Below are 61,319 nucleotides of genomic sequence, written 5' to 3' on the forward strand. Positions count from 1 at the left end.
GGGGCTATTTCTTCTCCAGCCCATCATAGTCCTCCCAAGTTGCCTCGTCCCTTGATAATCCTTCCCACAAGATCAATGCTTGCCACACCCTTGGTCTCCCTCGGCCCCTTCGATGTAGCCTATATCCGAGCACTTCCTTTGGCTTCATAAGGATCCTTCCCTCTTGATCCACTGTGGGTAACTCCTCCCCAATGAGACTCGGATCTCCAACCTTCTTCTTGAGTAAGGAAACATGGAATACCGGGTGCAATTGTGAAGTTGGTAGAAGCTGAAGCTTGTATGCAACACTGCCCAGTTTCTCCAATACTCTATAAGGCCCATAGAACTTCTGGTTCAGCTTTGCACTCGCAGTTTTCCTCATGGTCTTCTGCCCGAATTGCCTAAGCTTCAAGTAGACATAGTCGCCTACTTTGAAGGACACAGCACGTCGTCCCTGATCATGGTACTTCTTCATTCGAGTTTGGGCCTTCTTGAGCTCTCTTTTAACTTTGGCCAGTACCTCATCCCTATCAATCAGCTCCTGCTCTACTTCATTATTACTGGCTGAGCCCTTTTCATAGCTGACCAAAAGTGGTGGTGATCTGCCATATACGACTTCAAAAGGGCTTTTCTCAATAGAAGAGTGATAAGAGGTGTTATACCAAAATTCTGCCCATGGAAGGTAATCTGCCCATCTCCTTTGCTCTTCATGACAGAAGCACCCCAAAGATTGTTCCAAAGTCCTGTTGACCACCTCAGATTGGCCATCTGTTTGTGGGTGATAGGAGGAACTCATCTTAAGCTTGCTGCCTTGCAATTCAAATAGTTGCCTCCAAAATGAACTCATAAAGACCCTGTCCCGATCCGATACTATGGTCCTTGGAAAACCATGCAGCTTAGTAATGTTGTTGACAAAGGCTTTAGCCACTGACTTGGTTGTATAAGGGTGATATAGAGGGATAAAGTCGGCATACTTGCTTAGTCGATCTACTACCATTAGAATCACTTCATGCCCTGCACTAATGGGTAGTCCCTCTATGAAATCCATTGCCAAGTCCTCCCAAATTCTGTTTGGAATTGGCAATGGTTGGAGAAGTCCCACTTCTGGCCTAGTGTCATACTTGGCCTTTTGACAGATGTCACAACTGGTCACAAGTCTCTTGACATCACCCTTGATTCCTTCCGAATGGAAGAAATGCTTCAATTGGATGTATGTTCTCAACCATCCAGAATGACCACCTTCCTTGCTGTTATGGAAATGATCTAGGATCTCATTCCTGAGATTGGGAACGTTCGGCTCATAAACATAGTTCTTGTAGAAGATCAGACCGTTTCTAACTTTGTAGTTTACAACCCCTTGCCCTTGGGCATCCAAGAGCTCAATGATCTCAAGTGCCCTTGCATCCAATCTGGTAGCCTCTCTGATCTTGTCCCATACTCGCCATTCTGCCCTGCTTAGTGCCAAGTTTGATGACTCCTCATCATCTCCCACTACCTCAAGTAGTTGGCTGCCTTCCCTGCGGCTTAAGGCAACCTTATTTTCCTTGCCCGGTTGATAGGCTATGTCATACTCAAAGCCTAGCAACTTGACAAGGAACTTCTGTTGTTTCGGGGTGACAATTTTCTGCTGCAATAGATGCCTTAAGGCCTGCTAGTCTGTGATGATGGTAAACTTGCGCCCCAAGAGGTATGGGCGCCACACCTTGACAGCATGCACCACTGCCAATAGCTCTCGGGCATAGGTACTCCATGCTTTCTTCATAGGCCCGAGTGCCTTAGAAATGAAGGCCAAAGGCCTTCGGTCTTGGACCAACACAGCCTCAATACCTTCACCGCTTGCATCTGTATAAACTTCAAACGGTGTCTCAAAATTAGGAAGTGCCAACACAGGTGTCTTGGTCATGGCTCGCTTCAGTTCTTCAAAGGCTTCCCTAGCCTCGGTTGTCCACTTGAAACTGTCCTTCTTGAGCATTGCTATGAGTGGCTTGGCTATGAGCCCATAGCCTTTGACAAACCTCCTGTAATAACCCGTGAGACCCAGAATCCTCTCAAGGCTGAGATGTCCTTGGGTAAAGGCCAATCCACGATGGCCTCTATCTTTTTGTGATCAACTTTCACACCATCTCCTGAGATAAAGTGGCCTAAGTACTCCAACTCCTTCTCCATGAAGGCACACTTGGTGGCTTTGATAAAGAAATGATGCTCCTCTAGAATTGTTAGCACCTTCTCCAAGTGTTGCTTATGCTCTTCGATGGCCTTAGAATAGACCAAAATGTCATCAAAGAAGACAAGCACAAACTTCCAGAGTAGTGGCTTGAAGATGCTATTCATTGCAGCCTGAAACGTTGATGGAGCATTGCACAAACCGAAAGGCATCACCAGATATTCATAATGGCCTGAGTGAGTCCTAAAGGCTGTCTTATGGATGTCTTCCTCATTCATTCGAATCTGATGGTAGCCGGCCCTTAAATCTAACTTTGAGAACACCGTAGCCCCATGTAGCTCATCTAACATCTCATCGACAGTGGGGATTGGAAATCTGTCCTTGACCGTGGCTTCATTCAAGGCCCTATAGTCCGTATAGAACCTCCATGTGCCATCCTTCTTCCTCACCAACAGCACTGGTGAAGAAAAGGGACTGGTATTAGGGTGGATTAGGCCACTCTTCAGCATCTCATCCACCTGCCGTTCAATCTCTCCCTTCTGAAAGTGGGCGTATCTATAGGGTGGCACGTTGATCGGCTTGGTTTCATCTACTAGTCGAATTCTGTGATCAAACTCTCTAGGAGGTGGAAGTGCAGTGGGCACCTCGAGAACCCCCCTGTGGGCTGCTAAGACAGGCTTGACTTCCTCAGGCAGTAGCTCTAAATCATCATGGGTGCCCTCCTGACCCTTGTTCTCAACTTGTCTCATTACATCCTCTTTGGCCACCACGATGGCGAAGCAATGTGCCCCACCTTTGCAAAGCTTCTCAAACATAATGGCTTCACATGACTTGATCTCCTTACGGGCAATGGTTGTCCACAATCGCTTCTTGGAGCCAAGTTTAAACTCCATGGTCATGTTGTGATAGTCATGGATGGCCCTGCCAAGGCTCTTCAACCAAGCATTCCCCAAGACTAAGTCAAGGCCGACCAAGGGCAGCACATGCAAGTCTACCATAATACGGACCCCCTGAACATTCATCTTCACTTCACGGATGAAGGCCTCACATTGCAGCTTTTCTCCACTTGCCACCTTTACTTCAAATGGGGGAATAGGACTCGGCTTAAGTCCAACCTTGCCCACAATGCCGGAATTAATGAAGTTGTGTGTGGAATCGCTATCCACTAGCAAAGTCACTTCATGCTTGCCCACCCATGCCATCAACCTCATGGACGTGGGTTTAGAAATGCCAGCCATGACATTCAATGATAGCTCAGCCTCATCTGGTGTGCCACTAGATTCGGTTTCCTCGGTTTCCTCCTCTTGGCTGGGTTCCTCTTGATTGCTTTCAGACTCATCATCACTTGACTCGTCCTCAAACATAAACAAGGCCTGAGCTGCCTTGCACTTGTGACCGGGGCCCCATTTGTCTCTGCACTTAAAACACAGCCCCTTCTTGATGCGCTCTTGCACCTCTTCACTGGATAGCTTCTTGATCTCCGGTCTCGATTTGGAGGTGGTGGCTGATGTGTCCCTTCCCTTCCAAGAGACCTTGGTTTGCACAGTCTTGAAAGACTTGCTCCCCATGTCTTTGGTTGGGCGCCGCTCACTAGAATGGCTCTCCTCAAGAATTTCAGCCATCTTCATCACCTCGGGTAGCCTTGTGGGTTGTCTAAGTTTGATTTCCTTGGCAAGCCAAGGTCTCAAACCATCAATGAATGTGCCTATCAAGGCTTCCTCTGACCAGCCCCTAACCATGATCTGTAGCTGCCTGAACTCCTCTATATAGTGCTGGACCTTGCCCTCTTGCCTTAGCTTAATAGAGAAGTGAGAACCTCTCTTGAACCTTCAAGCACGTGGCTGCTGTCAATGAAAGCACCAAATTGGTGATAGGGCCCTCGGTCGAGATCCTAGACACCAAGCTGCCGCGCCCCTTCTTGCTCCTCAATGACCGATGTGGGCTGCCACTTGCTTGACCGTGATGGTTATGGGTGGTGTTGGCTGAGTTCGTATGGTTGATCAGTGGCTAATGGTGGGCGAGATTCTAGTGACTGGGCGTGCATGCATGTGTAGGAGCTGAATCGTCAAGAACGGTTGTGAGTGGGATCAGGTGGTTAAGTGGCTGGCTGACCAAGTCAAGCACACGTGGCTCCTGCTGGTGGGTTGACCCAGTCAGGCACTAGGTGTCTCCTGATGGTGGCTGACCAAGTCAAGCACAGGTGTCACTTGCTTGGGGGGCTAACCAAGTCTCACACAGGTGTCTTCTGATGATGAGGCACACGTGGCTAAGGGTGGTTTAAGTGGGTTGGCCGAGTGGGTGCTGGTTTAAGGCATGGCCCATGGCCTCCTGCCTTGGAGTTTTGACACATTTCTATGTGGACATTTCTTGTAGCTTTCCACTACTAAAAAAGATTCTTGTATATATGTGGCCTCTTTCCCTCTCAATCTTATGTGCTGATCTGGTGCCTTGCCAGGAAATGGACTTGAGAAAAGTCTTTGGTGCCTTTCCAACCCCAAATCTAAATTTCTTTACCTTAAAATCAAATCCAACATGAACAACAAAATGAAGAACAAATCTGAAATCTTTATGATCATGAGATCATCACTGACTAAAAGCATTTACTATATTTTTAAAATTCTGATCAGACTTAGGGAATATATATACTTTTTAGTACTAATTGAACACTTTAAAATTTTTTTGAGTTCAATCATAAGAATCCTTTTAATTTATAATTCCACCCACCAAAAAAAAAAAAAATGTTAATTATGAGAGCCTTTATACACATGAGTTATTAACAGAATCATATCCCACCAAATTAGCCATTCCATGATCTTAGCATTTTATTATAATTGTAAATTATTTCATTCCTTTTATAATTGTTACCATAGAAAGACAAGGCATGTACTATATATTTTATATGATCCTACACTATAAATACACTTCAGAAATATTCAATTGAATTCTTGTGAGTTAACCACTCTATAGAGAGTTCTGAAAAACTTAACCACTCTAGAGAGAGTTATGGAAACATGTTGGCTTCTCTTTCCAGACTTGCTGCACTTTCATGGGGATCACAGTGCAAGACAGTTAGAGATGTGAACAAAACACTTCAGGAAAATAAACACGCATGTCATACTTCAATTTCCAACAGTTGTGTCGAACCTTTGATTAATTTTTTGAAGGATGCACATGAATTAACTGATGTAAAAGAACAGAGAGATGGACCAGAGGTGCTGTTGGTGATTTTGAGAAATAATAGGTGATAATTCTTTTGCATGGATAGTTTTTTTCTTCTTTTCTGCAGATTATAGCTTTGATTATGAGCCTGTATGGTTTCAAGGCATGAGGGTTTCCAGTTTTTCTTGAAATGAGAAAAATTGAAACTGAGTAGCATAGGATTGAAGATTATAAGGCATGCTACAAACGTATGGTTTCACATCAAGCAAAAGAGCCAGAATGATTAGATCAAAATAATATAACCTCCTCTAGAAAAATATATATATATCATTTTTTGGGGGCTTAAACTTTTAGGTTGGTGACTGGGAACTTATATGGAAGATATTCCAAGGATTTCCCAAATAGCTGTAGAAAGTACTAAATAGTAAATGAATTGCTAGTATATACAGGCAAAACATTTTTTTTCATCCTCTTAACTCTATTTCTGCTCCCACCCTTTGGTGGTGGTTGCTATGAGCATGAACCTATTTGTTCTTCTTTCTATTGTTCAGTATATTTTGGTGCATGAGAAATTCCTAGATCCTATGCTGATCAACTTTCTGCTGTTTCATGCAGCAGTGAAATGCTACTGCTTGATAAAGATGGGATTTACGTGTTGGCATCGTATATTGAAACTGGAATCACTGGAGAAGTCCTTGGTATCATAGAGATTTTGTCTTCCCAACCTGAATACAAGTCTATGATAGTGGCATCTGGTGTTCTTCCTTCCATTCTTAAAGTCCTCAATACCAAGACTGGGGACTTTCATAGTATTGCAATGAAGATACTGTGTAATTTGTCCTGCAATTGTGATATTGGATACCATATGGTGTATTTAGATTGCGGTCCAAAGCTGATTAAGTTATTGGGTGATCCAGATTTGGCACGGTTTTGCATTGAGATCATTAGGAACCTATGCAGTATAGAGGAGGTTAGGTTTGCAGTAGCTGAAACCAGCTCACGCATCAGTGACATTTCCCAAATACTCGAAACTGGAACAAAGGAGGAATAAGAACATGCTGCAGGTGTTCTTCTTTTTGTATGTCGTGCGCATGCTGATTTCTATCAACTGGTCATGAGAGACCCCATCATACAATCTTTAGTTGATTTGTCTCTCAATGGGAATTCCAGAGGTCAAATAATTGCCTCTTAATTTCTCCTCCTCTTGGAACATGTCAAAGATGATCTTGCAGAGTGTTCAATTCCTAAAACTGATCTGGCCCTGCTCGACGTCTCAAGCTCCTCCAGTAGCCAGTATGAAGATAAGAAATCACCTTTTGGGGCATTTCGGTTCTTCAGAAAGATTTTATCACTATATTTGTAATGCCCTATACCCAGAAAGGGTCGAAAAGTTAGCCCCTGTTACTGTAAGGTTCTTGATAGAACCTACTGCAACCCAACACAAGAACGCACGCAGGAAGCAACTACAATCACCAACAGAAAGTTTAACACTCAAGAATGTATGAACAAGATTCCATTGCAAATCTAGCAGAGAATCTTCGAGGGATCTTCAACCTCCAAGAATTGAAAACCTCCTACCAAAATGTTCAAGAACCATGCATGGTCACTTATGCTTATATATACTCGCAGAAGTGAAGTAAGAAATATCAAACACACCATTTTAATCCCAAAATGCAAACTACAAACAATTAAATGCAACCACATGAATTACAACAGATTGCAAAACGCGTCGTTTCATTAATTATCTCCATCAAAATGCATTGTTTTCTTCAAAATTTGTTGTTTCACTTATTCCTTTCATATAGTTAATTCCTTTATCCTCTCTTCCACAACACTTAGTATTAGCTACATTCTTCTTCCTCATCTCTTCACCTCTTCAAGCCTTTCCCAAGGCACCCATGACAGTTACCTAAAATAAGCTCCAATAACACAAATATATATACTTTAGAGACTCTATAAAAATATTAACTTATTTGTTCAATACAAATATCTGTGTTCCTCTACATGGACACCAAAGAAATACTTTAATAAAAATAAATTAAAAACTCCACAAAGACTTGCAAATATCCACGACTCAGAATATTAAAATAACATCAAATAATAAATCTACTAAATAGGAGTCTTCAATAAATACTTGTATCATGTGGCACTTATTCATCAAACCTTACTAACACTTCCTCCTCTTGATTTTCAGTTGAACCATCAAAATTATTTGAAAAATATTGTAGAGATAGGGTATGAGTTATCAATAATTTAGTAAGTAGAAAACATCTAGTATGTAAATATGAGCATTTACAAAATTCAAAATACAGAACAAAATATTTTTATTTCCAGAATATAGAATCAAAACATGTTATCAAAAATATCAAAGCGAAAGTTTCGAAAATGTTCTTATTCAAAATTCCTTTGGCATTGCATAATTGAAACATTTAATCAAAAATAGAATTTCATGTTTAACCCCGGTGTTAGGATTGTGCAAACCCTGATAGCCAACTGAGCAGAAACAAAGTGTGAAATCTTCCTTTATTCATTCTCAGAGTTTCGAGTGTGCACACAGGAAATACCATGCAGAAAACCACTTTACTTTCAAAGTGAGTGCACTAGAAACAGAAAGATTGGTACCAACCTGAACAGAGGTCACAGTTTTACACCCATGGTAAGGTTGGAATAGAATAGAAACAAAATGTCATGACATAGGTTTTCAAAAGTCACATTATATCATATCAGATTATAGAACATATTCAGAATACAACAAAATTGGATCATAATCATAGAGCTATGCACAAATTTTCATATTCGATCTTTACACAATTCATAAACAGAATACCAAAAATTAGCTCATGTCAATACCAGTTATGACCAAAAATACTTTTCTCTTTCATACAGATTTCATGAGTAATATAGAAGAAATAAATGAGGTTGTTTTCACATTTCATTTCAAAACAAACATGCATATTTTCAAAATCAATCTCGTTTCATTTTTTTTTTAATGCAAAGTCTAATATAAAAACCCCGCTTACTTGGATTTTTTAGCTTTTCAGAATTTTCCCAAACTAGTGTCGAACAAATATTAATTGTCCCCTATAAAATAGTCACTTAACTTTCATAAATTTTCAATCAAATACATATTTCGATACTTAAACCTAAAATACTAAAGTAACCTATTTTTCTATAATTCTCGTAACTAAAATATTTTCACTTTCCAAATTCATCAATATCCACTTAATATTCACTTAATCTAATTCTAAGTCAATCACAAGTCTATTTAAAAAAATCAAGCCCAGCCCTATTAAGTATTAGAACAGATGGTGTAACCAAATATTACCAAGTCCAAAATGATTTAGGGTCAAGTCTAACTCAATAACACATATGTTTACTTCATAAATATTTAAGATAACCCAACTTCTGTTAAGCCCATTACGTAAACAAGGCCCATTTGGTCTAAGGTAACCCCAGCCCAATTAATATAAAACACAAGTTTGCATTTATTATGCATTACAGAAGACTATACAACCAAGAAAAAAAAAACAAGCGATGTTTTGGATGAATAACACAGAGTCACCAGGGGCACCATGCTACAGAACTCACCGTGAGGGCAGCAATGAAGCAGTGACAAGGTGGCTGGGAGTGGTGGTAAAGGATGGGGAGGGGGGAGGGAAAGGGAACTGTTATTCACGATGGGTGGGGGGGGGGGGGAGAGAGAGAGAGAGAGAGAGAGAGGGAGAGAGAGAGAGAGAGAGAGTAACGCCCTGGTTCCGAAGGGGTCAGAGAATTACTACCTTCCACTTATAAACTTATCTCTCATCAAATCTAAAATCTTCAAAGACTTTGAAAACAATAAGCCATATCATATTTTCTACAATTAACGAATAATGATGTCCATGTAGTCATTTCCATAAATAACATAAATCAAAGGGCCCACAATTTCCCATTAGTCCCAACAAAAATAACTGAAAAATCCTTAAGTCTTACTAAGTCCAAAAATAATAACAAATCTAAGGAATAATAGAAAGTCCTTCTATTATCAGTACCCTAAAGTATTCAATACTCTATCCCCATCATCTGAACCATCCACATTCACATTCACAAATTTCTATTCTTGATCCTTAGCTGAACCATCCACATCATCTGAAAAATATTTGGAGATAAGGGGGTGAGTTATCAACAACTCAATAAACAAAGCACATATATTAGTGTGTACAATATGAGCATTTTCATAAAGTTTCATATGCAGGATAAAGAATCATTTAATTTTTGTGTGCAAATCTCAAAGCATGTTATTAGGAAAGAAAAACAGAGCAACATTTCAATCTTTTCATTTTCAGAATAAAACAACTATTCATAAACAAAAACACTTTGGCATAACATAACTAAACATTCTCATCTTATCATATCATATCATATCAAATACCATGTTTAACTCGTGGTAGGGTTGTGTTATCCCCAGTGGCCAAACTAGGCAGTATCATATTGTGAAACTTTTCCTTTTTCAATCTCGAAGCCTCGAGTGTGCACACAGGAAAGAACACATAAAGACCACTTTGTTTCCAAAGTAGTTGCACTTATATCATATCGTGTTGGTACCAAACATATCACGTGAACCAGTATCATCATATCAGAACCATATTCAAAATCAGAATAATAACAAATAAGTATGCCAAAAGTTTTTCATATTCATATCATATTAAAACACGTGCTGAATGCATTCATATAATTTTCTAATGATCAATAATATATCCAAAACATTTCATAAAACATGTATAAAAAACTCAATTTTCATATTCGTTCTTTTGCACATTTCATAAACATGTCAAATATTGCTCATGTCTATACTATTCATGTCAAAAATCATTTTTCTCTTTCATATAGATTTTTCATGAGTGAATACAAAACACATATATTGAGGTTGTTTTCATGTTGCCTTTTAAAAACATAATAATGCCCATTTTACAAACCAACCTCAATTCATTTCTTTCTTTTTATGTAAATCTAGCATAGGAACCCGCTTACCTGACTCCTACAGTGTATTATCTATGCCTTGAATTCGACCTCTATTAGTCTCGCCACCTATTCAAAAAATAAATATACACTAAGTGTTAAAGACCAAAAATCACCACTTCAATCTAATTAATTAAAACCCATAATTCCAAATCATATTTCAGCACATTAATGCAACTCAAGGAACCACAAAAAAACCTGGTCCGCCCACACTTCAAATAAACCAATTTCAAAACTATCCTATACATCCACCAACCAACATCAAACTCAATTAATCAAAATATCCACACCAGCACAGTAGCCCATATCTCAACACAACCACCAACTCAACCAAATAAGCAAAACACACATCAAGTTTTTCTTCATTCACAACTTCACAAAAATGTCCAAAACTTCTTAATTTCTAATCCACACCCATCAATATTCTCTACTGTTTATACCCAAACAAAAACCAGCAACTCAAATGAAAAATACACTCAAATTGCAGCACTTAAAACTCAAGGAAAAAAAAAATAGCAGAAGCACGTGTTGCACATAAATTAAAAAAAATAACTTTATAGAAAGGAAAAAAAAATACAAGGGAAAGATGAAACTGAGTGGTAACTGAAAAGAAGAGAGAAAAAAGAAAGAAAGAAAAAAAAAAAAACAGATTTAGAGAGATTACCAACATGTGTAGTGGATGACGAAACCAAACTTTGAAAGTTGGAAACTCTTAGAATTGGAGCAAGATAAAAAAAAATTAGGGGAAACGAAAGCGCAAGAGAGGGAGAGAGAGAGTCTGATGAGAGTGAAAATTTGGAAAAAAGAATGAGGGAAAACAAAAAGGGATGCCGTTGAGAAAACAAGGAGATGGGAGAGTGAAGTGCGGAAGCCAAAAACTAAGAGAGAGAGAAAGAGAAAAGGGGAAACCATACATCATATCAGGGAGGAGAAATCGAGGGAGAAGAAACTGTAAAAGTGAAAAGAAAATCTTACCAAAACTATGCCAAAATATGGTCTTAAGGGTTGGGCTACTCTCTAAACTGGCCTCGGGCCTGGGCTTTACATCCTCCCCCCTTTATAAAAATTCCATCCTTAGAATTTACTAAAAGTTCTCAAGGCTCCTGACAAAAATTCATGGGTGTTTATCTCACATCTCTTCTTCAAGTTCCCAAGAAGCTTCATTTGCAGCGTGATTATTTCACAACACCTTTACCAAAGGAACTGTTCGAGCCTATAACACATGTGCTTTCTTTTCTAAAATTCGCACTGGTTCTTCAGCATAAGTCATATCTTCCTGAATCTGCAGTGGCTCATAATCAATAATGTGGCTGGGGTCGAGGACATATTTCCTCAACATGGACACATGGAATACATTATGCACCCCCGCAAGTGAAGGTGGGAGTGTTACTCTATAAGCCACCGGCCCAACCCGATCCAGAATCTCAAAGGCCCCAATATATCTTGGGCTCAACTTGCCCTTTTTTCCAAATCTCATAACTCCTTTCATTGGTGCTATCCTCAAAAACACTTTGTTCCCGACCTCAAATTCTAACTCACGTCGGCGATTATCAGCATAACTCTTTCGCCGTCTTTGAACTGCGTTAATTATGAACCTGTATGGTCTCAAGGCATGAGGCTTTCCAGTTTTTCTTGAAATGAGAAAAACTGAAACAGAGTAGCATAGGATTGAAGATTATAACGCATGCTATAAACGTATGGTTTCACATCAACCAAAAGAGCCATAATAATTAGATCAAAATAATATAACCTACTCTAGAAAATATATATATATATATATATATATATATATATCATTTCTTGGGGGCTTAAACTTTTAGGTAGGTAACTGGGAACTTTTATGAAAGATATTCCATGGATTTCCCAAACAATTGTAGAAAGTACTAAATATTAAATGAATTGCTAGTATATACAGGCAAAACATTTTTTCATCCTCTTAACTCTATTTCTACTCCCACCCTTGGTGGTGGTTGCTATGAGCATGAACCTGTTTGTTCTTCTTTCTATTGTTCAGTATATTTTGGTGCATGAGAAATTACTAGATCCTATGCTGATCAACTTTCTGCTGTTTCATGCAGCAGTGAAATGCTACTGCTTGATAAAGATGTGATTTACGTGTTGGCATCATCGTATATTGAAACTGAAATCACTGGAGAAGTCCTTGGTATCATAGAGATTTTGTCTTCCCAACCTGAATACAAGTCTATGATAGTGGCATCTGGTGTTCTTCCTTCCATTCTTAAAGTCCTCAATACCAAGACTTGGGACTTTCATAGTATTGCAATGAAGATACTGTGTAATTTGTTCTGCAATTGTGATATTGGATACCATATGGTGTTTTGGACTGCATTCCAAAGCTGATTTAGTTATTAGGCGATCCAGATCTGGCACAGTTTTGCATTGGGATCATTAGGAACCTATGCAGTATAGAGGAGGTTAGGATTGTAGTAGCTGAAAGCAGCTCATGCATCAGTGACATTTCCCAAATACTCGAAAGTAGAACAAAGGAGGAACAAGAACATGTTGCAGGTGTTCTTCTTTTTGTATGTCGTGAGCATGCTGACTTCTGTCAACTGGTCATGAGAGACACCATCATACAATCTTTGGTCGATTTGTCTCTCAATGGGAATTCCAGAGGTCAAATAATTTCCTCTAAATTACTCCACCACTCTGCCGTAGGCAATCAACTACTCCAATTTTTTTGGCTTAGATCCAATATAGGATTGCAAGTACCCTTCCACACGCTTATTCAATGCCTCAGCTTGACCATTAGATTGAGGATGGTAAACTGAGCTAAAGGCCAAAATAGTACCCTATATCTTAAATAATTCCCTCCAAAAGAGGTTAGTAAAAACCACATCTCTATCAGGCCCAATTGTCTTAGATAAGCCATGGAGTCTGAATAAACTAGCATAGAAAACCTTAGCTACCTAATTGGTTGTGTAAGGATGAGACATTGGAAAAAAGTAGCCAAACTTAATCAATCTATAAATCATAGTCAGAATCACTGTCATACCATTTGAGCTTGGAAGGCCTTCAATAAAATCTATGGCAATGTCAAGCCAAGGAGTTTGCGGGACAAGTAATGGTTGAATTAACCCTATAACAACCAGCTCCTTCTTTCTCTTATAGTTACGAGCCTCGTTCTACATGACGAGTCTCGATGGCGTATTTTAAAATATGCCAAGTGGATTTTTAAAGCAAGTTTAGTATTTTAAAGCTTACGAATATTTTTTAAATGTTCCAGAAATATTTATATAAAATATTTTCAATGTTATCAAACTAAGCTTGTTTTTAAATAACACAATTATAATATTTTTGAAGAGCTCCAAAAATATTATAATTGTGAAAAATTATTTAATTTAATTGATTTTAGTCATTTAAAAATATTACGAGATTTAAATTATGTTGAAAATTCTAAATTAATTTAAATAGTTTTATTCTCTTTAAGTATTTAATCCAGGCCCTTCATCGTTTTAATTCTCAGTGTTTTCAATTAAATAAATATTTATACATTTTCAAATCAGTATTTAAGCTCACCGTTAGATCGTTTTGAAGATCCCAAGATGAAGGGTCTGGATTAAATACCAAGGGCCCTAGCTTTTTCCCACCGCTTTTTCTCTTTCCCTCTCTCTCCTCTTTCTCTCTCCAGCTCAACATACAGCCCATCTCTCCCTTTACCATGGCCTTCCCTCTTCTAGACCAGCTCCACCGCCGGCCACCTTTAGTCACCTCCACCATCGGTAGCTCCCCCTTACATTGGTGAGTTCAACCCCACTGGTAGTGAGTCCCACGGCAACCTCCCTCTCCTCCTACGATAGCTCATCTGAATGGGTCTCAAAACCCATTCTCCTCCTTTGCGCCGCCATGCGTGGCCAATTGAGCCACCGAACACCTTCATCGTCTCCACCACCTCATGAGCTTCACCCCATGGTCTTCCTTTCCCCCCATCTCTCTCCCTCTCCGTTGTACCACCTCTCCATCACACGAGGCCTTCACAAGGGTTTACCAGCCTTGCACTGTCGTACACGGCTACTGATCCCACCACACCACCACCAACGGCCTCCCTTGACCACCACGACCTTCCCTAGCAATTCCCATGCCCAACCAAAGTCCCCATCTCTCTCACTCTCCCCCACCCTCTCACAGCCTCTCCTTCACCTCACGGCCAGATCTGCCGCTGTGACCCACTCTAATACCTCTACCAAACCTTTCCCCACTCAGATATGCACTCATAGGCATCTCTAGTAGCCCAAAAAGCCACTGTATGCGGTTTAACCGCGACGTACAACTCTTCCGATGCCTTTGATTGTGACGGGCAGGGAGCACGCACTGGTTATCCCATCGATGGTATAACCCTCTATCCCTCTTTATAATATTAAATGTTAGTTGATAAGTTGTGGACTGTACTATTAGTATTGTGGAGTTTGTTTTGAATTGTGGCTGTGTAGTAAAGTGTTGGGTGTAATTGTGTAGTATTGTGGACTGTGCTGTGAAGTATAAATGTGAGGTGTGTCGTAGTTATGGTGTGGCATAGTGTGAAGGGAATACCCGTGGCGTGTGCTTCATGTCGTGTAGCGACGCATCGAGTGGTGTGCATCGTGGTAATACATGATATAGCAAAGAGAGTACACATGATGCGTATTCCATGTTGTGTAGAGATGCACCATATGGTATGTCGTGAAAAAAAGGATGGTTGCATAGTAGAGGAGCGTAGAGCGTATTGGGTAACATCGGGAACTGTGGTGTCCTGAAATAGCAGTGATGTGGCCTGTAATCCGAGGTGATAGGTGTCGCCTTGTAGTTGACTCATGGCTTAGTGTATGTGTGAAGTGATGTGATAGTGTAAGAGTAGCACAGCGGAAGCATAACAAGTGTTGTGATGTAACTCGAGATTTGTCTTGAGCTACGTGACGTGAAGGAGATGTAGGGGTGAATGGAGCCCTGTCTTGTAAGTGTTAGGATGAACTTATAAAAGGGGCTGGGAAATAGGAAGGTTCTGCTGACTGGGATTGAATAGAAGTTGGTATTGGAGTATGGAGCTTGTTTATACAAGTGGTCGTTCATTGGACTATAAGTTGATCATAGGTGATAAATGGTAAAGTACATGTGCATCTGGTGAGACACGTGTACTAGACGGATTTACCATATATAATGAGTAATCCGTCCTAAGCATGCTTACAACATGTTTAAGCCTTGAAGTTGGTTTAAAGTCATGTGACATGTATGGTTGGGAATGAAGATTGAGTATGGGCTAGGAAGCATGAAAGTAGTATTGGGTATGTTGTCTTGGATCGGGATGCATGACTTATTTGGTTTGAGTCAGGCATCAGAATAAGGTTAATAGAAGAGTAAGATGAAGATTTTAACGTCTTAACCCCAAGGTGAAACATGGAGGTAATGATGGTAAATGGACTCCAAAGGTTTTAGCATAGTAAATAGCATGTAAGAATCCAGGGATGGACGAAGAGTGATCCAAGTGAAGCGAAGTTTTATTTCTAATATAGTTACTTATGCATTAGATAGAGAATGACGCTGAGGTTATGTGTATGCATGTAGGTTGCCATCTGACATGCACATGAATGGACTGCATGGAATGAGTATGGCATGAAGTCCAGGTAAGTATTCATACTCTTCTAGAGTTTTCTAAATAAACGAAAATGAAAAATGAAATAATTTTCCTTTATGATGCTTTACAAAATGACACGAAACATGTTTTAGGAAAGAATGCTAAGTATAAGTTTACAAGGATAAGTATGTAATGGCCCTCCTTAGCAGCCCCTCTTTAAGAACCCAAGTATGTAAGTGTATGCATGTGAATGAATGCTATACGTGATAAGTACTGGATGTATTTTCATGAAAAGAAATATCAATGTTTATGTCTTATGTTTTAAACGATGAGAATAAAGTGTTTTAAATTGCCCTTATGAACTAATGATTTAAAGGATGCATGAACTGATATTTTAAACGATGCCATGAAAGATGATGTTTAAGCCCATGCTTTTAAATGACTTTTATCAATGAACGGACTGAAGGACTGAAAGAACTGTAAAGAACTAAAATGAATGAAAGGACTGAATGGTTAATGTATGAAAACACGTAATAGCCATGACTAAATGAACGGATGATGGTACAAAAGGATTGGATTGGGTAGATTGCAATGTCGGGTAAGTAGTACTGGTAGTACACCCAGTGCTGCACCCTAATGGAATGGATTCCTAACCTGTGGCCACAGGCAGAATCAAGTCTAAAAAGCCGCTAACCCTCATACACGGGGCATAACAGTGTACAACGGCCAATAAAAGTGATAAGAAAGAATGTATGCATGTTAAGAAAAGACGTATGCATAATAAGACTCTTTAAGAAATGAAGGCAGCGAGGTGTGAAGAACTTTTTATGAGAAGAAAACCCTTTTAAAAGAAAAACCCCACCTCGCAACGTTTTAAAATGAATTGAATGTCTATGTATGATATGTATGGCGTGATGAATGCATGACTAAAAGCCTATGTTATTATATTTTAATTGTATGAAGTAATGCTTACGAGTCATCGACTCATTTTAGTTTTTATGTATGCCCTCCCAGGGACAAGATGAGCATTTAGCGTCAGGATAGACGCGGTCCAAGGGGAAGAGCGCGAAAGCCTTGGCACAACGTTTTGTACGAGAGACTTAAATTTAAAATTTTAATGTTTTCCACTGTAACCTTTTAAATTAAGAAACATGTTTTATTTATAAACATGGAGTTTTTGTATCCTGGCATGGAAGGAAAAGAAATTTGAAAATGAACTATAATTCCTATCTATCTTCTTAAAACCATTTTTTAAAGGATCCAGCATAATGATGGGCATTACAAACCTTGCTAGCAGCACAGTCGTGTGCTTGTTCATCTGACAAATCTGACACTCCCTCACCAATTTCTTGATATACTTCCTCATGCCTTGCCAATAAAAATCCATCTTGGAATTTTAGGTGCATGAATCACATGATTCAAAGGGAATAAATTTGAGATCAAGACCATCTTGGAAAAGGTCGTGATAAAAGGATAGTGAATATTACAAAAAGATGAGTGGATGAGAGATCAAATCATATTCACATGCTAACGTATGAGAAATATGTGATTTTGTAAACGAGGGCTGATGGAATTATATGCTTCTTGGCATGTTGGAGATAAATTTAAAAATAATATTTTATTAGGAAAGGCCTCAAAGGACCCTTAATCAAACTTTTGGTTCTTTTCAAGGTTTAAAAATAATACTCCACAAGATGAAAAATTCCAAGGTTTATTTTCAAACTTTTATGGGAAACCAATTGGCCTGTTTACTCTTAATTATAAACTTATGTCCTTCATGTTGGATGACCTTTGGCTGGTTGTTTCATATGAAATTGAAATAATAGTTTTATTAAACTAAAAAGAAATACAAACGATGGGGATGGGACACCAATAAATACCACAAATAAGTTACTATAGAGAAAAAAATAAAAACAACAGCCAGCGGGAAATGGCACCAAACCCAGAGTTTATGATCACAGCTCGTGAGATTTTTAACTCATTCCAATTTCCATTGACGGGTTGCAATATTGTGTGCTCTAGGATTAGCTAGATATTTAGAGACAAATTTGAAATAGATTAGTAGAAGTAAATATATATATATATAAAAAAAAAAAAACCCTCGACAATCACACAAAGAACATCAAAATCTTAGTGGTCCAGTTTGAAAAAACAACCTACATCCATTGGCAGAGTCGATCTCAAGGATTTCACTATCACAAAGATAGAGTACAAGAGAGAAATCACAAATCACTTCTTAATCCAAAAGCCCTAATACACCCAATGAGCTCTCATATCTCACAAAAGTAGTTCTCTCTTTGTTCCTCACTCACTTCATGGCTAGTCATAGACGAAGATGCCTGGCCGCTTACCTTCTCACCATCAAGCAAAGGGAAGATGAGAGCCTACAAACTTATCTGGCCAGGCTCAACAAGGAGCGGATGACCGAGGAAGACCAAGATGAGAAGATCACGCTGGCGGCATTGCTCAGAGGGGTTCAGCCCCGATCAATGTTCATGGCAGAGATGGCAAGGAAGACCCTTGCCACTCTCCAAGAGTTTATGGATCAGGTTGACAACTTCTTCAATGAAGAGGATACCCTCCACGCCTTGACTGAGCCTTGGCAGAAGGAGGTGAAGGGGGTGCACAGAAGGGAAAGGGCCCTGAGCAAAGGCCCCACCCAAGAGAAGATAGAATGCAAGCAACAGGAATCAAGAAAGGAGGAGCCCGCTGTGGGAGGCATGCGACACAGGTTTGATCATTGTAAGCGCTGTAAGTATTTTCTAAGCTCTACTTTTAGATTTAAATATATTTTGGTCTTACAATAAATATTTATCTGTTGGTTGGCTGATTCCGGACTGAGTCCGAGGAGTTCGGGGGTCGACTGGATGAGGACGGAGTTGCTTGGATTGTTGTTTTGTGGATTGTGGTTGCTTTTACATAGTGCATGCACGTGCATTTTATTTATTTGAGAAAATCATGTTTTGTTGGCGTAAATGGTTTTCGGGTGTGTGAGTCTCACGAACCCAAGCCGGGATGGGTTATTATCTCGGTGGAGCTCATCTGGTCACTCGGGAGTGGATAATACTGAGTGACATCCCCTGGGTTGTGGCAGGGTGACGACCGGATGGCACGATACGGTAACGTTGTCGTGTCAACTCCGTGGTCCCTAGAGTGGCGGGGACTAGAGGATGGCCTGGCCAGGGACACGCTGGGCGCGAGTCTGGGCATCGCTCATTTAGGTGTCACACGCGTAGTCGTTACCTACGGTGTGGCACAGAGCCAGGGTGTGCGGATGATCCCTAGGGGAGATCATGGTGCATGCATAATTGGATCATTTTTTATTTTCGGATGTAGGCCATTTTCTGGGAAAATGGCGAGATTTGGTTTTGAGGCTTTTGATCCATTTTCTGGGAAAATGGTGGTTTGGGCCATTATCTGGGATAATGGCGAGGATGTGTTGAGGCTTTTGATCCATTTTTTGGGAAAATGGTGGTAGCGGTTTTGGGCCATTATCTGGGATAATGGCGAGAAATGGTTTTAATGGTTATGTTTTTGGGCCAAATGGGATTTTGGCGTGCGTGGAAAAATTATGATTTTATGGGACATGTGCATTGCATTCTTTCATGCATATTGTTGAGTTTAATATGTTTTTATCTAATGGTATTTGGATTTTACTTACCTGCGGCACCATTTTTACTTACCTGTGACACCATTTTTACTTACCTGCGACACCACAGGTGGTATCAGAGCGGTCCGGCTTTGGGTAAAACCACATATCCCGTAGGTAGTACCAGAATGTTTTTCTGGTTGTGTTTTGAAATTTATTTCAAGTAAAGTTGCTTTTTGACATGTTTTATATGTTTGAATTTATTTGAGCTAGTTTGCTTGTGTTTATTTATTTAGTTATGTTATTGCATGCTGGTTTCTTTTTGTTTTCTTGTTATGTGGTTTCGGTTTTGGTTTTGGTTTTATGTTGTTGGTTTTAATCTTTTTTCTTAGAGGGGGTCAAGGGTTGTGTTGTGGCAGGAAGGCGGTATAATCGAGGATGCTATTATTAGGCATGAACATTTAGTGTAGTAGGCTTGAATTTTTAGCGATGTGGTTCACTTGTATGATGTTGAGGTTTGAAGAGAATGTCATGGTTTAGGCAATCTTTGTAGGGTGGGAACTCACGTAGCAATGAGGAGAGGAATTAGTTTTAAGTTGCTTAAGATGGTTGAGGTCAAGTTTTTGTAGAATTTATGGAACGAGGCTATAGTATAGGAGAGCGTAGGTTCAACGAACTTTAAGGATATGTTTAAGGAAATTTTATTTAAGGTTTTGGGTCTTTTGCCGCTGTGACCTGGCAGCGTGTTAAGAAAGAATTTAATGATCACTTCTTTCCCGCTTCATTGAGGCGGCAAAAAGCAAGAGAGTTCTCAAGCTTGGTCCAAGGGAGCATGACCATGGAACAGTACGCCTGAAAATTTATAGAACTTGGGCGATTTGCTCCCCACCTCATCGCCTTGGAGGAGATGCAGGCCGAGTGTTTCCAGGAGGGTCTACGTCCTGATATACGCCGAATGGTGGTCAGCCACCAGATATCCACTTTTCAGGATTTAGTGGATGTGGTCACTCTTGCAGAGCGAGAGGTTAATTTGAGTATGGGCTCCCCTCCAGGACAAAAGAGGCAGAGTTTTACTGGTGAAGGAAGTAGATCGAGTTCGCCTCAAAAGTTTGTTCAGCGAACCGGGACTCGACCACAAGCAGCCTTGGGAGTGCATATGGGAGGACGAGTGCCAATTTGTGGAAGATGTAATAGAGCTCACGGAGGCAAGTGTCGTCTGGGTAGTAACCAATGTTTTGAATGCGGCCAGAGGGAGCATCTTGCTCATGAGTGCCCTAGTCGAGTTCAAGAAAGCCGTGGAGCTCGTCGCAGTGGTAGAACTAACCAGAGGCAATTAGCTCGGGCTCGAATGTACGCAGTGACTCTTGGTACTGTTGGAGGCAAGGTTACGGAGACTCAGAATGCTAGAGTCATGGCATGATCTAGGTGATCTTTTAGGGAAGTAGAATAATTGAGTTCTTTGGTTTCGTGGAGTTTATGAAATGGTCTATAATGTAGTAGGTTGTAAGTTCAACAAATTTCAATGATAGATTTTACGAGGTTCAGCAAAGTTTTAAAGTTTAGGGCCTTATAGATTTTAGGAATATAAGTTTATGGTAATTAAGGTGTTAGGTTCGACAAGCTTTGGAGGGAAATAATTAAATTTCGAGTTTTAGATTTCGTGATTCAGATGAGTACTTTGGTGGCAATTAGGGTTTTAGATTTTACAAGCTTTTAAGGTGAATGTTTTGAATTAAAGCCACCAATCTTGAAAATTTCAGAAAATGATTTATTATCTATTAATGTTTTAGAATTTGAAAGATTTGAGAAGTCGATTTTTTCTATTATGGGATGTAAGTTCTTTGATCTTAGAGGTTCCGGAAGATGATTCTTGTTTGATTTAAGGTTTTAGAATTGCAGAATTGAAGGACTGATTTATAGTAGGAATTGAGTTCTTAGTTTTACAGACTTAGTGCTGTAGCTTGATCTACTCTAGTGAGTGATTAGTTTGTAATCATTAAAATGAGGTTGATTAGAGTTAAGTTATTGATATGAAAATTTTCCTAGAGCAGATTTCTTTGAGGATTGGAGGTAATGATCTAGTTCGTGTATTTCTTTGAGGATTGAAGATATCGAGCTAGTTTAGAAAATAATTATTGTTAAGTCGAGGTTGTAGTAGCAAATCTTAGTAAATGATTCTATCGATTCGAAAGGTATAGGTTCATCAGGGTGTTGGAAATAGTAGATTTTGTGTTGGTATTGAATACGATTGAATTTGAGGTTATATGATCCGTAGACTTTTGGGAATGGATTCTTAGCAGGTTTAAGGTCATTCTCGGTACCAAACTTTAAGCAATGGCTGGTTGCTGATTTAAAGATATAAGTTGAGTAGATTTAGGAGTGATTCTTACTAAGTTGAGGATATAAGTCCAGATGATGGAAATGTGATAACGGATCACTTGTACGTTTGAATGATTTTTGGTGTTGGCTAAGAGTGCATGGGATCGATGAGTAGTAAGGGTACGTATGTATGGATTTCGGAGAGTGCTGGTCCTAGTCTCATCTATTTTTGGCTTGGTAGAAGTTGAAGAGGAATCTGTGTGGTAATATTAAATTCAAGATATTTTTGGCTTTGAGTTGTTTGGTAAGTTGAACGGAATGTGTAGTCGAAGTGGGTTACCCATACGGATGGGGGTTTGAAACGACCGTTGTGTTTATCTTGAGAATTAATTGCGACTTGAAGTCATAGGAATTTAAATTAGTGAGGCTATACTTTTCTTTGGAGATCAAGTATCCAGTTGGGAGGATTGGGGATATGGTTATTTAACTTGAAAAGAGATCGTTAGGTCACCATGTGTGGTGTATGAAGTAATAAATTTTGGAAGTTGAAACTTATGCATCAAAGGTGGGTAGCATAATCATATGTATGCAGTAATAAAGCAGTAGGATCCATGAGTGTTGTTTAATAGTTTTTGATGGATTGAAGATTTAAACAGTATGGCCTGTCTTGAAATTTATTTGTGAAGTATTATTGAAGGAATTAGTTGTACTAAAACTAGAGTTTTTGAGAGTACAATAGGTGGGTGAGTTACCATAAACGTTTCGATTATGTCTAGGTGAAGTCAATGGTAGTTTATATTGAGTTAGTTATTGCAAGATTAGATGTTATTCAAAATATAGGTAATGAGCTTGAAGTGTGGGATACCGGATAGAAGTTATAGGCGCTCTCGTTGGTTGGCCGGGAAGGACTCGGGCTTTTTGGAGATGTTCCTTATCTTTAGAAGAGACAAGTGTATGTTGGGATGATGTTATGTGTTTTCAATTTGGGGCCTGGAGGTTGATTAGTATTGGTTTTTGTCATCAATCAATGTGTGTATTGCGGAATGTTAGTTTTCGTTTGGGGCAGCAATGGCCAACTGAGGAATGAGTGGAGATTTGTGGTTTTTGGAGGCATACGATTTTCTATGGAAATGTGGTAAAGGTTTTCTTGGGATTAGGTGTGGATTGAGCTTCTACTTCATGATATTAATTTTTGAGGATATAGCCTTTAAGTATTTTGATGAGTTATAAGAGTGCGTGCGAAAGCATAATTTTTGGAGATACTTAGAAGTTCAAATTTTGTATCGACTTGGAAGATTTAGTAGTGATATGAAATTTTAATGGGAGATTGATCTTTTGGTCGTGCAATTTGGTTTATGGATGGTTAACTTTGGAAGCGGCTATTAGGTTACCAAAGTTGGAATGGGACGAAAGTTTGGAAGGTAAAGCAGAGACGTCGTTGATATTAGTGATTTATGGTGTGAAGTTAATAACCATTGGATTTGTTGGGAGTTGTCGATGATATGTATCTCTCAAATATGTTCGGAGTTGTATCTTGTATCTGTTTGGCGCTGATGGTTTAAGGGGGGGAGGATGTGATAACCCGTGTTTACGTGTATTTTCACTGAATGGTTGTTTTTAATTTAATTAATATATTAGTTTATTTATTTTAAATTAATGTATTTTAAATTGGTTTTAATTTATTTGATATTGTTTAATTTATTTTAGTCGTTTTACGGTTTTTAATATCGTTTTCGGCAAATTTGTTTTTAGTTTCCGGAGTGAGGATTGGACCCCATTTCTTTTCTTTTCTCTTTTTCTTTTTCCCTTTTTCCTTTTCTTTTTCTTTTTTTCTTTCTTTTCTTTCCTTTTCTTCTTCTTTCTTTGCCATTTCCCCTCTCCCGCGCTACCCCTTCTTTTTCCCCTTACCATCGCTGCCACTTCGGTTGCCCATTGCGCCGCCGTCAGGCGGCTATGTTGTACACCACCCCCACCATTCTCTTCCCTTTCCACCAGAGATCATCCCCACCAATTTTCAAAGCCATCGGATTAGCCATTAGCCGCCACGAGCCCCTGGAAGTCACTGCACCTGCTTTCTTTTTTCCCTTGTCACCGGTTGCTTTCGCAGCCCAGAACCGCCACTTGCCGGCAGCGTGGCCTATACGTTTGCAACGCCGTGAGCTTTCAAAAAATACCATATAGCGCTGTAAGTATTTTATAAACTCTACTTTTAGATTTAAATATATTTTGGTCTTACAATAAATATTTATCTGTTGGTTGCCTGATTCCGGACTGAGTCCGAGGAGTTCGGGGGTCGGCTGGATGAGGACAGAGTTGCTTGGATTGTTGCTTTGTGCATTGTGGTTGCTTTTACATAGTGCATGCACGTGCATTTTATTTATTTGAGAAAATCATGTTTTGTTGGCGTAAATGGTTTCCGGGTGTGTGAGTCTCACGAACCCAAGCTGGGATGGGTTTGTTATCTCGGTGGAGCTCCTCTGGTCACTCGGGAGTGGATAATACTGAGTGACATCCCCTGGGTTGTGCCAGGGCGACGACCGGATCGCACGATACGGTAACGTTGTCGTGTTGACTCCGTGGTCCCTAGAGTGGCGGGGACTAGAGGATGGCCTGGCCAGGGACGCGCTGGGCGTGAGTTTGGGCATCGCTCGTTTAGGTGTCACACACGTAGTCGTTACCTGCGGTATGGCACAGAGCCAGGTTGTGCGGATGATCCCTAGGGGAGATCATGGTGCATGCATAATTGGATCGTTTTTATGGTTTTCGGATGTGGGCCATTTTCTGGAAAAATGGCGAGATTTGGTTTCGAGGCTTTTGATCCATTTTCTGGGAAAATGCTGGTTTGGGCCATTATCTGGGATAATGGCGAGGAATAGTTTTAATGGTTATCTTTTTGCGTGGAAAAATTATGATTTTATGGGACATGTGCATTGCATTCTTTCATGCATATTGTTGAGTTTAATCTGTTTTTATCTAGTAGTATTTAGATTTTACTTACTTGCGACACCATTTTTGGTACCGTAGATTTTGATGCAGAGATCGAGAAGGAGGAGGAGGCTAAGCCCGAGGATGCTTCGCCAGAGGTCTGAGTTGAAGTTAATATCTTGTTGTTGCTTTGAATTATATTTGGATCTTGTAATATTTTATTATGTATGTTTTTTAGTTTTGTATTAAACTAAGAAAGATTCTGGTACTTAGTTTATGACTTTACCTTTCGCTGCGTGTTTCTTTGTGCACATTTGTCTTGCACACACTTGGCACTCGTCGATAGGGTGGTGACCCGTGTTGTCACCATCCGGACGTCTCGATTTTTCCGTGTCTGTACGTGGAGATTTGAGGGCGTCACAGAATTTCCATCACGGTCTCAACTGTGCGACGTAATTCAAGCAAGATGGGGACCTTATGTGCAAGATCGCAAGCAGGTTACACTACAAATAGCCTCATTGGTGAGCAAGGGCAGATGGTCAGTTATGCCTGGTGGGGTACCGGCAAGATAATCATCAACTCACTAGAAATGCAAAGGCTAGGTTTGGAAGCCGGATAGAAATCGGCTCAAAAGGGAGCGGGGTCAACTCGAGCTCTATGTACTTTCATAGAGCTCGAGTTAAGTACATAGAGCTCGAGTTGAAGGAGAGATCCTCCGCTATCCCTCCCATGGGATTCCTCTCCAACTCCTACTCCTATGTGGGCTGAAAAGGAAGTGTCCGGGCCTAAGCAAGCCCAAGACTAGGGGTGAGATTCGGCCGGTCTGGACTAGCCATTTTTGGATCCAACCGGACCAGACTGAATTGGGCCCGATCTGGTCCGGTCCTCATTTGGGAGGACTAAATGAGTTCGGTCTGGTCCCGGTCTGGGGGTTTCCCATCCCGGACCAGACCGATTGAAAAAATAATAATAATTTTATAAATTAATTATATAATTTTTAACTAATACTTAAATTTATAATTATATACTAATACTAATATTTATACTAATACTAATAATCTAATATGGTATTAAAAAAATAATACTAATAGTCTAATATTATAATATACTATAGTTATACTAATATAGACTATACAGTTATATTAAATACTATAAGTAATACTAATACTAATATAGTTATAGCTAAATCACTATAAGTATAACTATATGTATTTAGTATGAATGTATTATTATATTCTTTAATATATAACTATAATATATAGTACTACTATATATTAATATATTAACATATTAATAGTAAACTATTTTTTAGTCTCTTCTCTAGAGCTTTTTCAAAGCTTCGGAGGTGGTGTTTCTTATACAGTCTCGTGGTCTTCATGGCTAGCGGAGAACGTGGTGGAGCTGAAGTTTTAATGGCTCAATGGAGAAAGCTCAAACTATCTGAGGAGGAAGAAGAAGTAGTGGAGATAATGCAAATTGGAAATAAAGAGATTGATCGCAAGGGAGAAAAGAGTCTGATACGAAGGGTCTGTTCAGACCGCCCAGTTAGCAAAACTTTGATCAGCAATACCATGGCAAAAATATGGCGTATTAGCAGAAGGGCAGTCTTTCAAGAAGTGGAACGTAACACATTCGTAATCTCATTTGAAACACATGCAGACATGTACAGAGTACTTGAAGGGAAACCGTGGTCTTTTGATTCATCTTTGCTTGTCCTGATCCCATACGAGGGGAAGTTATGCATCAGGGAGATGGTTTTCGATAAAGAAACCTTTTGGTTACAAATCCATAACATGCCTCTAGGGTGCATGTCTATGGAATGGGGAAACCAAATCGGAAGTTCAGTGGGAAGGGTTTTAGAGGTTGACGTGGAAGAAGATGGTACCGGATGGGGAAGGTGTCTAAGGGTAAAACTAGAGCTAGCACTGATGAAGGCTATCCCGAGGGGTCGCTTTATCAACGTAGAGCAAACAAAGCACTGGGTTTTCTTCCGTTATGAAAACCTTCCCTGAATCTGCCTTAAGTGCGGATGGATTGTTCATGGTGAGAAGGGTTGCCTGGCAAAGCAGGCAGATCAAACAGTGGAGGGAGGGTCGGAGCCTCGGTTTGGATCCTGGCTAAGGGCAGAGAGCTTCTCAAAGCGCAACTTATTCTCTTACCGAAACAACAAGGGAAGAGAAGCCAGTGGGCAGGCAGAGGTGGAGGGTGGAGTGGGATATGAGGAAGGAGACCGGTAAGCCAATGGAAGAAACATGCACTCTAGCTCAACCTTCTCCAACACACAGGGACCAATGACGGTCAAAGCTAGAAGAAGAACAGTGGAAAAGGAACTAGTACGAACCTCAGCAGTGTCAAAGGAAGGTATGGCAACCTAGGTCGATGTGCAACATCCCGGTATGGGAGATACAGTGAAAGCAGGTCAGCAGAAGGAAAGAAAAGGGCGGGAAGACAAGCTCGTAGAAGAACAGGAGAGCAGGCCGAGTCCCGATGCTGGGCCTGAAGGAGACCCAATCCTATCGGCCCCAAAGCCCATTAGCCAGAGGCTTTCATCCTCAACGGCTAGCTCTCTGGCCAATGGGATAGACAGAGTTGCCTGTACTATACAGGAGACACAAAGTAAAAGAACTGATCGAAGATGGAAGAGGCTAGCAAGAAATCTGAAGCAACCATCCTCCTCAACCATGGTTACTCGATCCCAAGGGGAAAAACGCACAACTATGGTGAGTCTAGCAAACTATAGCCCCTTGAAAAAACATAAGTCAAGTGCTGTTAATGGCATACTTGGAGAGGAAACCCTCTCAGTGGATATGGTGGAGGCTGCAAGGCAACCCCACCAGGGGTTATGAGAATCCTAAGTTGGAACTGTAGGGGGTTGGGAACCCCCAAACAGTTCAATACCTTGGTATGTTGATCAAGGAAAAGAAGCCCGAGCTGGTCTTTCTAATGGAGACCAAGTTATTGTATACAAAAGCCTGTAGGATCTCTAAGAGGTTCAGGTTTCAAGGTTGTGTAGTTGTAGAGGCAGTGGGAAGAGGGGGGGGGGGGACTTATGCTCATGTGGAAGGAAGAGAGTATGGTAGAGCTCATCAACTACTCTCAGTATCATATTAATGTGCATATGAGTGATGAATTAGGCAGTAATAGATGGTTGCTATCTTATTTCTATGGCCATCCTGTTACAAGCTTAAGAAATAAGACTTGGAGCTTATTATCATCTTTTAAGCCTGCAGTTGGGGGGTGGGGCGTCATAGGTGATTTCAATGAGGTTCTGTACAGTGATGAGAAGGAAGGAGGAAATCCTAGGAGTGAGTATTTGATGAGACAATTCAGGGAGGTGATGGAGGAAGGCAGTTTATGTGATCTGGGGTGGGCTGGAAACAAATTCACTTGTAGCAATTGCCATGAAGATGAATCCTTCACTAAAGAGAGATTGGATAGAGCTATAGCTAATGTTGATTGGAAATCTCTATACCCGGTGCACACTGTTGAGACTCTCCCAGCCATCTGTTCTGATCACAGCCCAATATTGCTAGATTTTAGTATTGAGAGGTGCTCATTTCGAAGATGGCATCATTTCTTCAAGTATGAGGCCAGCTGGAACTATGAGGAGGGTTGTAGTGAGGTAGTAGTAGAAACATGGAATAAACGTAGGGGAGAGAGGAGCAGGATGGAAGTTTTGATGGGGAAGCTAGAAACCACCCAAAGGAAGCTCAGTCAGTGGAGTAGGAATTTGAATAGAGAAAGGCTAGAGGCTATTAAAGAAAAGACTCACCAACTAGATTCCTTACAAAGGAATGCAAGGTCTGAGAACTCAAGAGAACAGAAAAAGCTTCAAGTGGACCTTAATCACCTTTTAAACCAAGAAGACATAAAGTGGAAACAAAGGGCTAAAAGACACTGGTTGGTAGAAGGAGACAGAAACACCAAATTCTATCATGCCTGCGTGAACCAAAGAAAAAAGAAAAATGCCATTAGGAGAATGAAGGACTCGAATGGGATTGAACTAGTAGAGAAAGAAGCTATAGCAGAAGGTTTTAAGGCCTTTTTCAATTCAGTTTATCAGTCCACTCAACTGGATTCTACATGCATCAACAAGTGTCTGCAGGGAATAGAACTTAAGGTTTCTAATGAAATGAGAACTAAGCTGGAAAGGAATTTCACTGCAAAGGAAGTAGAAGTGGCTCTAAAGCAAATGTCTCCCTTCAAGTCACCTGGACCCGATGGGTATAGTGTAGGCTTCTATCAAGAACATTGGAAGATTGTGGGGAAGGATGTGTCCAGTGCCGTTTTGGAGTTTCTAAGTTCAGGAATAATGCCATGGAGTTTGAACCATACCCATCTTGTCCTTATTCCTAAGGTAAACCAGCCTATCTCAGTCCAAGACTTCAGACCTATATCCCTTTGTAATGTTGCTTACAAGCTAGTTTCCAAAGTATTAGCAAATAGAATGATAGGGGTCTTGGAAAAGATTATATCGTGGAACCAAAGTGCCTTTCTCCCCAATAGGCTCATCACAGACAATATAATGGTGGCTTTCAAGCTATTACATACTATGAATTCAAAAAAGAAAGGAAGGGAGGGTTCTATGGCAATTAAGCTAGACATGTCAAAAGCCTATGATAGGGTGGAGTGGGATTTTTTAGAGGCTATCCTGATTAAGTTGGGATTCGGCTTGAAGTGGACTAACCTTCTAATGAACTGTGTCAGAACAATCACTTACTCTACTATTTTGAATGGCATACCAGGAGAGGTAATCACACCCACAAGAGGCTTGAGACAAGGTGACCCTTTGTCACCTTATCTATTTCTATTATGTGCTGAAGCTCTCAGTTCTCTCTTGAGTGGTGCTGAACAGAGAGGCATCATCAAGGGGGTAGCAGTATCAAGGAATGGAACTAGAATTAACCACCTGCTTTTTGCATATGACTGTGCTATTTTTTGCAGAGCTAAACTGGTGGAATGGTACCAGATCAAAGGCCTTCTGACAGTATATGAGGAAGCATCGGGCCAAACACTAAATAAAGAGAAGACAAGTGTGTTTTTTAGCTCCAATACAAGGGTTGAAACAAAGAACTTTATTTTGCAGCAGATAAATGGCTCAAGGTGTAACAACTATAACAAGTATCTCGGACTTCCAACAATTGTGGGCAGATCGAAATATAACACCTTCCAAAGTCTTAAGGAAAAGGTGTGGAGGAGGGTCAATAGCTGGAAGCATCGGTTCCTTTCCACTGCTGGGAAGGAAATTCTAATTAAAAGTGTGTTGCAAGCCATCCCAACCTATGCCGAGTATGTTCAAGATGCCTGGAAAGCTACTAAAAGAAATAGAAGCTATCATAGCCAAATTTTGGTGGTGTCAAAAAGAGGCAGGAAGGGGTATCCACTGGAAATCATGGAGCAGCATGGGAACAGTTAAAAACCAAGGTGGGTTGGGTTTCAGGGACTTTAATAGCTTCAACAGGGCTCTATTAGCAAAACAACTGTGGAGAATTCCAAGGTTAGTAACCTATGAACCTGTCTAGCAGCTTGAGATGTGTGGGGAGTTGACAGTAGCAAGCTCAGGAAGTGGAACAGTTCCTTCTGTGACTTTCAGCAGTTATGGAAAGAAATGTCAACAAGACTCGGCAGAGAGGAGCTACAAATGGCTGCAGTGCTGTGTCACCTCCTATGGAGCAGGAGAAATGCTTTTGTCTTCAAGGACCAGTTCATGAGTCCTGAGACCATTACAACAATGGCTTAGGCTGAAGTTTCAGTGCTGAGGGAGGTTAATTCCAAGGTTAGTAGCAAGCTGGAGGGAGGGAGATCGGCTGCAGTGGTCAGTAGGCAGTGGCAATTACCTGAGTGGCCTGCTGTAAAGGTGAATTTCGATGCTGCTTTTGATAAGTCTTTGAATAGAGGTGGAATAGGCATAGTAGTAATAGATTATGAAGGAAAGTTAAAAGCCTGCCTAACTACATCAAGGGACAAGGTTTTCTCGGCTACCCAAGCAGAAAAAGCAGCATTGCAGAGGGCTTTGGATATGTGTACAGACATGGACTTGAACCATGTTGTCTTCGAAGGAGATGCAAAGGCAATCATAGAGGCTGTCAATTTAAGAAATGAGGATTTTTCGTGGGGTGGCCAAGACACAGATGATTTGAGCAAGTGATGAGGCTTCATCCGGGATGGAAGCTATCTTTTGTTCTCAGGTCAGCTAATGGTGCAGCTCACAATGCTGCAAGATTAGCTATTAGGGAGTCCAACGAGAGGGTGTGGGTTGAGAGTGGACCCTTGGCAGTTATGAACTCTGTTTTGAGTGATGTATCTATTGCTATTGCAAGTTGATCAATGAAAGCAGGTTTTCTATCAAAAAAATATATTAACATATTATAAGAGTTATAGTACAAATTATAATATAAAAATTATAATATACTAAATCACTATAACAGTATAACTAATACTAATATATAGCTATACTATTAATACTATTATATAGTTATACTTTTCATTATAATTAGTATTAATATATAGCTATACAGTATACTTATACAGTTGTACTAATACTATTAGTCTATTTTATAGTCCAAGACTCTTAAGTCTAATATAGGCTATATGGCTATAACTAATACTAATATTATTAATACTAATAATGTAGAAAATAGTTATACTAACTGATTGATTTAACATAACTAATATTACTAATATAATATAGCTATACTAAATTACTAATAGTCTAATACAAATACTATTATATATATAGTTATACTAATCGTAAATTCATAATAACTAAATAATTATAAGTCGATAACTATATATATTTAGTATCAATGTATTATTTTACTGTTTAATGTATAACTACTAACTATAATATATAGTACTAGTATATATTAATATATTAACATATTATAAGAGTTATGGTATAAATTATAATATATCATATATGTATAAATTTATAACGTATTAGTATAGTTAACTTAATATTTAATATGTTAGTATTAAATCACTATAACTACATAGAGTATTAGTAATAATGTAATATAGTACTTAATATAACTACATAGAGTATTAGTAATAAGAGTATTACTTTTATTTAATATAGTATTACATAGAGTATTAATCAATGTGTGGTGTTTGAAGAGATATAGTAATACTAGTATATTACATATAGTTATTAGTTATAGAATTAGTACTAGTGTATTATTAGTTATAGTAAATAAGTTAATAACTATTACTAACTTACTATATACTAATAAGCTAATAGTATTAGCATATTACTAATATATATTAATATATATAAGAGTATACTACATATATATTAAATTTATCGCAATATAATTATATAAGTATTAAACAAAATGTCATAGGATTTAAAAAAAAAAAAAAGTCAACTGTGGGACTGGACCATCCCAACCCTTAGGGAGTTCGGTCCAGTCCAGGGTGGAAAAACCCTGGACCGAATAGGTCCGGTCCGGTCCACAAAACCTCTCTGGATCGGACCAAACTCACCCCTACCCAAGACGTATGAAATCTCCTTTGATAGCCCGGCCAAGGAAGGAAGCCCCACTCTTCCCGGATGCTAGGGCAACTTGGCATATTAGGAAGAACCGTGAACTGTATGAGGAGTTATGAGGCAGAGAAATTAGCTGAACAGTTGTCCCGCAAAGCTAGAGACATGCCATCTTTTTGAAACATCTCCCGGTAATGAAGAACAACATAACTTTTGGAAGGGCATCTGTGGAACATAGGAGTACCTTTCCTCATTTGGAGAGTGTACAACCGTTGCTTTAAATGCAAACTCTCCAATTTTCTTCAAAGATCTGCGGTGGTCTCTTCTTCTACCACTTCATGCAAAAGTCCATCAGAAAGAGATAACAACATCATGCTATGTGCTTTCTTTTTCTCTTCCTTTGTTGATATAGAAGGTTCATTTGACACCATCTCCTCCAAAACTTTCATCAATCCTTGTTGTCTTAACAGGGCCCTCATCTTGATGTGCCACAAGCTGAAACTATTCTGACTATTAAAGTTCTCTACTCCAAACTTTGCCAAAGTCATCTCTCAAGATCTTCCACAAAGTCTGGCGCTTTGATATCATCTTGATAGGATTAGCTAGATATGTAGAGATAACTTTGAAATAGATTACCAGAAGTAAATAACAAACAATTCGACAATCACACAAAGAACACCATGATTTAAGTGGTTCGGATTGAATAATTGCCTATATCCACTGGGGAGTTGATCTCAAGGAATTCATTATCACAAACATGGAGTACAATAAAGAAATCACAAATCATTCCTCAATCCCAAAAGCCCCAATACACCCAATGAGCTTTCAGATCTCACAAAAGGAGTTCTCTCTCTTTTCTCTCTATTTTGGCTGCAACTCACACACTTCTTTATAAAAATACGTTTATATATAAAACAACGTGAGAAATAGGTTTTCTGAACATTTTCTCAAGTGGACTGTTGAGTGGATTTTGAGCTAACAATCTGTTTGAATTTTGCTCGAGCAGACTATTGAATAGATGTTGAGAGAAAAATCTATTTGAAATTCACTTGAGCCAAGGTCGAGCCAAATTTTGCTCATGTCAAGGTTGAGTCACAATCAAGCCAAGTCTGTAGAATGGCCTTTTCAACATAAAATCAAGCCACCATTCCAATGGTCCAAGTAAAGGAAAGTGCATGGAGTTCCTGAAAAAGCAATGCACAAGAGGTAGCATAGATGAGGAAGGGTTTAGCAGAACGTGTTCCACATGTGTTAGTCAAAACGAGATTCTAACTAAAGAGTGGTGAAGTATGATGGTTGTGTTCCTCCAAATAGGCACGTGCATGGGCGGCATTAGGTGGACGACTGACGTTGATCTAGATTCCTTGCAAAACAACCAAAAAACCTACAAAAAAAATTTCACAAAAAAATTTAAAATTTGAACTGTTACATTTGTATATATACTGTGAACATATATCTATTGACACACACACAATATTGGGAATTAAATGAATCTCCATTCCTTTATTTAGGTTCTGATATAGCGTGTTTGGAAACCCATTAGAGCTTGTTTGGGATTGTGCTAAGAAATTGAGCTTTTCATATTAGTGCTTTTAGTTGTAGAGCTTAAAGCTGTACAATTAAAAAGTTGTTTACTATTTGGTAAACATGGATCTAAAGTACTTTTAAAGTTAGTTATAATAGGATTTTTTTTTTTTTTTTTAAGTATTGCTATCTATGGGAGGTTTTTTGTTTTTTTCTTTTTTAATAACAAAAATAATTATTAACATCATAACAAATTACAAGTAAGTTTTGTCAAGCCAAACAGCTTGTGCAACACACATTAGAATTGCTTCCCACCATATCTCAATATCTTCAACCTTTCAATCATAGTGTGCAAGTTGATGTATAACCTCATTTCCCATTCTCTTGTAAGGAATCTGCATGAGCTTTTCAATAAAAGTTTCAATTTGGTGTTTTTAAACAAAATGGAACTTTCAGGTTTATTTAGCTCCTTAAAGAACTTTTTCTGAATTTATTAAACATAAAATCTTTTCTTTAAAAGAGCTTTTAGATTGTTAAAAGTACTTAAACTTCCAAACTCAAACCTATATAGACACTTAATTTATAGGATTTTAACATGTGGATTTTCATGTGGTTTCTATCTACTTATGTCATGCTAGTTTTCAAGACTATTATATGGTATGGATTTAACTTGCCTCTTGTTAAAAATTTCACTGGACATATCCTGTTCAAAAGTGAATAGACAAAATTGGAAGATTGATGTAAAAGTCAACTTATTTTTCATATAAAGCAATCTTGCCCATTCATTTTCCAAACACAATGTATACAATAAAATCTTAATAGGATGAAAGCCAAACCCAACATGGTATAGGGTAATTTACATAGGATTGAATGTCTAGCCCAAACCATGAAAGTCGAAGGCCAGATGGTAAGGTTAGGGGATGCTTGGAGAATGAGATGAGATGAAAATTTTGTGAATAGTAGTGAGATAGTTTGAGTTAAGTATTTTTTGGGTTTTGGAAAATCAGAGATAAAAAATTGAATAAAAATATTATAAAGTTAAAATATTACTAGAATATAATTTTTTAATATAATTTTTGTTTTGAGATTTGAAAAAGTTAAATTGTTTTTATTTTTTATTTGAAGGTTTGGAAAAGTTGTAATAATTAGTTTGAAAGTGTTTATATTTGAGTGATCTTTGGGAAGAAAATGAGATTGTATGAGATGAGATGGGATTAGATGAGAATTATTTTCATACATCCCCTAAGTCCTAATACAAGTCTTGACTAAGTCCATGTCAGGCATAAAATGATGTCCCTCACAGCTGCTCCCTAATGCTTGAAGAATACAGATACGTTGTTGTGTTTTATTGGCCAATGGTGTTGAAGGGGTCAAGTATTAAAACACTAGGGATTTCCTCTACTTCTACTAGTAGGTATCCCAGACAAATGGCTTCTAAAGTTTTCAATCTCGCTTCAAGAAGAAGCTAGTAATAATTCCTACCAAATATTATAGCAATAAAAACTGGGATTATAGGTTTTTCTTTGTGTCTTGCTCGGGTGGGAGTTCCAACCATGGGATTTGCCTTCTACTTATTTATTGTTCGCTTTGTTCTTGTACTCTACTTGTTTTTTTTTTGTCTTGTCCTAAGTTAGAGTTAATTACAGTTTCTCCTTCTGTCTGATGATGGCATGTACCACATTAGGAAGGTGAGCTATAGGACATTGAAGAATGAGAACTCATGTTTGTAAGGTTTTTGTTTCAAGTGAGTGCTTGGAAGAGCACTTATTATTTAAGGGTCTAGTGTAGGCCGATCAAGAGGTTGATAAAAGAAAGAAAGTCAACGATCCCCTAGGGCAAGAGATGTTGAATTGAGGAAACCTCATGAGCAACCCTCCAAGCTGATAGAAAACATAATACATAATTGAAAATGAGAGAGAGAGAGAGAGAGAGAGAGAGAGAGAGAGAATTAGGTAGAAATTTTGAGGGTCACATCTTTCTTATTCTTAAGTACAATTGAATATAAAGCATAGTTCCCTATTTATAAGACAATACATTGAGATGAGATATGATAAATATTTTAATTATTATTAAAATCAAAACAAGAAAATATCAAATCAAATTCTTGTTTTGATATTATCTCTCACACAAACTTTCTAGGGAGAAAAAGCTGGATGCAAGTTGCTTGGGCTATAATAGTCTGTTAGAAATTCAATAGTGAAATTTCTATAGACTTTAGGAGCCTTGTGTAAACTCCGTAAGTTTTCACGATTCGGCCAATCGCAAAAGTTTTTGTCTGTCAACATAGTCATTATTATCACTCATTATGGTGCCAGAAATGTGATTTTATTTGTTTGAGGTAGTTAGAAGTATCAAAATATGTTATAGTCTGTGCTACTAGACTCAATTGATTATTTAGGATTTTATAGCGTAATAACCCATTTTCATAATTTTGGACGAAACAGCTGTTCGAAACTATAAATTTATTTATAGGAACACTTCGGGGTTGAGTTTTGGTAAACGATTTTCACTGTAGGTTAATATGAATATTTAGGATTTTTCAGTACTAAGTTTATTAAGCATTTTTTTGGAGTGAATAGTAACCTCGACAAGCGTACAAAGTGTAGTGTTTTCAAAATCACAGTCTGGAATGCCCAAATTAGGTTAGAGAAGTTTTATTTGGACACTTAGAAATATCTTAGCCACACATAGTGAATAGTATTAGACACTTGGTACAAAGAGGAACCATTAGATGAATTTGTGAAGGAAATCATGGTGTAAGATCATGCCACCTAAGCAAAAATTTTGTTTAATGATTTAAAGCATGGTTGATCTTAGGATGATGTTATGAATATGTTAGAAGTAAGATTTGATTTTTTGGAATACTTTGAGATGTTTTGATTTAGGGTCAAAGCTTGTGATTCAAGTGTTTGGATCTTTTTACAAAAAGTTTGGTGTTGATTATAAACTTTTTCTAAATGAATATTTTAAGTATGGTTTTAAAATTAGGATAGAAAGATCTTTGTTGCAAAATTTTGGGTTAAGCATGAGTTTTGAAGTTGGAAGGAATTGTAACAAAAATCAAGAGAAATGTCCTATGGATGTTTCGGCCGTAGTGTGTTTTTCATAGTTGTAATTTGTTTTAAGTTTTTCTGAGTTGATATTTGAGTTTAGAACAAAATTTACATGAGGAATGTAAATTTTAAAAATTTTTGGAGTTAGGATGTGAAACCTTCAAGTTAGGGGTAAAATGGTCATTTTTCCACATGTAGAGGATAAAATGGTAATTTTACTCTAAGTTAGCTTGTTTTCATGTTGCTAATTGTTGGTGCATAGTATTGCTAAAAAAAAAATTATCCGCTACGAATATTGCATAATGCTATATGCATGTTAAGAATATTGCATCTTATATGTCATGAACAGGAGCACGTAACCTTGTGTTGCATGTCCCAACACTTCAGATGTCCGTTAGATCCCAAGCGAAATCTGGGGGTGTCATATGGGCCGACATCAAGCTCCAATCCCTTTGAGAGTAGTGCTTTTGATGACCTTTTTTAAATGAGTTGGCTGACTACTAAGGGGACAAGCGGCTCCCTTTTTAAGAAAAAGCTATCGAGTGACAACTTTTCATGACCTAGTTTTGATACTTTGTCCTCTGACCCTAAAACCCCAAGGTGGCCAATTATGTACCTTTAATAACTTGGAGATGTCTACACCTCCAACCCACTACAAGGTCATTTTCTTGGCATTTAAGCACCTTAGTCGCTAGGGTTGGTTGCTAGGGTTGGTTGGGACTCCTTATCATTGGTTGTGACTCCTTATGTAGTGCTACTTTAGGCTTCCTCCTCGTAAGAAGCAAAGACCTCTACCCTTGAAGGAGTAAGGACCTTCTTTGCTGAGCCTACCCAGGTTGCTTCTACCTTCCACCTATCATAATCGAGTCAAGATTCCCTTGACTCCTTCAATTTTGTAAGCTCCTTAACTTCCTTGACTTTTTGTTATCCCGTGAGATACCTTTGAATTCCTTGTTAGCTCCTAAGGGCTTCATGCAAGGGAGCGGAAAAGTTTTTGTTAATGCAAATTCAATGGCACTCTACAATGGATGGGTGCTCCCGACCCTAGCAAAAGGGTAGGCAAGCCCTTGCTTGTGCATGGGCGAGGGGGCGAGTTGGGCCCCCAAGCCCTGCCCCGCCTGACATATGGGCCCAAAATATATTTTTGTAGTTTTTGAGCCAATTTCTAAACCTATTCTTCGCTTAGAAATTACAATTATTAATGCAAAATTGAAAATATAAAAATATAAAATTAAATATTATCTCTAAGTATAAACAAATCTAATAAAGTTGCTAACTAATAATGAGAAGTGCTACAGTTAGTAGTTACAAAGAGATCCCATGAAAGTAAACCCAAAAACTGATGTGACATCATATATTACGTTAGATCTAATTTACAATAAAAGTAGCTTTACAATATAATAAACTACATCAATGATGTAAGTTGTGAATTTACTTTTGTAGAATCTTTTTGTAGCTAAAGTATTTTTTATAATCCTAACCTATTACAAAGTAGTATAAACTATTACACATTAATCTAAAACTAGTACAAATTAATCTAAAAATATTATAAATCGTCAAATAACTTGAATGAATAACAATGTTATCACAATTGAAATACATTAAACAAAGAAAATAAAGATAAATAAGAGAACTTAGCCAACTCCAAGTGACATCATAAAACCTAAAAGAAGGATATGAATAATATGATGTCTCAAAAAGAAAAGAACATCAATTAGGAAAAACCAATAACACAAGTACAAACTAGAAAGAATTAATTAACAAACCAATGGTGTATCAAAGTCAGACTATCAATGTGTAGCTGATGTAAATTGAGATGGAGTCTCTTTTCTCAAAGTTGTCCCTATAACATTTGAAATTAAAATTAAGTTGGTCAAATAAATATAACTAAATCTATTATAAGCAAAAATAAAGATTAAATTAAGAATGATTACTGCTTCTAGGGTGATCAACATACTCCTCCTCGTAGCTTTTGCAAAGTCTACAACCTCCAGAATCTAAATTGGCTTCGTTTTTATCCAATCCTGAGCTCAAATCAAAGTCTTTATAGTGCTAAAAGACAAGGAACTCTGAAATAGAATCAATATGTGCCCCCAGTGCTAAATGCGGACTCTTAAACTACAATAAAAATAGGGATGACCAAAATACTGTAGACTATCTCTCTAAGGATGGGATACTTGATGGGTTTACCTTCCAGCAAGCTAAGATATCAAATTCCTCTACATATAGGTGTAATCCTACCGACAAGTGTCTTTCCAAGTCAAATTGGCTGTCTAAATTCTTCCAAAACTCGTGGGTATCACCAAATCTCATACCTTACTTATGCTTTTTTAGCCTATCAGTTTTGAGAGGAGGCGATAGGGTGGATGGTGGAACGTCTATATTAGTCCACTCCAAATGCGGCGAGCTCATCATACAACTTATTGAGAGTGTCCTTAACCCTTAGAACAAGTTGACCCGTCCATCCCTTCCTTCTAGTGTTTTTCAACCCATACATCATTTCATCTATTTTGTACCATGGGTCAATAACAATAGCAACAAAATCGACAGACAGAAAGTTCGCTCAACGTCCGTGCCCCAAATCGCTCAAGTAAAGTTCAAGCAAAGAGTTTGCTTGGCACTCGTTTGACATGTCACTTGAGCAAACATAAGACAGAGAGGTCACTCGAGACTTGTTCGACATCTCGCTCAAATGAATAACGTGATAATTGAAGAATTAGTACTTTTGCCTTGTAATTATATTAATAGTAAGACTGTTCTAAGCATTGTAAGTTGGCCCTATAATGTACTTTGGCATTCCTCAGGAGAATAAAATCCTCTACAACTCCAAAAATGTAGGCACGTTACTAAATCACAAATTTTTATATCGTATGATTGATTTCTTGGTTTACTTTATTTTCTTGCTATAATTTTTCTCTACAAAACTAAGATCTCTAATCTCTCGGGCACCTTGGCATCATCACATCAAAAGTCTTAACGCTGCTTGAGCTTAGTCGATATTGAGCAAACCAAACAAGATTAGTTGGCTACTCAGGAGAGCCAACCTCTAATTAAACATGTTGATATTTTTTTAATAATTGTATAATTTCTTTTTACCGTTGCTTTCCTTCACATAAATGAAAGTATTCAAATGCCAAAGACAGAGATCTTTAATGTTGTTTTTAACAAGCAAGAAAAGTTACTGTTTGTTGGCTTTGAAGGGTTATTAGAAAATGGTTGGTTTAATTGTTTTTCTCGTTTAAATCCAGGATCGGTTTTTTGTTCAATAGGTTATATATATGTTTGTTTATTTGGTTATTCCTATTGTACGAGTGAGAAAAAATATACTTTGGGAAAGTGAGATAAGAAAAATAAGCTTAGTGAGTTTATATTTTTTAGAGTATTTCCAGATAAAAGAAAAGAGTTCATTTGGTAGAGCTCAAACCTCCACCACTTGTACAGAGTTGGTTTGGATTATTCAACGATTAATTGTGCTATTATATCTTATAAGAGTCAAGTCAAGAAGATTAGTTCTGCTACACTGGTTAATTTGAGACTTTATATACTGCAAGGAGCTTGAATCTTTTTAAAGAGAGTGAGATTGCATGCCTCAGTCCAAACTAATTTTGTTTAAATATTAATTCTATTATAATTTTTATTTTATTATTATTATGTATTTCACTAATATAACCAAAAGCTGATTGAGACATGCGCGTGGCTTCAATAAGGAATACTACTTGGGTCTTCGAAAATCTAAAAGATCTGGTTGTCATGAGTCTAAGGATTTGGGCAACTTATTGTAGCTCTCCCCACAGCTAGTTCCCTTCGGATGAGCAAGCTGTTGTAAAATTGATCTCTATTGCATAGGGCATTGATGGTATAGGTGAATATTCTAACTCCATCGTAGCCCTATCTTTGCCTTGGAGAGCTATGATAAGTTGCCCAAATCCGACGTACAGCTCGACGCTGATGGTCTAGGTGATTCTTACTACTCCATCGTAGCCCTATCTTGGATGTGCATGTCACTATCAGGGGTGTAGCTAGTCCCGTCCGATCCCCTTTTTTGATATATTATATAATTTATATTATAGTATATAATAATATAATGATAATATATTGTAATATATTATAATATATATTATAATTATATTATAAATTATAGTGATATATTATAGTATATTATAATATATAATATATATTATAATTATATTATAAATTATAGTGATATATTATAGTATATTATAATATATAATGATATAATATTAGTATAACTACTAATACAATAGACTATAGTGATAATATATAGTTATTAGTATAAGATTTTAAAATTTAATATTATATTAATTAATAATTTATCATATAATACAAAATTATATATAAAAATGATATATAATATAAAAAATATTTTATACAATATAAAAAATTAATATATATATATATACACACATGAACCGGTTTAGTCTAGTATTAGAAGAAGAAAAAAAAATTAAAACTAGATCGATTTTGACCGGTTTTAAAAAAATAAAATTGATACCAAATTGGACTGAACCCGATATCCGATCAAATCCACCGGTTTAGTCCAGTGCTATCCCTTTTTTCCTCCTAATCACTGTCTACACCAAGCAGGACCAGATGTTGAGAGGCCCAAGTTGATGCAAGCAAACGTCTGAGCAGCTCCCCTTCAAAACTGGCCTATACGTAGATGGATGCAGCCTTGGCACAAGCAAGTCGTCCTCTGATATTTCTATGTGGACATTTCTTGTAGCTTTCCACTACTAAAAAAGATTCTTGTATATATGGCCTCTTTCCCTCTCATATCTTATGTGCTGATCTGGTGCCTTGCCAGGAAATGGACGCGAGAAAAGTCTTTGGTGCCTTTCCAACCCCAAATCTAAATTTCTTTACCTTAAAATCAAATCCAACGTGAACAACAAAATGAAGAACAAATCTGAAATCTTTATGATCATAAGATCATCACTGACTAAAAACATTGACTATATGTTTAAAATTCTGATAAGACTTAGGGAATATATATACTTTTTAGTACTAATTGAACACTTTAAAATTTTTTTGAGTTCAATCATAAGAATCCTTTTAATTTATAATTCCACCCACAAAAAAAAAAAAAAATTGTTAATTATGAGAGCCTTTATACACATGAGTAGTTTTCTTAATTTATTAAAATATAATAATATTCTAATAATTTTGTAACTTTCTCATATTTTATAAATAAAATTGTGAATTTGAAAAATATATAAAAAGGGAGGGAAAATAAAAGAAATAAGTAAATAGATATATATAGAGATTGAAAAAAAAATTAGATATATATAGAGCAATGCATTTTGCATTTACTTTACATAATTTGTTGGAGACCTTATTTTGACGTCTTATTAGCCATAAATACCATTACAATTGTAAGTTAGATGAATAGTTAGATGAATGATTGTCTTATGGAAAAGAGAAATGATTTGTGCAGTCGGGAAATGCAGTCGGCGTGCAGTCGGCTGTAAAAAAAAAATTAATACAGGACCTACATGAAAAAAAAAAATTATTTTTATAGCTTTTTATAATTCATGCAGGTCTCCCTGAATATAAAATAATTTTTTTATAATTTTTTTTTATTCATTCCGTACAGCCGACTGCACGCCGACTGCGTTTCCCGACTGCGTGTAGCAAAGCCCTATGGAAAATGCTTTGGTGACCGAGAGGTGGTTCTGAGACATTTTCCCGTCATTTTTATTTATTTATTTAGTGATTAAGAAAGCATTTTTTTTAATAATGTTGATAATTATTTTTTAATGTTTAAGGATATAGAAAATGCATGAAATAACTTTTTAAATAAAAATGCCAAATACATTGCAATGATTTGTTTTCATTGCAAATCTACAGTTGCAACAATTTCACTTCGTTGCAAATATACAGTAGCAACAATTTCAATTCGTTGCAATGTAATACATTTGCAATTTCAAATATCCATTTCCAATGAACTGATTTGTTGTGGAAGTGAATTTGCAACGAATGCACATAGTTGCAAATGTAGTTCATCAACAAAATGTATTATATGATCTATTATATCATTAATATGTCCAAATAACATATCATATTCAAACATGCATGTAGTGCACAAGATCATGATCGTGTTCTTACAATAATGTCATATTTATGTTCCATAATCACAACCTACAAGCACATCCATTTCATTAAAAAAGTAGCACAATAACCTTCAACAAGAACTCCACATACACCATTTCATTATATTTCTATTACAATATAAAGTTATCATTTATGAAGAACGCACAAAAATGTTAATATGCAATTGACCTATATATATAGTCGAAAGAGCATTTGCATACAAACGTACATATGTCTTAACCTAAATTTCAAGACTAATTCTAACAATTATCACCTGATTAAACATATAATTGTTTTTTTCTTCTATTTTTTTTCACATTAGACAAATTATCAAATATTTGAAGGCGAAATTTTGGACATGGTAGATAAAGAGTAACTCCATTCCACATATATATAAATGTAAAAGTATTAACTATTGATTAGGTTGATACCATGAGATGAGAAAAATCTTCCAAAAAAACAATGACATGCAATATGCATGGACATATAGGCAACTCGGATTGAGTCAATGTCAGACAAAAATGAAAAAGATGTCGCGGAATATGAAAATATGAATGCCATTGTTGTGGGGCCAGGAGAGCTGCCCATTGCACAATGTCCCATCCAAGAGGCCAAGTCTTCAATCTCTTAGTGGGTCGTCGCCTCGTTCATATGGCTTAAATCTTACTTTCGCTTTCATGTCATGTCAAATCTGGAAGAATACAAAGCGTGTGTGTTTTATTCTTCAAATTTTCCAGGCATTTGCCTTTGTACTTGTCTTTTTAGAATGCGTTTAATAATCTGCACTCGAAACATTCTTTTCACTCTTATCATGTTGCTGTGTTGAAGCAATGAGATAGATCAGAATATCATATGTGGAGTAAATTGTAATCATCTCCATTGTTTCTTATTTTACTATCTTCCGACAGTTATTGCGGTAATGCTTCAACCCACCCTAATTGTTGTGTTTGCTAGAAATTTCATGCCTTTCTATGCTCTAGTTTTGCGACAACAGAAGGATAACTGTAATCCTCTTTTATTGAACAAAGTAAATCAGGAACTTTTTGCAAGTTTTGTTATAGTAATAGACTACCCATTTTAGCCAATTGGTATACAAACAGAGCAGCTGGGTTCGTGTTTTCATTGGTTTTTGTTATTATTTTTTTGCCTTTTTCTAATGTTTCTCATCGTCTTGAGTACAGTCTTGCTATTTGTGTAATATTGATAGAATTTCTATTGTAGATATTTGTGAGTAGTGGAAGTTGTATGATTTATTCATTTCTACCAAAAAACAAATGCTCAATTTAAGCAAATGAATTGATCATGTCAATTTGCAGATTGAAAATACTCTATTATTGGATGGAGAACTATGATCCTGAAGGCGTCGAGCTTCGATATTATTGTCCAATTAAGGTGAATAATCGTTTTTGGGTAATTGGGAATAAGTTTTATCATCAATCATAGAAATTACTCATTTAATATGCCTTCATATGCATTCATTCATTTACTTGACCCAAAGAAAGAACTTTTTCTCTGTTGTTTCATGAAATCTCAAGGTTTAACACAAGACTATGAGATTAAAGTCTTTTAATTGTACAATAATAGAAGATTGGTTATGATTGTAAGTGCTGGAGTTCCTCATGTTATGGAGTTTTATCAATAATAACAATAATAATGAGTGGTTGATACAGTATTGCTGAACCAAATCCATTGGCTTAAGCTTCTTGCTGTTATAAGTAATTTCGCAATATATATTTATATATAATATTATGCCTACCCTACGCCAAATAACTCCTCCAAGTGTTTCACTCCCTAAATAGTGGTGGTATAGCTTGTATGACAGAAGGTGTGATTAAGAGCATTTAGCTTGTATGATTAAGTGGTCATTGCATGTAGTTATGAGTGTTTGATGTTATCATGTAGAAGAAACAAAAGTCCCTCTTTAAGTATTTCTTTTTTCTTTACCTTTAAACGCATGGCTTGTTGTTTTTGGAGGGCTAAACGTAACTCACTACCAGTGGATGAGGCGATCACTCAATTGGGTATATCGTTAGTGTCAAAGTATGGCTGCTGTATAGAGAAGCTAGATCACGTCCTGTGTGAGGGGGAGGGTCCAAAAAAAGTTTGGGAGTGCTTTGCTTCATGTTGTGCTAATCGATTACCACAGCAGCTGTCTTGGGATGGGATGATGACGTTTTGGTGGAGACGTGCTGTATCAAATTCACAGGTTGGTTGGGTTCAAGGTGTGTTACCCATTATTATTTCTTGGGCTCTTTAGAGAGCTCGATGTGCGTCTTGCATGGAGGGTGTGCATTTGATTGGAGGGTTGTTGTGAGAATGGTGAAGGTGAATTTAAGGGATATTTCTTAGGGATTGAGAAGCGTTGAGAAGAAAGGAGTGAATGATTATTCAATTTTACAGGAACTTAATTGCCCGATCATTCCGGTTTGTGAACGTGTTCTAAAAATTATTAAATGGAATCCGCCGATGGATGGCATGAAGCTTAATGTGGATGGGGGATCTTGTGGAAATCTAGGAAGGTCCGGCGGTGGGGGCATCATTCGGGATGATGGGGGAAAGGTGGTAGCGGGGTTTGCTCATTTTTATGGGCATGTGATGAATAACATTGCGGAATGTCGGGCTCTTCTTGATGGGCTTCGGCTGTGTCATTCACTTCGAACGAGAGATTTCTTGGTGGAATCTGACTCTAGTGTGATGATGGGTTGGCTAGCTTTCGGGGTTTGTAAATATTGGTTTATTTGGAATTTTTGGGATGAGATACAATCTCTTGTTCGGATGCTCAACATTTGATTTCAACATATTTTTAAAGAGGCCAATATGGCGGATGATTTTTTAGCTAAAGAAAGCGCGATGGATAGGGATTTTGATTTCGTTGGTGAGGGCTTGGTGCGAGGTAGGCTTCGGGGGATTGTGTGGCTTGATTCTTTGGGAATTCCTTAGATACGGTATTGATGGGAATGGATTTATTTGTAAAGATTTTTAGATATTGTTTTTGGGGTTTTTGCCTTAAGGACTTCGTGTTTTGTTTCCAAAGTAATCCTCCGCCATAAGCGAGGGCTTATTAATAATATTAGGAGTGGGTCACTCATGGACAGGTGACCCTCGTCTCTTCTTAAAATAGAAAAAAAAAAGCTCATACACAAATGTTGCAGTTTTCTTTAATGACATTTTCCAAACCTCATGGATAGCTCTGGGTTAGAGTTCACTGGTCTTGATGTTATTCCCTATCAGGACATAGATAATTGATTCTAGGTTGACAACCATTCTAGAATGTACAGAAGTGTTGGCTAACTATATTCCAAACCATACGGTGATCCCCAGAGGGATAAGGCTTTATCGTTCTGTTAATGTATTTTTTTAACTTTGCTTATTCCAAATTTCCCTGGTCTGCTACAACTTTCTGACTAAATTACAATTGGATGCAGGTTCATCGTTTAATGTGTTTAGAACTCAAGAAATTCATTGACAGAATCTCAGAAATATTACCAGCCATCGAGTCTGCCCCGCCACGATGCACATCGGGAATACAGGCACTGTGCACATTAAAAATTGCAATGGATAAAGCAAACTTACTTATACAGCACTGCTCAGAGTCTAGTAAACTCTACCTGGTACATATTCTCTTGTATACATTCTGAGTAGTTGGGCTTTGCCTTCTGGTTATCAATAAAATTTCCTATTACCTATACAAAAACATATCTTTCTGACTTAGTTTGGACACAAATGGGGTCTTTGAAACAAAAATATCTGCATTCATACAATTTTTCATCTGTCATTGCGCAAACCTGAATTTCTAATGTGTACGAGAAGTAGATGTCTCATCCTCTTCTAATAAGAATGAAGATTGCATTTTTTGGTTACTGATAATCGCCTCAGGATAGTGTTCCTTATTTTATAAAATCTGTTAAAACCAACCTGAATGTATGGTAACATTCTTAGAGCTTTAAACCATATAGAAATTATTTTAACTCTTGTTTATTGCTCAATGAACATGTGATTACTAATGCCACAAACTATTATAGATGAGTTAACTACATTTTAAAGGCATGCATTGCGTTCAGTCCTATTAATATTTGTATGTATGTTCTCAAGGCTTTTATTTGCATCTTTCTTCACTATTAAATTGTTAATATTTTCAGGCAATTACAACAGAGAGGATAGTTTCCAGATGTGAGAGAATACGAAAACCTTGGGTAGTATCTTTGAGTCAAATTCAAAATATGGTCCCATTGCTGTTGGCTGGAAAGGTTTGCAATACTTCAAGCCCCTTATTATAAATATTTAGGAAATGGCGAATAATCCGAGATGTTCAAATTCATTTTGTTCTAGATTTCCATGCATGGCTTTGTAGGTTGTATACCCTTCGATGCCTCAGTAGTAGTCCCCTTCCCAATCAACTTTTCCTGCTAAACGGTGTTGAATGGTGTAGAGAATTAAAAGAGTTAACACACCTCTGATGGTTCTACCTCATAATGCTGGCTCCACATGCTCATGTAGTATGAAACAGAACATAATTAACTGTGACTGTTGTTTTAAAGGATCCTTACTTGTTTCACAGACTTCCAAAATGGACTCTACTGAAGAGTCTCAGTTTCCTTTTGTCTTCTTCTTCATTCCTTTTATTTTTTATTTTTTCTATCTTGCTTTAAGTTAGGCAATTCTAATTTGAAAAATTGTTAGCTGTACTTTTTGACGACCTTATATTGTATATTCTGTCTTAAGTACTCCAAGTCACTACATTATATGTCTGGTCAGTGCACCTTTTAATCCCTCGACTAAATATTCAAATTGAACATTCTCTGTAGATATCTGGAATTGCCCGTGATCTTAGGAGCACAAAGTTTCCCGTTGCACCTGCTGAAGAAGAGGCTGGGAAGGTTATATTAGGACTACTTCGACAAGCAATTCCTGTGTCCAATTCTGTAAATGATTTAGAACTCGAGGCTGTTCAACTTGCAGCTTCGACACTAAAAATTACATTCCCGTCTGCAGTTTTGATAGAGAAAAGATCTATTAAGCGTTTGCTTGATAAAGCCACTGATACAGACCCTAAGAAAAAAATCTTGAAGTGGTTGTTCTATCTTTTGAGGAAATATGGAGAAATAATTGGACGAAACCAGGATGATGACAATCATATGCAGCATGATGAAACTCGAGCCAATGACTTTGGTACACCTGAACCTCCCAAGGAGTTCAAATGTCCCATCTCTATGCAGGTGATGCATGATCCAATGATTATTGCTTCTGGGATGACGTTTGAACGATTTTGGATAGAGCAGTGGTTTAATGAGGGTAACCAGACATGCCCTATAACTCATATGAAGCTTGACAACTTGTTCGTGGCTCCAAACTCTATTCTGAAAGAACTCATTGATGCTTGGTCTTCCCAGCAGGGGATTACTATTCCTGACCCATATTTAGAACCAAACATTTGCTCTCTTTTCTCCCGGGATTCTTCTGTTTCCAGTTCCATTGCCAGCTTTCCTAGTTCTGTGAATAACTTGAACCTTCATCTTAGTGTTGTGTCCATACGCTCTTCAGGGACTGATGATATTTTAGAAATTTTAGATGACTTTAGTGAAAGCAGATTAAGTTGTAGGCATGGACAAAAGAATGCAGTTTCTGAAAAACTTAACCACTCTACAGAGACTTACGGAAACATGTTGGCTTCTCTTTCCAAACTTGCTACACTTTCATGGGGATCACAATGCAAGACAGTTAGAGATGTGAACAAAACGCTTCAAGAAAATAAACGCGCATGTCATACTTCAATTTCCAACAGTTGTGTTGAACCTTTGATTAATTTTTTGAAGGATGCACATGGATTAACTGATGTAAAAGAACAGAGAGATGGAGCAGAGGTGCTGTCGGCGATTTTGAGAAATAACAGGTGATAATTCTTTTGCATGCATAGTTTTTTCCTTCTTTTCTGCAGATTATAGCTTTAATTATGAGCCTGTATGGTTTCAAGGCATGAGGCTTTCCAGTTTTTCTTGAAATGAGAAAAATTGAAACAGAGTGGCATAGGATTGAAGATTATAAGGCATGCTACAAAAGTATGGTTTCACATCAACCAAAAGAGCCATAATGATTAGATCAAAATAATATAACCTACTCTAGAAATATATATATATATATATATATCATTTTTTGGGGGCTTAAACTTTTAGGTAGGTAACTGTGAACTTATATGAAAGATATTCCATGGATTTCCCAAACAGTTGTAGAAAGTACTAAATAGTAAATGAATTGCTAGTATATACAGGCAAAACATTTTTCATCCTCTTAACAATATTTCTGCTCCCACCCTTTGGTGGTGGTTGCTGTGTGCATGAACCTGTTTGTTCTTCTTTCTATTGTTCAGTATATTTTGGTGCATGAGAAATTACTAGTTCCTATGCTGATCAACTTTCTGCTGTTTCATGCAGTAGTGAAATGCTACTGTTTGATAAAGATGGGATTTACGTGTTGGCGTCGTATATTGAAACTGAAATCACTGGAGAAGTCCTTGGTATCATAGAGATTTTGTCTTCCCAACCTGAATACAAGTCTATGATAGTGGCAACTGGTGTTCTTCCTTCCATTCTTAAAGTCCTCAATACCAAGACTCGGGACTTTCATAGTATTGCAATGAAGATACTGTGTAATTTGTCCTGCAATTGTGATATTGGATACCATATGGTGTATTTGGACTGCATTCCAAAGCTGATTCGGTTATTGGGTGATCCAGATCTGGCACGGTTTTGCATTGAGATCATTAGGAACCTATGCAGTATAGAGGAGGTTAGGATTGCAGTAGCTGAAACCAGCTCATGCATCAGTAACATTTCCCAAATACTCGAAATAGGAACAAAGGAGGAACAAGAACATGCTGCAGGTGTTCTTCTTTTTGTATGTCGTGAGCATGCTGATTTCTGTCAACTGGTCATGAGAGACACCATCTTACAATCTTTAGTTGATTTGTCTCTCAATGGGAATTCCAGAGGTCAAATAATTGCCTCTGAATTGCTCCAACTCTTGGAACATGTCAAAGATGATCCTGCAGAGTGTTCAATTCCTGAAACTGATCTGGCCCTGCTCGACATCTCAAGCTCCTCCAGTAGCCAGTATGAAGATAAGAAACCGCCTTTCAGGGCATTTCGGTTCTTCAGAAAGATTTTATCACTATATTTATAACGCCTTGTACCCAGAAAGGGTTGAAAAGTTAGCCCCTATTACTGTAAGGTCCTTGATAGAACCTAATGCAACCCAACACAAGAACGCACGCAGGAAGCAACTACAATCACCCACAGAAAGTAAAACACTCAATAATGTATGAACAAGATTCCATTGCAAATCTTGCAGAGAATCTTTGAGGAATCTTCAGGGCCAACACAGAATGACCCTCGCAATGTTTTAAAATGAGAAGAAAGCCCTTTTAAAAGAAAAACCCCACCTCGCAACGTTTTAAAATGAATTGAATATCTATCTATGATATGCATAGAGTGATGGATGCATGACTAAAAACATATGTTATTATATTTTAATTGTATGAAGTAATGCTTACGAGTCATCAACTCATTTTAGTTTTTATGTTTGCCCTCCTAGGGACAAGATGAGTATGATGCGTTAGGACAGACACGGCCCAAGAGGAAGAGCACGAAAGCCTTGGCACAATGTTTTGTGTGAGAGACGTAAATTTAAAATTTTAATGTTTTCTGCTGTAACCTTTTAAATTAATAAACATGTTTTATTTATAAACATGGAGTCTTTTGTATCCTGGCATGGAAGGAAAAGCATTTTGAAAAGAAACCATAATTCTCATCTATTTTCTTAAAATCACTTTTTAAAGGACTCACCACAAGGATGGGCATTACAAACCTTGCTAGCAGCACAGTCTTGTGCTTGTTCATCTAACAAATCTGACACTCTCTCACCAATTTCTTGATATCCTTCCTCATGCCTTACCAGTAAAAATCCATATTGGAATTTAAGCTGCATGAATCACATGATTCAAAGGGAATAAATTTTAGATCAAGACCGTCTTGGAAAAGGTTGTGATAAAAGGATAGTGAATATTACAAAAAGATGAGTGGACAAGAAATCAGGTCATATTCACATGCTAACGTATGAGAAATATGTGATTTTGTAAAGGAGGGTTGATGGAATTATATGCTTCTCGGCATGTTGGACATAAATTTAAAAATAATATTTTATCAGGGAAGGCCTCAAAGGACCCTTAATCAAACTTTCAGTTTTTTGTTCTTTTTTTTTTTTAATTTAAATTTAAAGTTTATTTTTAACTCAGATAAAGAATATAACTTATAATTTTATCCACACTAAAGGTATGCTTGCAAAATGGCGTGATATGAAAAATTTGTTAATATTAGTGAAATGTTTGAAGTTAACTAGACATTTTATTGGATTCTGAGAAATGATAGATTAAAAATTGAATAAAAATATTATAAAATTAAAATATTGTTAGAATATAATCTTTGTTTTAAGATTTGAAAAAGTTAAATTATTTTTTGTATTTTGTTTAGAAGTCTGAAAAAGTTGTAATGATTAGATGAAAAAGTCAAGATTTATAATTAAAAAATATTTGTGTTTGAATAATGTTTAAAAAGCAAATGAGATGAAATGAAAAGAAACCATCCATATTCCCAAACAACCCCTATGTGGAGAGGGGAAGAACAATTCCATATCATGGGAGATATATGCATATAAAATAGGATAATGCTTATCCCACAGACAAAAGCCACGATGGTGGCCATCAATTCTGTATTTTTTATTTTTTTTACTTAGTGATTAAGAAAGTGTTTTTAAATGATGTTGTGAATTTTTTTAAACAAATATTTAAATATATAAAAAATGCATGCAAACAAAGAGGAATAGCCTATTCGGTGGCCACCATCAATGGCTTTTGTTTGTGGTTGTAGCAAGATCCTATAAAATACTTCACATGATAAAACATTCCAAGGTTTATTTTCAAAATTTTATGGGAAACCAATTGGCCTGTTTACTCTTAATTATAAACTTCCATCCTTCTTGTTGGATAACCTTTGGCTAGTTGTTTGATATGAAATTAAAATAATAGTTTTATTAAACTAAAAGGAAATACAAACGATGGGGATGGGACACCAACAAATACCACAAATAAGTTAATATAGAGCAAAAAATAAAAACAACAGCCAGCGGGAAATGACACCAAACCCAGAGTTTATGATCACAGCTCGTGTGATTTTTAACTCATTCCATTGACGGGTTGCAATCTTGTGCGCTGCTAGGATTAGCTGCAATCTTGTGCGCTGCTAGATTAGTAGAAGTAAATATAAAAGAAACTCGACAATCACACAAAGAACATCAAAATCTTAGTGGTCCAGTTTGAAAAAACAGCCTACATCCATTGGCAGAGTCGATCTCAAGGATTTTACTATCACAAAGATGGAGTACAAGAGAGCAATTACAAATGACTTCTTAATCCCAAAAGCCCTAATACACCTAATGAGCTCTCATATCTCACAAAAGTAGTTCTCTCTTTGTTCCTCACTCATTTCATGGTTAGTCGTAGACAAAGATGCTCGGTCGATTACCTCATCACCATCAAGCAGAGGAAAGATGAGAGTCTGCAGACTTATCTGGCCAGGTTTAACAAGGATCGGATGACCGCGGAAGACCAAGATGAGAGGATCACGCTGGCGGCATTGCTCGAAGGGGTCCAACCCCGATCGATGTTGATGGCAGAGATGGCAAAGAAGACCCTTGCCACTCTCCAAGAGTTTATGGATCAAGTTGACAACTTCATCAATGTAGAGGATACCCTGCATGCCCTGATTGAGCCTTGGCAAAAGGAGGTGGAGGGGGCACACAGAAGGGAAATGGCCCTGAGCAAAGGCCCCACCCGAGAGAAGATAGAATGCAAGTAGCGGGAATCAAGAAAGGAGGAGCCCACTGTGGGAGGCATGCAGCACAGGGTTGACCATTCGAAGTTCACTGTCGCTAAGGAGAAGAAGCAGCACACCTTGGGGGAACGTCGCTACTGCACCCACCATTGAACCACTTCCCACAACATCGAGGAGTGCCGATCAACTCCAACAGGCTACCATTCATCACGGTATCCACCCTTCCAGCCGTGGAGGGGACACTCCAAGGAGAAGAGTCCAGCCTGGGAGCACCAACAGAGGAGGCGGGAGAGCCCGAGAAGAAAAGACACATAGTGCAAATTGCTGCCACCCTCTCAATATGTGTACCTGATGGTTCCCCCTGCAGGGGAAATTCACACCATCACGGGAGGTTTCGTTAGTGGAGGGGCAACTTCATTCGAAAGAAAAGCTCACGCCAGAAAGGCTTGATACCGAGAAGTTTACTCAACCTCCTACTAACCAGCGAAGCATCCCCGAACCAAGCTCGCTCCTGTAATCCCCTTTAGGGAAGATGATGAGGAAGGTATTCTATCCGCACGATGATGCATTGGTGTCACCATGCAGATCACCAACTTCACAACTAGAAGAATCATCATTGACAATGGCAGTTCGGCAGACATATTGTTCTGGGACGTGTTCATTCTCATGGGGATAGACACGACTAGGCTCCAACCAGCCCCAATGCAGCTAAAAGGCTTTTGGGGAGAAACGGCCCAGTCAGTAGGGACCATCGCCCTATCAGATTTGGTGGACAACCCACCCTGCGTCACTTCAATTATGGTTGACTTTTTGGTTGTGAAGGCTCTTTCCTCCTACACCGCCATCATCAGCCACCCGATACTTAACCAACTATGGGCCATCACCTCCACCTACCACCTAAAAATCAAGTTCCCTACAGTCCAGGGAATCGGTGAGATCCCTGGAGAGTAGGCCTTGGCACAAGAATGCTATATGCAAGAACTGAAGCCCACTAGGGGGGAAGCGACATGCTACGCAGGCATATTCTAATCTTGAAGTCGTGACAGGCTCCCATCAGGACGCAAGCTATCCCGACTAGGAGGGAGGAAGCGGGGCGCATCCCAAGAAAAAAGGACTACCGGGGCCTTACCCATTTTCTCACATTTTTATGTTTTGTCTGCTTGCTTTTTAAATATGAACTTGTGGTAGATTAATGAAAATACTAGATTTCTTTCAGGAAACTTGCAAAACCAGTCCCAAACTCAAATGACTATGATTCTTAATGAACGAGGGCTCTCTTGAGGCAATGACAGACCTCCCCCAAGGAGCCACCTTGCGCAGGAAAGCTCTTGCTAAGGAAAGCTCCCCTAAGGGAATGACAAACTTCTCCCGGGGCCAAGCCCTCGTGGGGCAAAGCTCCCCAGAGGGAATGCTCCCCTGAGGGAATGAACCAAGGCTCCCTTGAGGGAAGGAACAAACCTTCCCCGACGAAATACTCCTCATGTAGGAAAGCTCCCTAGCGTGGAAAAACTCTTATTAAGGAAAGCTCCCAGAGAAGATGACGATCCTCTCCTAGGGGGAATGCTCTTGGGCAAAGGAAAGCTCCCGTTAGGGAATGAACGAAGGCTCTCTTGAGGGAATGATGGTCCTCTCTCGAGGAAATCACCTAGCACGGCAAAGCTCCTGTAAGGGAACGAAAGAAGGCTCCTCGGCACAGGAAATCTCCTTGAGGGAGTGAACATGCCCCTCCCTCAGAGGAATGCGAGAAGTCCAGAGGTCAGCTTAAGCCTGCAGAGGCCCTAAAGTCCCACCACGCTAAATTGGAAAGACAAGTTGGTAATGGTCAAGTTGAATTACATATATACACATGTGCATTGACTTTTGCAGCAAACTTGGTTGGGTTTGGCTTACACACTGCTTGACCATCTACCAAAAAAATGCCAAGTCAGTAGGATAGTTCATCGAGGGAATTTCCATCATGGCCTCAACTGCACGATGTAATTCAAGCAAGATGGGGACCTTATGTGCAAGATTGCAAGCAGGTTACACTACAAATAGCCTCAGGGGTCAGCAAGCATAGATGGTCAGTTATGCCTGGCGGGGTACTGATAGGATAATCATCAACTCACTAGAAATGTAGAGGTGAGGTTTGGAAGCCAAATAGAAATTGGCTCAAAAGGGGGGCATGGTCAACTCGAGCTCTATGGACTTTCACAACGCTCGAGTTGAAGGAGAGATCCTCCGCTATCCCTCCCATGGGATCCCTCTCCTACTCCTACTCCTCTATGGGCCGAAGAGGAAGTGTCCAGGCTTGAGCAAGTCCAAGACGTCTGAAATCTCCTTCGATAGCCCGACCAAGGAAGGAAGCCCCGCTCTTCCTGGATGCTAGGGCAACTTGGCATGTAAGGAAGAACCGTGAACTATATGAGGAGTTCTGAGGTAGAGAAATTCACTAAATAGTTGTCCCACAAAGCTAGGGGACATGCCATCTTTTTGAAACATCTCCCGTAATGAAGAACAACATAACTTTTGGAAGGGCATCTGTGGGAGCCTCAAGAAGGCCACCATGCACATATCTCTATGAGAACTCATTGCAAGAGTCAGCATCACAAGGCCAACCCTGAGCTAGGGTACCCATCGAAGTGAAGAGTAACCAGTATGAGTCTAATGGGGAAGGAAAGAAAGCAAGATTTCACAACGCTTGAGGAAGTAGGAGGGAAGACTTGGTGGAAGGCAACGAAGGTGGGAAGGCCTATATATAGGCTGGGAATGATGGTTCACATCCCGAGGTTTAGAGTACATGCATGTTGTAGGGCTCCATCAAATCATAGCGAATCTCGTGGAAACCTCCAAACAAATTTCATGGCATGCATGGGGAAATGGCACCCACAACATAAAGGTAGGGCAACCAAAGGATGAGCAATGAATGACTGACTATTCAAAATCTTTCCGGATCCACAGAACAAAATGCCAGCCATTAAATCACTCCCTCGGGAAGGCTAAAGGGCAGGTATAGCAATAACGACAGAAGAGTAGAATTCAAAGCATCACATCGAAAAGGAAAATGCTAACAGTAAACAGCAGCCAAACAGTGCGAGAGGATAAGTCAGAGTGTGAGAAGGAATTCAGGGCATAAGAGAAAGATACATGTCTTTATTGATTAATCTATCTACAATTTACCAAGGAACACGTGGCATTTACTACCAACACAGCCCTAAGAAAGTAAACAACAAGGAAAAGAAGGACTACGATCGTAGGGGAGGGTCAAGACTGGGAAACTTCAGTCCCTCTCGCAGATCAGAAGAGCCTGTCTTGGCAGGGTTCCACTCATGTTTGGTGCTAACTGGGGGATCTTCAAAGTCCCCTCCTCTTGTGCTAGCTACAGAAGTGCTCGCAGGGGAGAAGTCGCCGGGGTCTTCATCTTCTGGTAGGAATGCATCCGGAATTGTCTCTCACCCCAACTCTCTAGCATGATTAAGGGCATCGACGTCAAGCTTAAGGATCTTGAAGTCCAAAGCCTGCAGATGCTTTACTTGATCGCATAGCCACCTCTAGGTACCCGTGAGACCACGCATCTTCACGGACAGAAAGAGCCTTCCTCAGATGCTTTCTTGATCACGTAGCCACCTCTTGCTCCTGCGATAGGTCGTTGCACAGATCTCGGATAACCACGTCTTGACCTGCAATCCTCTCACTGGCGGCAGCCAGGTCGATTAATGCCTCTCATCACAAACCCTACGATCCTCCGCAATGGCCAGCAGGTCGGAATGCTTCCCTTCCAACATCTTGATCCGACATAAGTGGGGCACTTGCAGACCCCTTAACTCCTCATTCTCCATTTGGAGAAGGTCGTGCGATTCCTGGAGCTTACTCAGAGACTCCTACGCCTTCAAAGCCCAATATTGGGCCACAGCCTGCTCTGCCTCCAATCATCCCTGCTCTTCCCTCCCCTACTCCACGTTGGGCTAGCGCTCTGATTCCCTACATGGACTCCGAGGTTAGACAGCAGACTCAAGACCAAGAAAGTTGAAAGGGAATGCAGAATGTAAGAAGTACATCGGAGAGATGTTTTTGAAGCTGCTCCACTTTGCGGCTTATGGTGGGATCCTTCCTTAGGGACTCGTTCAAAGGATCGGCATGAACTGCTATGTTTGCAGTCTCTGGAGAAGGAATTTCCCTTCTTAGGGAGTCGACTACACCCCTTTGCCAGGCCCGGTCAAAGCACCCTTGCTCATTGACAAAATAGGAGGAGCCACCACAGAAGGGCCACTTTCGTCCATGCCCTGGCGACCATCACCCCTACAAGGACCTATGGCCCCAGTCACCGATTTGCCAGGGCTCGACGGCGTGCGAACTAAAGGCACATCTGGCACATTCATTCCAAGGCTAGGCAGGGTGGAAGAGTCTCATGCGTCTGCCAGTCTCCCTTTTCCAGACCCACTAGTAACTCTACTAGCCATTAGCTCAGCCTGAGGGGCAGCAGCTGGGCTCTCACCTGCTGCATGAATGCATCCAAGATGGACGATCAAGGACTACCCAGAGGGGATCCAAAGCCTCTTCAAGATTAAAGGCTTTGATCAAGGACTGAGCAGTGGACGATGAAGAGGGAGACATCTCAACATTTAGATCTGGAGAGGGTTCCACCATCCAAGTTTGCAGAGGTGCCCTATTCAGAAGAGCACTTCAGAAGTACATATTGACCACTTTTTCCCTTCACGAAGTGCCAGATACATTGTTGAGATAAACGGGTAAACGGGATCCTTGACAGGTACAGTAAAAGGAAGAGAATTTGAAGTGGCACTTGAGCCCGAAAACTCCCTAGCCCAATGTTTCCTAGAGGGCATTGCAGAAGAAGGAAGGCCAACCATCTCTGCTGAGACGAGATTGCCTCCACTAATCTTCCTGGGAGCTAGGCCTTTAGTGACGTTTGGACCTCCCCCTTGGCTCTGAACAGATCCTCTAATCTTTGTCTTTGGGAGAGGATTCAGTAACCCGTTTCCTTGAAGAGTGCGACAAAGGATTAGCCACCACACCCCTAGTAGAGGGAATGACATGATCCAACGGGTACAGAACTTCATGGACAGGATAGGGAAAGGGTAGTCTTAGCCCACAAGAAAACATGTTGGAAAAAATGGCGACCCACTTCATCGAGCCATCTGCATTCACAACCCCATCATGTGGCCTAGGAACTTCCAAAGTAACTGAATCTGAAATGTGGTAGGTCAGCACCTGGGATTGAAAAAAGGCCGGAGTGGCCCCCGAGTGCCAGTGGCAACCCAAGAACCTGGGCTCTGATGAGTCAGCCTCAATGCGGTGCACAAATTCAGTCAGGTTGGTGGATTTTGGGAAGCCATCGGGGCTAAGAAATCTAAGTCAAGTAAGGAAGGGTTGAAATTGTAGAAAAAGGGTGGTAGTGGGCACAACGAAAATACAAAAGGCAGAAGAGAGGTAGCAATGCGGACATAAGAGGAGTGAATTTAAAGGCACTGTCTCATAGTTGAGTAAAAGGGTAGTTTCTGACAGCCTAACTTGCAAGATAAGTGAAGCGACAGGAATCATGTCAGCACCCCAGTAGTAGTATATGAGGAATTGGCATCGGACACGTGTAACGGCCATTGACTGGCCTATGCCGCCATTCGATGAAGACTATGATAAGCAAGAAGCTATGGAAATTCCCATCAGGTCAACCCGATGAGAATTAGAGGGGTAACTATTAGCGGGTATTTTCATTAGGACCTAAAGCCCATAATACGGCCCCAGGCCCTTACTTTGCCAGGCCCCATGAGCATTGAAAATGCCAGCTCGAGCCCTGAAAGCCCCCTCTAGTAGCCCAGGGTAGGTCCTAGATCCGTGGGGGTCAAGGTTAATCATCAACATTGAGATGGGATGTTGCAGAAGGGCATGGGAAACCATGATTGGGGAAAAGGGAAGAGACAGCATCAGGTAATTCTGCTAGAGACCCACGCCGCATTAAATGACTGATACCAAGAAAACTACATTGCATTAAATTTAGTATGGCGGTGGTGACTCCAAGGAGAGGCCTCCCTCTGCCCTAGAACACAAGGCATGGCACTCCTAACCCAAAAGACCAAGGATAAAGGTTGACCAGAATTGCAAGGTTAGAAAGGAAAAGAATTCAAGTCTATTGTCAATTATACACGACTGTTGTCTTCTCTTTTAAAGCATTTTTTTTTATCTCTTCTCTATACTAACTTTGGTATCAGAGGTTCCCCGGGCCACCCCTCTCCTGTGTTAGGATTCGCCAAGAGTGAAGACTCGTGTCGTTAAGCAACCGAGTCCAAGGGCGTACGAAACAAGATGTTAACATACGGTATATGAAATCTCTCTGCTTTCTTGCCTGTCAGATTCTCAAAGCCTTTCCAAGTGTTTGAACTCATCAAACACGACACTCACTGCTTTAGTAAAACAAGTCCAGCCTTTTCTCAAAACGGTCACCAAACAACATGAGTAAGAATAGAGCACCCCTTACACAAGATGTACCCCAAAGATTAGAATAAACAAACTGCAGTTAACTTGATTCTGCAATGTTTCACAATGATACAATGCTACAAAAATAAAAATACAAAAATAAATCAAGCTTCCCAATCTTCTGACTACACAAAAGCAAAAGTTGTCTACTCACAAATGACCATGCTTGTTTACCCATATGGCCCAATCGCATGTGCCATAAATGAGTAATACCTAAATTTGAAACATCTGAAGATAACCTTATAGCTGCATCAATCACTATCTCACCAAATAGAAAATAAATACCATCAATCTTATTTCCTTTCATTGCAACCGAAGAGACCTCGTAGACTGGAAAGACTCCACCTTCAGATGCATACTAATAACCAAATGAGTCAAAAGTGCCCAAAGATATAAGATTTTTCTTCAAAAGTGGAATATGCAGAACGTTAGACAAAGATCGAATGGTTCCATTATACGTCCTAATTTTGATTGAACCAATCCCAACAATCTCATAAGCCATATCATTCTTAACCAAAATTAAATCACTGTTGATTGATTGTGGGTACCAAACCAATCTCTATTGGGACACATATGGAACGTACAAGGAGCCCACTTGTCACCAAAAACACCATTAGAGCCGTTGATTTTTAGGACAACATCAGAGTTATTAGTATTCTCAACAATACTAAAAAGATTAGAGGAATTTGTACCTTCGTCCTTGTTCTTCAATCTTGGACACTTATTTCTATAATGACCAAATTTGTGACAATAGTGATATTTAACGTTTTTCTTGTTAAATCTAAGGCTACCACTAGAATTACTCCCACACTAATCTGATCATTTTCTACCAAATCTACCACCAGTGGAACATTTCACAAACAAGCTATTAGCTTGATTATCCATGCCTAATACACAAAATCTTTTATCAACTCCTTAGAATTCAAAGCAGATTTTATATCTGCCAAGGAGATGGTATCTTTACCATACAACATCGAGTTCACAAAATTATGAAACGACATAGGCAACGAACACAAAAAAATTAAAGCTTGATCTTCCTCGTCAAGTTTAATATCAATGTTTCTTATATCCATAATGATTTTGTTAAATTCATCTAAACGGTCAGACATAGGAGTACCTTTCTTCATTTGGAGAGTGTACAACTGTTGCTTTAAATGCAAACTCTCCAATTTTCTTCAAAGATCTGCAGTGGTCTCTTCTTCTACCACTTCGTGCAAAATTCCATCAGAAAGAGATAACAACATCGTGCTATGCGCTTTCTCTTTCTCTTCCTTTGTTGATATAGAAGGTTTATCTGACACCTTCTCCTCCAAAACTTTCGTCAATCCTTATTTTTTTAACATGGCCCTCATCTTGATGCGCCACAAGCTAAAACTATTCTGACTATCGAAGTTCTCTACTCTAAACTTTGCCAAAGCCATCTCTCAAGATCTTCCACAAAGTCTGGCCCTTTGATATCAGTTTGATAGGATTAACTAGATATCTAGAGACAACTTTGAAATAGATTAACAGAAGCAAATAACAAACAATTCGACAATCACACAAAGAACACCAGGCTTGAATAATTGCCTATATCCACTGGGGGAGTTGATCTCAAGGAATTCATTATCACAAAGATGGAGTACAATAAAGTAATCACAAATCATTCCTCAATCCCAAAAGTCCCAATACACCCAATGAGCTTTCAAATCTCACAAAAGGAGTTCTCTCTCTTTTCTCTCTATTTTGGCCGCAACTCACACTTCTTTATAAAAATATGTTTATATATAAAACAACGCGAGAACTAGGTTTTCTGAACATTTTCTTGAGCGGACTGACGAGTGGATGTTGAACTAACAATCTATTTGAATTTCACTTGAGCTGACTATTGAGTAGATGTTGAGAGAAAAATCTATTTGAAATTCACTTGAGCCAAGGTCAAGCCAAATTTTAAATTTGCTTGAGCTAAGGTCGAGCCAAATTTTGCTCATGTCAAGGTTGAGTGACAATCAAGCCAAGTCTCTAGAATGGCATTTTCAACATAAAATCAAGCCATCATTCCAACGGTCCAAGTAAAGGAAAGTGCATGGAGTTCCTAAAAAAGCAATGCACAAG

At 38.8% G+C, this 61,319-nt stretch overlaps 3 protein-coding genes across 9 annotated transcripts; 1 reads left to right on the forward strand and 2 right to left on the reverse strand.

Moving 5' to 3' along the window:
- Window positions 1-1,968: 1,968 nt before the first annotated feature.
- LOC122296711 lies at window positions 1,969-3,882 on the reverse strand. Its single transcript, XM_043106512.1, has one exon. The coding sequence runs from the start codon at window positions 3,880-3,882 to the stop codon at window positions 1,969-1,971; it is 1,914 nt and encodes a 637-aa protein (XP_042962446.1).
- Window positions 3,883-11,513: 7,631 nt separating this feature from the next.
- Window positions 11,514-12,537, reverse strand: LOC122296712. Its single transcript, XM_043106513.1, has 2 exons — window positions 12,492-12,537; window positions 11,514-11,947 (listed from the first exon to the last, which is right to left on the reverse strand). Exons 1-2 carry the CDS (start codon window positions 12,535-12,537, stop codon window positions 11,514-11,516), a joined length of 480 nt encoding a protein of 159 aa, XP_042962447.1.
- A 31,102-nt stretch (window positions 12,538-43,639) lies between these two features.
- Window positions 43,640-50,418, forward strand: LOC122295809 (U-box domain-containing protein 5-like). 7 transcript variants are annotated; one of them, XM_043105068.1, is made up of 6 exons: window positions 43,640-43,792; window positions 44,193-44,268; window positions 46,302-46,487; window positions 47,016-47,123; window positions 47,682-48,766; window positions 49,305-50,409. In XM_043105068.1, exons 2-6 carry the CDS (start codon window positions 44,215-44,217, stop codon window positions 50,050-50,052), a joined length of 2,181 nt encoding a protein of 726 aa, XP_042961002.1. In that variant the 5' UTR covers window positions 43,640-43,792; window positions 44,193-44,214; the 3' UTR covers window positions 50,053-50,409. The 7 variants fall into 7 exon arrangements, with proteins under 7 accessions (XP_042961002.1, XP_042961005.1, XP_042961004.1 ...); XM_043105071.1 differs by lacking the exon at window positions 43,640-43,792 and adding an exon at window positions 43,838-43,880; XM_043105070.1 differs by lacking the exon at window positions 43,640-43,792 and adding an exon at window positions 43,841-43,903.
- Window positions 50,419-61,319: the final 10,901 nt, after the last annotated feature.

This window comes from Carya illinoinensis, chromosome 15 (genome assembly GCF_018687715.1).
Source record: "Carya illinoinensis cultivar Pawnee chromosome 15, C.illinoinensisPawnee_v1, whole genome shotgun sequence".
Taxonomy (NCBI): Eukaryota; Viridiplantae; Streptophyta; class Magnoliopsida; order Fagales; family Juglandaceae; genus Carya; species Carya illinoinensis.

Bases quoted from the DNA above. Each gene is read 5' to 3' on its own strand.
- LOC122296711 (XM_043106512.1), bottom strand. From the start codon at position 3,882: ATGGTTAGGGGCTGGTCAGAGGAAGCCTTGATAGGCACATTCATTGAT.
- LOC122296712 (XM_043106513.1), bottom strand. From the start codon at position 12,537: ATGGAAGGAAGAACACCAGATGCCACTATCATAGACTTGTATTCAG. The intron at 11,948-12,491 runs GTTGGGAAGACA...ACTCTGTTTCAG, and splicing joins TATCATAGACTTGTATTCAG to TTTTTCTCATTTCAAGAAAA.
- LOC122295809 (XM_043105065.1), top strand. From the start codon at position 44,831: ATGGCTTGTTGTTTTTGGAGGGCTAAACGTAACTCACTACCAGTGGAT. The intron at 47,124-47,681 runs GTTTGCAATACT...CATTCTCTGTAG, and splicing joins CATTGCTGTTGGCTGGAAAG to ATATCTGGAATTGCCCGTGA. The intron at 48,767-49,304 runs GTGATAATTCTT...TGTTTCATGCAG, and splicing joins GCGATTTTGAGAAATAACAG to TAGTGAAATGCTACTGTTTG.